The sequence below is a fragment of the Ranitomeya variabilis genome, chromosome 4, assembly GCF_051348905.1.
Source record: "Ranitomeya variabilis isolate aRanVar5 chromosome 4, aRanVar5.hap1, whole genome shotgun sequence".
Taxonomy (NCBI): Eukaryota; Metazoa; Chordata; class Amphibia; order Anura; family Dendrobatidae; genus Ranitomeya; species Ranitomeya variabilis.
Window position 1 is genome coordinate 517,282,125 of NC_135235.1, and position 72,089 is coordinate 517,354,213.

The following is a 72,089-nucleotide window of genomic DNA, read 5'->3' on the forward strand; positions in this document are numbered from 1 at the left end:
TACCACTGCCCTATGAGCTGGATTTTTGTACTTCGCAGACTTACTGATATCTCTGAGACCCTCGCCATTGGGGTCATAACAGTTTGCCAGGCCAGTATTAAATGTTAAATGCATTGCAGAAGCGGGATTATAAGAAAGAAAGTTCTGAGTTTTTTTTTTTCTCTCTCTCATTTTTTTTTTCTTTTCCCCTTTACCTCTGAGTGGCTTGTGATTGCTGCAGACATGAATGTCCAGACCTTGATTACAAGTGTGGACCAGCTTGCTGCTCGTGTGCAGGCCATACAAGATTATGTTACCAGAAATCCTATGTCAGAACCTAAGATACCGATTCCTGAACTGTTTTCCGGAGACCGATTTAAGTTTAGAAATTTCAGGAATAATTGTAAATTGTTTTTGTCCCTGAGACCCTGTTCCTCTGGAGACTCCGCTCAGCAAGTGAAAATTGTGATTTCTTTTTTACGGGGCGACCCTCAGGATTGGGCTTTCTCGCTGGCGCCAGGAGATCCGGCATTGGCTGATATTGATGCGTTTTTTCTGGCGCTCGGTTTGCTTTATGAGGAACCCAATCTTGAGATTCAGGCAGAAAAAGCCTTGCTAGCTATGTCTCAGGGCCAGGACGAGGCTGAAGTGTATTGCCAAAAATTTCGGAAATGGTCCGTGCTGACCCAGTGGAACGAGTGTGCATTGGCTGCAAATTTTAGAAATGGTCTTTCTGAAGCCATTAAGAATGTGATGGTGGGTTTTCCCATTCCCACAGGTCTGAATGATTCTATGGCCCTGGCTATTCAAATCGACCGGCGGTTGCGGGAGCGCAAAACCGCAAATTCCCTCATGGTGTTGTCTGAACAGGCACCTGAATTAATGCAATGTGATAGAATCCTGACTAGAAATGAGCGGAAAATTCAAAGACGCCAGAATGGCTTGTGTTACTACTGTGGTGATTCTACACATGTTATCTCAGCATGCTCTAAACGTCTTACTAAGGTTGTTAGTCCGGTCGTCATTGGTAATTTGCAACCTAAATTTATTCTATCTGTAACTTTGATTTGCTCACTGTCATCGTATCCTGTCATGGAGTTTGTGGACTCAGGTGCTGCCCTGAGCCTTATGGATCTGTCATTTGCCAAGCGCTGCGGATTTGTTCTTGAGCCATTGGAAAATCCTATCCCTCTTAGGGGTATTGATTCTACGCCATTGGCAAAAAATAAACCGCAGTTTTGGACACAGGTTACCATGTGCATGACTCCCGAACATCGGGAGGTAATACGTTTTCTTGTTCTGCATAAAATGCATGATTTGGTTGTTTTGGGTTTGCCTTGGTTACAGACCCATAATCCAGTCTTGGACTGGAAGGCTATGTCAGTGTCAAGTTGGGGCTGCCACGGAATTCATGGAGATTCCCTGCCCTTGTCTATTGCTTCTTCTACGCCTTCGGAAGTTCCGGCGTATTTGTCTGATTATCAGGATGTCTTCAGCGAGTCTAAGTCCAGTGCACTGCCTCCTCATAGGGAATGTGACTGTGCAATAGATTTGATCCCTGGCAGTAAGTTTCCTAAGGGGAGACTGTTTAATCTGTCGGTACCTGAACATACCGCGATGCGTTCATATATCAAGGAGTCTCTTGAGAAGGGGCATATCCGTCCTTCTTCTTCCCCTCTTGGTGCGGGATTCTTTTTTGTGGCCAAAAAGGACGGATCTTTGAGGCCTTGTATTGACTATCGGCTTTTAAATAAGATCACTGTCAAATTTCAGTATCCTTTGCCGTTGTTGTCAGATTTGTTTGCCCGGATTAAAGGTGCCAAGTGGTTCACCAAGATAGACCTTCGTGGTGCGTACAACCTTGTGCGCATTAGGCAGGGCGATGAATGGAAAACCGCATTCAATACACCCGAAGGTCATTTTGAGTACTTGGTGATGCCATTTGGGCTCTCTAATGCACCTTCAGTTTTTCAGTCCTTCATGCATGACATTTTCCGGAAGTATCTGGATAAATTTTTGATTGTTTATCTGGATGATATTCTGGTTTTTTGTGATGATTGGGTCTCGCATGTGGAGCAGGTCAGGATGGTTTTTGAGATTTTGCGTGAAAATTCTTTGTTTGTAAAAGGCTCAAAGTGTCTCTTTGGTGTACAGAAGGTTCCCTTTTTGGGGTTCATTTTTTCCCCTTCTGCTGTGGAGATGGATCCAGTCAAGGTCCGAGCTATTCATGATTGGACTCAACCCTCGTCAGTTAAGAGTCTTCAGAAGTTCTTGGGTTTTGCTAACTTCTACCGTCGTTTTATCGCAAATTTCTCTAGCGTTGTTAAACCGCTGACGGATATGACCAAGAAAGGCTCTGATGTAGCTAACTGGGCTCCTGCTGCCGTGGAGGCTTTCCAGGAATTGAAACGCCGGTTTACTTCGGCGCCTGTTTTGTGCCAGCCTGACGTCTCACTTCCCTTTCAGGTTGAGGTGGATGCTTCGGAGATTGGGGCAGGGGCCGTTTTGTCGCAGAGAGGCCCTGGTTGCTCTACTATGAGACCTTGTGCCTTTTTCTCTAGGAAGTTTTCGCCGGCAGAGCGAAATTATGATGTGGGCAATCGGGAGTTATTGGCCATGAAGTGGGCATTTGAGGAGTGGCGTCATTGGCTTGAGGGTGCTAAGCATCGGGTGGTGGTCTTGACTGATCACAAAAATTTGATGTATCTCGAGTCTGCTAAACGCCTGAATCCTAGACAGGCCCGCTGGTCATTGTTTTTCTCCCGTTTTGACTTTGTGGTCTCGTATTTACCAGGTTCTAAGAATGTGAAGGCCGATGCTCTGTCTAGGAGCTTTGTGCCTGATGCTCCTGGAGTCGCTGAACCTGAGGGTATTCTTAAGGAAGGAGTTATCTTGTCAGCGATTTCTCCAGATCTGCGACGTGTGTTGCAGAGATTTCAGGCTGGTAGGCCTGACTCTTGTCCACCTGACAGATTGTTTGTGCCTGCTAAATGGACCAGCAGAGTCATTTCCGAGGTTCATTCCTCAGTGTTGGCAGGGCACCCGGGAATTTTTGGCACCAGAGATCTGGTGGCCAGGTCCTTTTGGTGGCCTTCCTTGTCAAGGGATGTGCGGTCATTTGTGCAGTCCTGCGGTACTTGTGCTCGAGCTAAGCCTTGCTGTTCTCGTGCCAGCGGGTTGCTCTTGCCCTTGCCTGTTCCGAAGAGACCTTGGACACACATCTCTATGGATTTCATTTCGGATCTCCCGGTGTCTAAAGGCATGTCTGTCATCTGGGTGATATGTGATCGTTTCTCCAAGATGGTTCATCTGGTTCCTTTGCCTAAGCTGCCTTCCTCTGCTGATCTGGTTCCTGTGTTCTTCCAGAACGTGGTTCGTTTGCACGGCATTCCTGAGAATATTGTGTTGGACAGAGGATCCCAGTTTGTTTCCAGGTTCTGGCGATCCTTTTGTGGTAGGATGGGCATTGATTTGTCGTTTTCGTCCGCTTTTCATCCACAGACTAACGGACAAACGGAACGAACTAATCAGACTCTGGAGGCGTATTTGAGGTGTTTTGTCTCTTCTGATCAGGATGATTGGGTGACCTTCTTGCCGTTGGCTGAATTTGCCCTTAATAATCGGGCTAGTTCTGCCACCTTGGTTTCGCCATTTTTCTGCAACTCCGGTTTCCATCCTCATTTTTCCTTGGGACATGTGGAGCCTTCTGACTGTCCTGGAGTGGATTCTGTGGTGGATAGGTTGCAGCGGATCTGGAATCATGTGGTGGACAACTTGAAGTTGTCACAGGAGAAGGCTCAGCGTTTTGCCAATCGCCGCCGCGGTGTGGGTCCCCGACTTCGTGTTGGGGATTTGGTATGGCTGTCTTCTCGATTTGTTCCTATGAAGGTCTCCTCTCCCAAATTTAAGCCTCGATTCATTGGTCCTTACAAGATATTGGAGATCCTTAATCCTGTATCCTTTCGCCTGGATCTTCCGGTGTCGTTTGCCATTCACAATGTATTTCATAGGTCCTTGTTGCGGCGGTACGTTGTGCCTGTGGTTCCTTCTGCTGAGCCTCCTGCTCCGGTGTTGGTTGAGGGCGAGTTGGAGTACGTGGTGGAGAAGATCTTAGATTCTCGTCTCTCCAGGCGGAGGCTTCAGTACCTGGTCAAGTGGAAGGGCTATGGTCAGGAGGATAATTCCTGGGTGGTCGCCTCTGATGTGCATGCGGCCGATTTAGTTTGCGCCTTTCACGCCGCTCATCCTGATCGCCCTGGTGGTCTTGGTGAGGGTTCGGTGACCCCTCACTAAGGGGGGGGTACTGTTGTGAATTTACCTTTTGGCTCCCTCTGGTGGCTACTAGTGTTTTTACTCTGGGTATGTCTTTCATCCCTTGTATGCTCACCTGGGTCGTTAGGTCAGGGGTGTTGCTATATTAGCTCCCTGGACCTTCAGTTCAATGCCTGGCAACGTTGATATCAGAGCTAATCTGTAGTGCTCTTGTCTACTGATCCTGGTTCCTGCTTGATTAAGCTAAGTCTGCTTTCTTGCTTTTTGCTATTGTTTTTGTTTTGCAATTTTGTCCAGCTTGTACATAATCTGTATCCTATCCTTGCTGGAAGCTCTAGGGAGGCTGGAGTTCTCCCCCCGGGCCGTTAGACGGTTCGGGGGTTCTTGAATCTCCAGTGTGGATTTTTGTTAGGATTTTAGTTGACCATATAAGTTATCTTACTACATTCTGCTATTAGTGAGTGGGCCTCTCTTTGCTAAACCTAGTTCATCTCTGTGTTTGTCATTTCCTCTTACCTCACCGTTATTATTTGTGGGGGGCTTGTATCCAACTTTTGGGGTCTATTCTCTGGAGGCAAGAGAGGTCTTTGTTTTCCTCTTCTAGGGGTAGTTAGTCCTCCGGCTGGCGCGAGACATCTAGCGACCAACGTAGGCATGTTTCCCGGCTACTTCTAGTGTTGGCGTTAGGAGTAGATATATGGTCAACCCAGTTACCACTGCCCTATGAGCTGGATTTTTGTACTTCGCAGACTTACTGATATCTCTGAGACCCTCGCCATTGGGGTCATAACAGGGAACTGGACTTGGGCTCATCAAATACATCCTGGAAATCCGACAAAAACTCAGGAACTTCAGAAGAGGGGGAAGAGGAAATTGACATCAAAGGAACGTCACTATGTACCCCTTGACAACCCCAACTAGTCACAGACATAGATTTCCAATCCAGCACAGGATTATGTCCCTGCAACCACGGAAAACCCAGCATAACAACATCATGCAAATTATGCAACACCAGAAAACGGGATTCTTCCTGATGTGCTGGAGCCATGCACATGGTCAGCTGAGTCCAATACTGAGGCTTATCCTTGGCCAACGGCGTAGCATCAATGCCCCTCAAAGGAATAGGGCTCTGCAAAGGCTGCAAGGAAAAACCACAGCGCCTGGCGAATTCCAAGTCCATCAAGTTCAGGGCAGTGCCTGAATCCACAAATGCCATGACAGAAAAGGACGATAATGAGCAAATCAAGGTCACAGATAAGAGAAATTTAGGCTGTACAGTACTGATGGTAACAGACCTAGCGACCCTCTTAGTACGCTTAGGGCAATCAGAAATAACATGAGCAGAATCGCCGCAGTAAAAACACAACCTATTCTGACGTCTGAATCCCTGCCGTTCTGCTCTAGTCAAAATCCTATCACATTGCATAGGCTCAGGACTCTGCTCAGAGGACACTGCCATATGGTGCACAACTTTGCGCTCGCGCAGGCGCCGATCAATCTGAATGGCTAGAGACATAGATTCGCTCAAACCAGCAGGCGTGGGGAACCCCACCATAACATCTTTAAGGGCTTCAGAAAGACCCTTTCTGAAAATTGCTGCCAGAGCCTCCTCATTCCATTTAGTGAGCACAGACCATTTTCTAAATTTCTGGCAGTATACTTCTGCCGCTTCTTGACCCTGACACAGGGCCAACAAGGTCTTTTCTGCATGATCCACAGAATTAGGTTCGTCATACAATAATCCGAGCGCTTGAAAAAATGCGTCTACATTAAGCAATGCCGGATCCCCTGATTCAAGGGAGAATGCCCAGTCCTGAGAGTCACCACGCAGCAGAGAGATGACAATTTTAACCTGCTGAATGGAATCACCAGAGGAAAGGGGTTTCAAGGCAAAAAACAATTTGCAGTTATTTTTAAAGTTCAAAAACTTGGATCTGTCCCCAAAAAACAAATCAGGGGTAGGAATTCCAGGCTCTAAAGCCGGACTCTGGACAACATAATCTTGGATACTCTGTACTCTTGCAGCAAGTTGATCCACATGAGAAAACAAACCCTGAACATCCATGCCAGCGCCAAAATCCTGAACCACCCAGAGATTAAGAGGAAAAAAAAGACAAAACAGACTGCAGAAAAAAAATGGCTCAGAACTTCCTTTTCCTTCTTTTGAGATGCATTTAATTCATTTTTGGCCAGTTGTACAGTTATGAACTGGTGGTTTAGGAGCAACATGGGACGTGCTCTGGAGGAGGTGGTACCTGTACTGACCGCAGTTCCTGAGCTTAACACAACACTAGAAGTAGCCGTGGGATGTTCCTGTCACTCCCTAGACACCTCGTCACAGCCGGAGGACTAACTACCCCTAAAGATAGAAACAGGAAAGCTATCTTGCCTCAGAGAAAATCCCCAAAGGATAGGACAGCCCCCCACAAATATTGACTGTGAGTGGAGAGGGAAATGACATACGCAGAATGAAACCAGGATGTAGCAAAGGAGGCCAGTCTAACTAGATAAATAGAACAGGAAAGAATACTGTGCGGTCAGTATTAAAAACTAGAAAAATCCACCACAGAGTTTACAAAAATCTCCACACCTGTCTAAAGGTGTGGAGGGTAAATCTGCTTCCCAGAGCTTCCAGCTTAACTGAATAAATCCATACTGACAAGCTGGACTAGAAAAAACATAGAAAGTGCAGAAAGATTAAGTCCACAACAAGTGGACTGCAAAAGAACAAAGCAAGGACTTATCTTTGCTGAACTGGTCAGAATATCAGGGAAATCCAAGCAGAGATGTGAATTCAACCAGGAACCATTGACAACTGGCACAGGCTGAAGGATAGAACCAGGCTAAATAGTCGAGCCAGAAAGACAATCAGTGGAAGCAGCTGCTGACTACTAAATCCAAGGAGCAGCAGTACCACTTAAAACCACCGGAGGGAGCCCAAGAGCAGAACTTGCAAAAATGCCACTTACAACCACCGGAGGGAGCCCAAGAGCGGAATTCACAACAGTACCCCCCCCTTGAGGAGGGGGTCACCGAACCCTCACCAGAGCCCCCAGGCCGATCAGGACGAGCCAAGTGAAAAGCACGAACCAAATCAGCGGCATGGACATCGTAGGCAACAACCCAAGAATTATCCTCCTGGCCATAACCCTTCCACTTGACAAGATACTGTAGCCTCCACCTCGAAAAACGAGAATCCAAAATTTTCTCCACCACATATTCCAACTCCCCATCAACCAACACCGGGGCAGGAGGATCAACAGAGGGAACAACGGGCACCACATATCTCCGCAACAAAGATCTATGGAAAACATTATGGATGGCAAAAGAGGCTGGAAGGGCCAAACGAAAAGATACCGGATTGATAATCTCAGAAATCTTATAAGGACCAATAAACCGAGGCTTGAACTTAGGGGAAGAAACCTTCATAGGAACATGACGAGAAGATAACCAGACTAAATACCCCACCCGAAGTCGGGGACCAACACACCGACGGCGGTTAGCAAAACGTTGAGCCTTTTCCTGAGACGTCAAATTGTCTACCACATGAGTCCAAATCTGCTGTAACCTGTCCATTACAGAATCCACACCAGGACAATCAGACGGTTCAACTTGCCCCGAAGAAAAACGAGGATGAAAACCAAAATTACAAAAGAAAGGCGAAACCAAAGTAGCCAAACTAGCCCGATTATTAAGGGCAAACTCGGCCAACGGCAAGAAAGCCACCCAATCATCCTGGTCAGCAGACACAAAGTATCTCAAATAGGTTTCCAAGGTCTGATTAGTTCGCTCAGTTTGGCCATTTGTCTGAGGATGAAATGCCGAAGAAAAAGACAAATCAATGCCCATCCTAGCACAAAAGGCCCGCCAAAACCTAGAAACAAACTGGGAACCTCTGTCAGACACAATATTCTCCGGAATGCCATGCAAATGAACCACATGCTGAAAAAACAATGAAACCAAGTCAGAGGAGGAAGGCAATTTAGGCAAAGGTACCAAATGGACCATTTTAGAGAACCGGTCGCAAACCACCCAGATAACAGACATCTTCTGGGAAACAGGAAGATCCGAAATAAAATCCATGGAAATATGCGTCCAGGGCCTCTCAGGGACCGGCAAAGGCAAAAGCAACCCACTAGCGCGGGAACAGCAAGGCTTGGCCCGGGCACAAGTCCCACAGGACTGCACAAAAGAACGCACATCCCGCGACAAGGAAGGCCACCAAAAGGAGCTAGCAACCAAATCTCTGGTACCAAAAATCCCAGGATGACCAGCCAACACCGAACAATGAACCTCAGAAATTACCTTACTTGTCCATCTATCAGGAACAAACAGCTTCCCCACAGGACAGTGGTCAGGTTTATCAGCCTGAAATTCCTGAAGCACCCGCCGTAAATCAGGGGAGATGGCAGAAAGAATCACCCCTTCCTTAAGAATGCCAACCGGCTCAAGGACTCCAGGAGAATCAGGCAAAAAACTCCTAGAGAGGGCATCAGCCTTAACATACTTAGATCCCGGAAGATACGAGACCACAAAATCAAAACGGGAGAAAAACAGGGACCATCGAGCCTGTCTAGGGTTCAGCTGCTCGGCCGACTTGAGGTAAATCAGATTCTTATGATCGGTCAAGACCACAACGCGGTGCTTGGCTCCCTCAAGCCAATGTCGCCACTCCTCAAATGCCCACTTCATGGCCAACAACTCCCGATTGCCGACATCATAATTGCGCTCCGCAGGCGAAAACTTTCTGGGAAAAAAGGCACACGGTTTCATCAAAGAACCATCAGAACTCTGAGACAAAACGGCCCCTGCCCCAATCTCAGAAGCATCAACCTCCACCTGAAAAGGAAGAGAAACATCCGGCTGACGCAACACAGGGGCAGAAGTAAATCGACGTTTAAGCTCCTGAAAGGCCTCAACAGCTGCAGAGGACCAATTCGTCACATCAGTGCCTTTCTTCGTCAAATCGGTCAGGGGCTTAACCACACTGGAAAAGTTGGCAATGAAACGGCGATAAAAATTAGCAAAGCCCCAAAATTTCTGAAGTCTCTTCACAGATGTGGGTTGAATCCAGTCATGAATGGCTTGGACCTTAACAGGATCCATTTCTATAGACGAGGGAGAAAAAATAAAACCCAAAAAAGAGACCTTCTGAACTCCAAATAGGCACTTAGACCTCTTCACAAATAAAGCATTATCACGAAGGATCTGAAATACCATCCTGACCTGTTTCACATGAGACTCCCAATCATCGGAAAAAATCAAAATATCATCCAAATACACAATCATGAATTTATCAAGATAATTGCGGAAAATATCATGCATGAAGGACTGAAATACAGAAGGAGCATTAGAGAGCCCGAAAGGCATCACAAGGTATTCAAAATGGACTTCGGGCGTATTACATGCAGTTTTCCATTCGTCACCCTGTTTAATACGAACAAGATTATATGCCCCTCGAAGGTCAATCTTAGTAAACCAACTAGCCCCCTTGATCCGAGCAAACAAATCAGAAAGCAAAGGTAAAGGGTATTGGAATTTGACTGTGATCTTATTAAGAAGGAGATAATCAATACAGGGTCTCAAGGAGCCATCCTTCTTGGCAACAAAAATGAATCCCGCTCCCAATGGTGACGAAGACGGCCGAATATGCCCCTTCTCTAAAGACTCCTTAACATAACTCCGCATAGCGGCATGCTCTGGCACAGACAGATTGAAAAGTCGGCCCTTAGGGAACTTACAGCCAGGAATCAAGTCAATAGCACAATCACAGTCCCTATGTGGAGGAAGGGAACTGGACTTGGGCTCATCAAATACATCCTGGAAATCCGACAAAAACTCAGGAACTTCAGAAGAGGGGGAAGAGGAAATTGACATCAAAGGAACGTCACTATGTACCCCTTGACAACCCCAACTAGTCACAGACATAGATTTCCAATCCAGCACAGGATTATGTCCCTGCAACCATGGAAAACCCAGCATAACAACATCATGCAAATTATGCAACTCCAGAAAAAGGGATTCTTCCTGATGTGCTGGAGCCATGCACATGGTCAGCTGAGTCCAATACTGAGGTTTATCCTTGGCCAACGGCGTAGCATCAATGCCCCTCAAAGGAATAGGGCTCTGCAAAGGCTGCAAGGAAAAACCACAGCGCCTGGCGAATTCCAAGTCCATCAAGTTCAGGGCAGTGCCTGAATCCACAAATGCCATGACAGAAAAGGACGATAATGAGCAAATCAAGGTCACAGATAAGAGAAATTTAGGCTGTACAGTACTGATGTTAACAGACCTAGAGACCCTCTTAGTACGCTTAGGGCAATCAGAAATAACATGAGCAGAATCGCCGCAGTAAAAACACAACCTATTCTGACGTCTGAATCCCTGCCGTTCTGCTCTAGTCAAAATCCTATCACATTGCATAGGCTCAGGACTCTGCTCAGAGGACACTGCCATATGGTGCACAACTTTGCGCTCGCGCAGGCGCCGATCACTCTGAATGGCTAGAGACATAGATTCGCTCAAACCAGCAGGCGTGGGGAACCCCACCATAACATCTTTAAGGGCTTCAGAAAGGCCCTTTCTGAAAATTGCTGCCAGAGCCTCCTCATTCCATTTAGTGAGCACAGACCATTTTCTAAATTTCTGGCAGTATACTTCTGCCGCTTCCTGACCCTGACACAGGGCCAACAAGGTCTTTTCTGCATGATCCACAGAATTAGGTTCGTCATACAATAATCCGAGCGCTTGAAAAAATGCGTCTACATTAAGCAATGCCGGATCCCCTGATTCAAGGGAGAATGCCCAGTCCTGAGGGTCACCACGCAGCAGAGAGATGACAATTTTAACCTGCTGAATGGAATCACCAGAGGAAAGGGGTTTCAAGGCAAAAAACAATTTGCAGTTATTTTTAAAGTTCAAAAACTTGGATCTGTCCCCAAAAAACAAATCAGGGGTAGGAATTCCAGGCTCTAAAGCCGGACTCTGGACAACATAATCTTGGATACTCTGTACTCTTGCAGCAAGTTGATCCACATGAGAAAACAAACCCTGAACATCCATGCCAGCGCCAAAATCCTGAACCACCCAGAGATTAAGAGGAAAAAAAAGACAAAACAGACTGCAGAAAAAAAATGGCTCAGAACTTCCTTTTCCTTCTTTTGAGATGCATTTAATTCATTTTTGGCCAGTTGTACAGTTATGAACTGGTGGTTTAGGAGCAACATGGGACGTGCTCTGGAGGAGGTGGTACCTGTACTGACCGCAGTTCCTGAGCTTAACACAACACTAGAAGTAGCCGTGGGATGTTCCTGTCACTCCCTAGACACCTCGTCACAGCCGGAGGACTAACTACCCCTAAAGATAGAAACAGGAAAGCTACCTTGCCTCAGAGAAAATCCCCAAAGGATAGGACAGCCCCCCACAAATATTGACTGTGAGTGGAGAGGGAAATGACATACGCAGAATGAAACCAGGATGTAGCAAAGGAGGCCAGTCTAACTAGATAAATAGAACAGGAAAGAATACTGTGCGGTCAGTATTAAAAACTAGAAAAATCCACCACAGAGATTACAAAAATCTCCACACCTGACTAAAGGTGTGGAGGGTAAATCTGCTTCCCAGAGCATCCAGCTTAACTGAATAAATCCATACTGACAAGCTGGACTAGAAAAAACATAGAAAGTGCAGAAAGATTAAGTCCACAACAAGTGGACTGCAAAAGAACAAAGCAAGGACTTATTTTGCTGAACTGGTCAGAATATCAGGGAAATCCAAGCAGAGATGTGAATCCAACCAGGAACCATCTGCTCTTATCAGTTTAATATCTGATACGTCCCCTATCTGATCCGGTTTCCAAAAACAGATTGAATTGTAATCAGCGCAAGTTGTCTTTTAATCCTTTATGTGAATACTTTTCAGTGTCAGCGAAGCCCATTTCAGATGCCAAATGTAGCATTTTGCTTGATTTCACTTGACCATTTGCAACATTTTGTGTGCCTTGCCTGGCCTTGCTTTCACCTATGTATGTCAAGCATTGTATTGCATTCCATATGCAATCAATCAATCAGGCAATCAATTTGTCTTTACTGGTTGCTGCAACAGGTTTGTTGAGATGTAGGCCTGTATTAGGCCTTACTTACAGTGTTGCAAATATACTGTGCCATCTACAAAATTAGGCCTCTGCTGTCAGCACTTGGTATTTAAATTGAAGTATCCAATGAGTAGTTGGGCCATACATACCGCATTTGTGACCGCATGAATTCTTTTGGAAAACATTGTGTCCCTCTTGTGGATCACCGACTTTTAAATGTGTTGTATTATATGTATTTGAAAAAAAAGGAAAACTGGTGTCTGTGCTGATCTCGAATCTGCTTGTCTTGTCCATCTACACCTGTGTGACTATTCTAATGCTTTTGACCAACCAGGTGCGCTGCCTGCAGTAGATAGAATCTTAGCACGGAACATTCATGTGCAGTCACAATGGGGATGGAGGGTGTGGTCAAAGTAGGCGGAGTTATGCAGATTCAAAACGCGTTGTGCACAGCTTGAACACACACACAGCAGAACGTGCATTGAGAATGCATCCCAGAGTTTCTGGAAATGTCTTCCCTGCGGCACTCTTTTTGCTCTGTCTCCACAATAGGTGTCAGTTTTAGGCCTAGGTGCGTCAGAAGTGGCAAACCATTTCTGGTTATCGCTTCTTGGCCATTTGCATCCGTCGTCGTCGCCGCCGCTCAAGATGCAGTGTAGTATCTGTTCTTATCAGTTTAATATCTGATACGTCCCCTATCTGATCCGGTTTCCAAAAACAGATTGAATTGAAATCAGCGCAAGTTGTCTTTTAATCCTTTATGTGAATACTTTTCAGTGTCAGCGAAGCCCATTTCAGATGCCAAATGTAGCATTTTGCTTGATTTCACTTGACCATTTGCAACATTTTGTGTGCCTTGCCTGGCCTTGCTTTCACCTATGTATGTCAAGCATTGTATGGCATTCCATATGCAATCAATCAATCAGGCAATCAATTTGTCTTTACTGGTTGCTGCAACAGGTGTGTTGAGATGTAGGCCTGTATTAGGCCTTACTTACAGTGTTGCAAATATACTGTGCCATTTACAAAATTAGGCCTCTGCTGTCAGCACTTGGTATTTAAATTGAAGTATCCAATGAGTAGTTGGGCCATACATACCGCATTTGTGACCGCATGAATTCTTTTGGAAAACATTGTGTCCCTCTTGTGGATCACCGACTTTTAAATGTGGTGTATTATATGTATTTGAAAAAAAAGGAAAACTGGTGTCTGTGCTGATCTCGAATCTGCTTGTCTTGTCCATCTACACCTGTGTGACTATTCTAATGCTTTTGACCAACCAGGTGCGCTGCCTGCAGTAGATAGAATCTTAGCACGGAACATTCATGTGCAGTCACAATGGGGATGGAGGGTGTGGTCAAAGTAGGCGGAGTTATGCAGATTCAAAACGCGTTGTGCACAGCTTGAACACACACACAGCAGAACGTGCATTGAGAATGCATCCCAGAGTTTCTGGAAATGTCTTCCCTGCGGCACTCTTTTTGCTCTGTCTCCACAATAGGTGTCAGTTTTAGGCCTAGGTGCGTCAGAAGTGGCAAACCATTTCTGGTTATCGCTTCTTGGCCATTTGCATCCGTCGTCGTCGCCGCCGCTCAAGATGCAGTGTAGTATCTGTTCTTATCAGTTTAATATCTGATACGTCCCCTATCTGATCCGGTTTCCAAAAACAGATTGAATTGAAATCAGCGCAAGTTGTCTTTTAATCCTTTATGTGAATACTTTTCAGTGTCAGCGAAGCCCATTTCAGATGCCAAATGTAGCATTTTGCTTGATTTCACTTGACCATTTGCAACATTTTGTGTGCCTTGCCTGGCCTTGCTTTCACCTATGTATGTCAAGCATTGTATTGCATTCCATATGCAATCAATCAATCAGGCAATCAATTTGTCTTTACTGGTTGCTGCAACAGGTGTGTTGAGATGTAGGCCTGTATTAGGCCTTACTTACAGTGTTGCAAATATACTGTGCCATCTACAAAATTAGGCCTCTGCTGTCAGCACTTGGTATTTAAATTGAAGTATCCAATGAGTAGTTGGGCCATACATACCGCATTTGTGACCGCATGAATTCTTTTGGAAAACATTGTGTCCCTCTTGTGGATCACCGACTTTTAAATGTGGTGTATTATATGTATTTGAAAAAAAAGGAAAACTGGTGTCTGTGCTGATCTCGAATCTGCTTGTCTTGTCCATCTACACCTGTGTGACTATTCTAATGCTTTTGACCAACCAGGTGCGCTGCCTGCAGTAGATAGAATCTTAGCACGGAACATTCATGTGCAGTCACAATGGGGATGGAGGGTGTGGTCAAAGTAGGCGGAGTTATGCAGATTCAAAACGCGTTGTGCACAGCTTGAACACACACACAGCAGAACGTGCATTGAGAATGCATCCCAGAGTTTCTGGAAATGTCTTCCCTGCGGCACTCTTTTTGCTCTGTCTCCACAATGGGTGTCAGTTTTAGGCCTAGGTGTGTCAGAAGTGGCAAACCATTTCTGGTTAACGCTTCTCGGCCTCATGGCTAAGATCAAGTGCAGTGGCTTAATTGTTGCTGTGCTTGGTCTGGTCTAAGGTGTCTGGGGTACCCGGTTCGTCGGCCTTGGGGGATTGTCCTTACTTAACGGTGGGGACTTCTCCCCCTTGCTGCTATAGGCGTCCGGCTTAGTCCCCAGACAACGAGGAGTGATCGCGTCTTGTTTTCAGGGCGACCTGAATCAATAAGGGCGTTCCTTTTTGCTGAGCGTTTAAACGCTTAGTGGGCAGTGTAGGTTCTCGAGGTACCCCCTTCTTGGTCTTGGGACGAGTCTTGCCTCTGGTGGTATTCTGTCCCTTGTTACTATTAGGAAGGGGCTTAGTCCCTGAGAGCCGAAAATGCCATTCTCTTTTGGATTTGCAGTGGGGGAGACTCCTCTGCGACAATCCATTAGGATTGAGGTGGATGAATGCCAGCGTCATGAAAAGAACTTACACTATATTGTGAATGAGGTTCTTTTCGGGTTCTTCCTCCTAGAGAGAAATAAAATCCTGTGTCTGTACGACCAGGAGTTCAGTGGCCGATATACTATCTCGTTTACGGCCAAATCATGCTGTGAAAACATCCATGCAGCATTGATGGGTGCGGACAAGGACAGTGACGTACTGAATGGACTAAGGTTTGATTTTCTGTATGGCGAAGAAGAAGTACCATTGGTGCTCTTCATCTACAGTCCATTTGTCTCCGAGGGCGATATCGAAACCTTTTTGAGGCGTTACTGCAGGTCAGTGCGCTTCTCACATGAGATCCTCAACTCCCAACGCTTCTGGAATGGGAAGAGGAAATATCTGGTGAAATTCCATATGGAACGTGGTAACATTGGGGGCTTATGCCATCCGCCTGCCACTTTCACGATTGGTAGTGTCAGGGGGTTCCTACGCTACCCAGGAATGCCCTTGCGATGCCGAAACTGCCAAGAATATGGGCATACACGAGAAAGTTGCGCAAACGCTCATGTAGTCCTCTGTAACAAATGCGGTAAGAGTGGGCACACCTCCGCCATGTGTGACTCTGACATCGTATGTAATCTATGTGGGAAGGCCGGTCACGCCTTCAAAAATTGTCCGAGCAAAAGGACAAGAGCTGATGGTCCATCTAAGTCAGGCCAACTGACTATCACCGAAGGGAGTGTGGAGACACCTGCCCCTGGACCTGGGTTGGCGCACGCTGACGGGTCCGGACCAGGCCCTTCTGTAGTCCCGCCGGAAAACCTGCCGGTGGATTCTCAGAGGGATGGTCGTAGGGGCTCCATAAATCCTCCTGTGGATTCCCAAAATGTGGAATTGATCGATGTAGTGGCTCTAGATGTTGCAGTCCCCCAGAGTCAAAAGGAGAAAAGGACCTCGGTCAGCATGAATGCACCCCCGGCATTGTGCGGAGCCGAGGAGACCTCTAGTACCTCGATGGAAAAGGAAAATCCCAGTTTCACCCTACCGTTAACGGGAAACTCGGGTAAAGGCAAGCGGGGTACGAATCCTTATCGATCAGCCAGTGCGGAAAATCGGAGGGTAACCACTAGGGCGCGAAATAAAAAAGATCCTAAAACCACATCGGGTCGTAAGCCATGTACCAGAAGTCGCAGTAATTCCTTGACCAGATCGAGAGCGGAGAATGACCAGAGGGATGACATCATAGACCAGACCTCCAAGATGACAGCAAACCAGACCTCCATGATGACAGCAGATGTAGGCGAACCAGAGAATATGGACTCCTCACAGCATCTGAAAAGACAGAGAGATGAGGTAAAGCAGCCTAAGGTTCAGAGGAAATTTGGATGTCGAAGTACTGGAGAGGAGCCAAGAGAGGATGCCACCTTTCTTCCTGCCTCGGATCCAAGTAATATTCAACAATTCCTGACCCCTGGAGAGGTGGAGGAGGAGACTTTGCAAACAGGTTTTTTTCCTTCAATAAGTTCTGATTCCTCTTAAATGTCTGCTCCCATAAAGACTGCCTCACTAAATGTGAGGTCCCTAAAGAGCCCTATACGCAGGGCTGCTTTATTTTCTTATTTAGAGACACTTGACTTTGATTTTTTATTCTTACAAGAATGTCGCATACAGTGCAACTTAAATTACAAGGACTTAAAAGAAGATTGGACACTGGGCACTTCCGTGTGGTCTGGTGCCAATGATTGCCGAGCTGCTGGAATTGGACTTCTCTGCCGTGGTCATTCTACCATCATCCAGTCCGTGACTGAGATTATGCCGGGTAGAGCTATCTTAGTCCATCTCAGTTTCAAAGGACTTCCTATGCGAATATTGAATGTATATGCTCCTCCTGGAAAGCAGGAGAGAGCTGAATTATTGGAAATGTTGCCTTTATTTTGTGTTGGGTCAACCCCCCTGTTGGTTGGAGGAGACTTCAATTGCACACGGGAGGGGGAATGTCGACAGGGTGGGGACGTGAATCGTAAGGACCGTACCACCTATTTATTAAAAAGTCTGATTGATGATTTTAAGTTGCAAGATTGTTGGAAGGTGCTCATGCCGGCGGACCCGGGGGTTACATGGTCCAATGGTAGAGTTTCTTCTAGGATTGATTTTATGTTTGCGTCAACTAGTTTTAAGCCCCAAAAATGCTCTCTTTTATCTAATTTATTTTCAGATCATAAGGTTTTATCTGTGGAGCTGGAGCTGGAGGGGGAACAAAAAACCTCCAGAGGCCCATGGAGATTAAATACAACTCTCCTAGAGGACCCTGAGATCCAGGAAAGGTTTGTGCACGTGTACCGACACTGGCAATCCAAAAGAGACCCCAGAGCCTCTATGCTAGGTTGGTGGGAGAGTATAAAACCTAAAATTAAATTTTTCTTTATTATGGAAGGGAAAAATAAAGCTAAACATAAAAAGCAGTGGTTCTATGATTTAAATATGAAATTACAAGTACTTTTTAAACTAAAAGAAGTCGGGGTTGATGTAGATGATGATATTGCAAATTTAAAGTCTGAAATAAAAAGTGCCCTGGATGAGAAAGGAAAACAAATAATTTTTAACTCCCATGTACAGCATCTGGAGGAAGGAGAAAAATGTTCCCGTTTCTTCTTCAAAAAGGTAATGGGGAGGAGGGACGCAATTTTAAATCTGGAGGGTGAAACTAATACTGTGGGAATGCTAGATAAAGCTTTTCATTTTTATCAACACCTTTTTAATACCAAAGTGATAGACCCTTCATTTTTAGATTATGCTATTTATTAATTCCCTTGATTTTAAGTTGGATACTTTGGACCAAAGTATTTTATCCAGTAATCTTACCAGTGAGGAACTTTTAAGGGGTTTTAAAAGCTTCTCCAATGGGAAAGCTCCCGGAGAGGATGGTTTACCCATTGAGTTTTATCTGACCTTTTGGGGGATTTTAAAAGAGGATATGTTTTTATTGTTCAAAGAAGCTTTTAATACTAAGGAATTACCCCCTTCTTGGAGGAGAGGTCTGGTGTCTCTAATATACAAAAAAGGAGACAGGAGCCAACTTAAAAATTGGCGGCCTATTACACTTTTAAATATTGATTATAAAATTTTAGCCAAACTCATGGCGCTTCGTTTAAATCCATTTATTTCCAAATTAATTCACCCTAACCAAGTGTGTGGAGTCCCCGGTAGAACGATAGCTGAGCCTCTCAATATAATTAGAGATGCTATATGGGATTTTAAAGAGAGAGGTCAAGGTCTTGCCATTTTATCTTTGGATTTCGAAAAAGCCTTTGACAGGGTGTCACACGATTTCCTTTTTATGGTTCTTAAAAAAATGGCGTTTCCAGAGAAAATTTTAACCCGCATCATGCTTTTATATAATTCTTGTTTTAGTCAAATCTCTATAAATGGGTTTTTAACAAAGAGATTTCCTCTGCTGTCTGGGGTAAAACAGGGGTGTCCTCTGTCTCCACTACTCTTTATCTGTGCGATGGAACCACTGCTAACTTTATTAAGGAAAGATAAAGTAATTAAAGGGGTACCTATTCCTGGAGGGAGGGGCATGCAAGTTAAAGTCCTAAGTTACATGGATGATGTCACCATATTATGCCCAGATTCCACATCCCTCAGAAGGGTATTGAGAAATACTCAATTCTTCTGCGAAGCCTCTGGTTTTAAACTAAATGTGGACAAAAGTGATTGTTTTAATGTGGGTAGATGGGACTCTTCTATAACCCCTGGGATAGTGATTCAAACGAATCAGATTAAAATTTTAGGTATTGTTTTTAACCAAGCTAATGAAGGTACCACTAATTGGGACTCCACTATAGACAAATTAGAGAAAAAGATCTCTCTCTGGAAATTAAGGAACCTCAGTATGGAAGGGAAAATTCTAATTATCAAGGCTGTTTTAATTCCCATTATGTTGTATGTTGCAATGGTTTTTCCCCCTTCCAATTTACAGATTAGAAAAGTAACCAGAATTGTTTTTATGTTTTTATGGGGTTCCAAAATGGAAAAATTAAAACGAGTTTTGATGTATAAAGACAAAATTAATGGGGGTAAAGATGTACCCAATTTTTTTACTTTCTTTTATATAAAATATTTCTGTTTCTGTTTTAAAGTTTTTAAATCTGATGGCATTTTTAGTTATTTTTTAAAATATGCAGCAGGAATGATTTTTAAAAGATGGTTCCGCTTACCTTTGGATTCTCCTGTGCTCCTATGTCCTCCTAAACAATATGTGATACTTGAGAAAACGGTCAGGCTGTTAGGGCTCCAGGAATTGGAACCTGACATATTGGGAGATCAGAGGAAGGTATCAATGGCTTGTAGGCATTCGGAGGATACAATTCCTGTCTCCAATTTTTCACAGGCAAGGTCCAAGACGGTGTGGCGAAATGTGTACGGGAAATACCTAGCAAATGTACACAAGGACCTTGCCTGGGCAATTGTCCACCAGTGCCTCCCTACTCGTGAGTTCCAACATAGGCGAGGGCTGGTGGCAAGGGCCAAATGTCCAAGAGGGACATGCTGCGAGAACGAGTCTGTACTACATCTCATGTGGAACTGTCCATTTGCACAGGAGGTATGGAGAAAGGTAGGGCCACTACTAAAGTGGGCATGTGGCCTGAGAGATTTTAACCATATTTATGTCTTGTACGGTCTTTTTAAGTGCCCAAATCTTGAACAATTCAGAGTGGCCTGGATAATTATTAATTGTTTTAAAAATGCCATGTGGAAAGTCAGAAATATTTTACTTTTTAAACGTGATTTTATTGATTCAGCTAATTGTATAAAAATCGCTCTAAGTGAAATGTATATTTATTACCTTAGAGACAAAAAACTGTATGGTGCAAAAGAAGCTGCTTCAATGTGGTGTATACAATTATGGAACACAATTGTGTGATTGGTTTTTATATTTGTGTTTTTTTATATTTGTGTTTTTTAAAATGTCTTGGTATTTCTGTATTTTAGATGTATTATCCATTGTAATGTTTCAAATGTTCCTTTTTTACTCTTGTAATGTGTTATTTTTGTGAACAATAAAATTATGTTGAAACCTTATCTGTTCTTATCAGTTTAATATCTGATACGTCCCCTATCTGATCCGGTTTCTAAAAACAGATTGAATTGAAATCAGCGCAAGTTGTCTTTTAAACCTTTATGTGAATACTTTTCAGTGTCAGCGAAGCCCATTTCAGATGCCAAATGTAGCATTTTGCTTGATTTCACTTGACCATTTGCAACATTTTGTGTGCCTTGCCTGGCATTGCTTTCACCTATGTATGTCAAGCATTGTATTGCATTCCATATACAATCAATCAATCAGGCAATCAATTTGTCTTTACTGGTTGCTGCAACAGGTGTGTTGAGATGTAGGCCTGTATTAGGCCTTACTTACAGTGTTGCAAATATACTGTGCCATCTACAAAATTAGGCCTCTGCTGTCAGCACTTGGTATTTAAATTGAAGTATCCAATGAGTAGTTCGGCCATACATACCGCATTTGTGACCGCATGAATTCTTTTGGAAAACATTGTGTCCCTCTTGTGGACCACCGACTTTTAAATGTGGTGTATTATATGTATTTGAAAAAAAAGGAAAACTGGTGTCTGTGCTGGTCTCGAATCTGCTTGTCTTGTCCATCTACACCTGTGTGAGTATTCTAATGCTTTTGACCAACCAGGTGCGCTGCCTGCAGTAGATAGAATCTTAGCACGGAACATTCATGTGCAGTCACAATGGGGATGGAGGGTGTGGTCAAAGTAGGCGGAGTTATGCAGATTCAAAACGCGTTGTGCACAGCTTGAACACACACACAGCAGAACGTGCATTGAGAACGCATCCCAGAGTTTCTGGAAATGTCTTCCCTGCGGCACTCTTTTTGCTCTGTCTCCACAATGGGTGTCAGTTTTAGGCCTAGGTGCGTCAGAAGTGGCAAACCATTTCTGGTTATCGCTTCTTGGCCATTTGCATCCGTCGTCGCCGCCGCTGCTCAAGATGTAGTGTAGTATCTGTTCTTATCAGTTTAATATTTGATACGTCCCCTATCTGATCCGGTTTCCAAAAACAGATTGAATTGAAATCAGCGCAAGTTTTCTTTTAAACCTTTATGTGAATACTTTTCAGTGTCAGCGAAGCCCATTTCATATGCCTAATGTAGCATTTTGCTTGATTTCACTTGACCATTTGCAACATTTTGTCGGATTATGCTTCACCAACCAGGGTAAACCCAGAACAATTGGAGTGGGGAGACCTTCCAGGATATAATAAGGAATTACCTCATAATGAAAAGACCCCACCCTCAGTCATATAATATGTACAATCTACGTCAGTGCTCTGTGCAAGTGGTGCTGAGTCGATAGAGTAAATTGGAATAGGCTTAGCTAAGGTAGAGCAAGCAAGCCCGAGAGTTCTAGACAACTCAGTTAATAGAGTCTCTTTTTTGGGAGGAATCAAAGGATAGGTCCCAATAAAATGTCCCTTCCTCCCACAAAAAAAAACACACGCCCATTTTTTTGCTGCGAATGTTGGGGCAGACATATGACAGGGGCACACCTCCTCACTGCATGGGTTCCTCTACTCCACAAGTAAAGGTTCACCCCCGAACCTTCCCCCCGACACATTGGTATTGTCCTGGAAAGAGGGCTCAGGAGAAGGTGGGCGTGCCCATCGATCCTGCAGGCATCTATGCACACATATAGCCACTGACATGGCAGCCTCCAATGACTCAGGAGTTTCATACACTGCCAAAGCATCTTTTAACCTTTCAGTAAGACCTTGTAAAATTGACTTCTAAGAGTCAGGTCATTCCATTTGGTATAGGTTGCCCACCTGCGGTCCTCAGGGAAAGGCACTAACTGACTGCTAGATCTTCCAACAAAACTGAGGCAAATATGAGCTAACACCCGCACCATGCTGCAGCATTTGAATGTATTTAAACCTTCAGCATAGGTGTGTGATTAGCAGCAGAAGGTGGAGGTAACTATTAGGTCCTAGAGGGAGAAGGATATCGCTCCATAAAGAGATGCAAAAATCAAGAAGGCATTTGAGCTAAACGCAAAGACCTTCTACAGCTGGATCCAGGATGACTGCCTGTCACAATTGACACACCCATGACAGGAACTCTTCAAACAGAGGCTGGACAGACATCTGTTATGGTTTAGTGAATCCGGCATTGACCAGGTGGTTGGACACGATGACCCTTGAGGTCCCTTCCAACTCTAACATTCTATGATTTTATGATTCTACTGCTACTTTATTTACTTATCAGGGTTAATGCAATAAAGATTATTATCACTGTCTCCATTCTCCTACAATAACAGAATAATAAAAGATAAAAAATAATAATCTTGAACCAAGAGGCAGAGATCCAAGTGGAGGAGGCAGTGGATGTGGACATGGCGGTGTAGGTGAAAGAAGAGGAGAAATAGCTAGCCAACACTGTTTTTGTGTTTTGCTTTTTATTTTTGGGATATTACTTAAAAAAACATAGAATAAAAAAAATAACAATCTTGAAACAGGATGTGGAGGCACAAGTGGAAGAGGAGGTGAAGGTGGACGTGGCAGTGTAGGTGGAAGAGGCCGAGGAGGATGTAGCCAACACTGTTTTTTTTTTCTTTATGTAAATTTCTTTAAATAACATAGAATAGAAAAAAAATAACTATCTTGGACAAGGAGGCGGAAGCCAACATTGTTTTTTTTTTTAATTTGGGGAGGCCCCAAAACATTAGGAATGGCAAATATAACGAACAAACTGTGGTGGAGTATAACAATGGCTTGGTGCGGCTGTTATACTTCTGTAGTCAGCCATAGGTATGAAGTTCTGTGGGATCCACACCTGATTTGTTTTAATGAATGCGAGCTTGCCCACATTGGCAGTTCTAAATACATGTTCCAACAGTACACACTAGGGTTGAGCAAAACGGATCGGACAAATTCAAAACTCGCCAACTTTCGGCAAAGTCGGGTTTCATGAAACCCGACCCGATCCTAGTGTGGGATCGGCCATGAGGTCGCCGATCTGCGCGCAAAAGTCACGTTTCATATGACGCTTTCAGCGCCATTTTTCAGCCAATGAAGGAGGATGCAGAGTGTGGGCAGTGTGATGACATAGGTCTTGGTCCCCACCATCTTAGACAAGGGCATAACAGTGATTGGCTTGCTTTCTGCAGCGTCACAGGGGCTATAAAGGGGCATGCACGCCGACTGCAATCTTACTTCTGCCGATCTTAGCATAGGAAGAGGTTGCTGCAGCTTCATCAGAAGAAGGGATATAGTTAGGGAGGGAAGATTAACCCCCAAACTGCTTGTGCTGTAGCAATTTCCACTGTCCAACACCACCTTTTTTGCAGGGACAGTGGAGGCTATATTTTTGTGCATCAGCTCTGTAGCTTATTAGGCTGCCTTATAAGGCTCCCTGATAGCTGCATTGCTGTTTGCACGCTGCTGTGCAAACCAACTGCTTTTTTAAAAGCAAAAATCCTGTTGCTCCTTTCTGCACAGTTATCTTGTTTATTTGTCCACACTTTTGTGTGCAGCAGTCTTTTTTCTTGCTGCCATACTTGTCCTGAGATCATTGTAGGGAGATTGAAATTGTACTACAGTATTTTTTCATATATCTTCCAGCCACTTTCTGCCACTTACATTGTGTTGTTTTATACACTGGGCCTGAGTTTTGGTTCAGTCTCCCCCCAAAAAAAGTGAGATTCAAATTCTCACAAAGTGGATATACTTCAGTCCTGTTAGTTTGTCGTATGTCGGCCAGCCACTTTCTGCCACTTAGATTGTGTTGTTATATACACTGGGCCTGAGTTTTTGTTCAGTCTCCCCCCCAAAAAAGTGAGATTCAAATTCTCACAAAGTGGATAAACTTCAGTCCTGTTAGTTTGTCGTATGTCAGCCAGCCACTTTCTGCCACTTAGATTGCGTTGTTATATACACTGGGCCTGAGTTTTGGTTCAGTCTCCCCCCAAAAAAGGGAGATTTAAATTCTCAACAAGTTTATATACACCTTCTACCTTGTTTTACATTACCATATAAAGGTTGTTATTTTGATTAGATTTTCCAAAAAATGAGGAAGTCTGGTGGAAGAACCCGTGGGCGGTGGTTGCCAGCTGGTACTGATGGTGGTGGTGGTGGTAGTGGCAAAAGCACAATAGCACCTAAGGCTGGAGGTGTTGAGCCAGCGTCATCGTCTGGCTACCCAAAATGTTGATGATCTAACCTTCATTAAAATGAACCAATGATGGATTTCAAATTATTTTGCCCCACCTTCCCCTGGTGACACGTAGCTTGCCTGAAAAATGTCTTGCTTTTGGCCTCCTCTTACTGACTTCTCCAAATCCTCCATTTGTAGCTGCTGAATGTCCACCATAGGCCATTTTTATACCTCTCTATATGGGCTGACTCCCCCCACAGGGCCGTGGACACCACCTGACGCAAGCACCCGTGCGAGTGCCGTTTGCCTGGACAAATGGGTGGGCCCACTCTTGGGTCCCTCATAGTACAATGAAGTGTCTCTGACAGTGGTGGTGCACAACCAACGTCAGACACACCGTCGTAATATGAGGGGCCCTGTGCCAGTACCGCCGCCCACGAGAGAGTGTTCCCCCCAGCTTAAACAGTGCTCTACCACTTACAATACTTACCTCTCCCTGCTCCACCACTGTATAGTCTGTGCTGTTAAATCCTTCAATGGCACTGCCAATACAAATTTGTTGAAATGATAGATGATAGTTAAAATATACAGGGGCCCTGGCCTCCATTTAGACCAGTTAATACTTTGCGCCTACTACCAGTGTCTGCTACTCAGCAGAGGAGCCCACCCCTGTACCTAGCTATGCCACCTGTTTATTTATGAACAATTTTTTGGCAGACATTTAGCCCACTTTATTATTTGGGCCTACTAACTTAGTATGCCCCTCATTACAATTTTCCGACACTGAACAAAGCAATGCCACCTGTTTATTCCTGTTACCACATTTGAACTGCATTTAGCCTACTTTATTATTTGGGCCTACTAACTGTGTCTGCCACTCATTACAGTTTTCCTCCACTGAACAAAGCAATGCTGCCTGATTAGTCCTGTTACCAATTTTGAACTGCATTTAGCCTACTTTATTATTTGGGCCTATATCTGTGTTTCCTCCTCATCCTGCCCATTGCCCAGCCACTGCTAGATGAGTCTGCTGGTACATTGACCCAGACCACTACATTCTCCTTGCACTCTACACAACCAGAATCTGACAGCCAGAATCTGACCCTGCTGAAAGTCAGGTTCACCTTCCCGCATACTATACCACCTTACACGGTGACAAAGAGGAAGGTGCAGATGAAAGTGCAGGTTCCTTCATCAGGTGAGGGGGGCATACTCGTTGGCGACGTCACTGGCACAGGGCCCCTCATAGTACGCAAAAGTGTCTCTGCCAGTGGGAGGCGCCACCCACCGTCAAACACACCGCCGTACTAGGAGGGGCCCTGTGCCAGTGCCAACGAGTGGGCCCCATCTGCTTGCTCAGGATCACAGCACTTGCAAAGTTGAAATACTTACCTCTCACTGCTCCACCTCCGTGATGTATTCTGCGTTTCCTGGGCCCACGAAAATCTTGAGCCAGCCCTACCCCCCCACAACATTAGCCAAATGACCCCCAGTTTTCAATGCCTAACTATTATTGTGAAGTAAATTAAGATTGACAATCTTAAGTAATAAGAATTGATGTTTTTGGCATTAAAATGGGCACTGTAGGTTTTTTCCTGTCCTCCACTCACTGCCGACTTTGATTCCCCATTGACTTGCATTGGGTTTCGTTTTTCAGTCGGCCCCCGACTTTTCGCAATAATCGGCTGATTTCACCCGACCCAACTTTTGACAAAGTCGGGTTTCGCGAAACCCGACTCAATCCGAAAAAAGTAAAAGTCGCTCAACTCTAGTACACACACCACAGGGCAGACCAGTACCTCAAAGGCGTAAGGCTATGTGCCCACATTCAGGAAAGAGAGTAGAATTTTCCTGAGCAAATCCGGACTTTCACTGGAAATACACACTCTTATTTTTCTCGGTTTTTTTTGCGAGTTTTTGCATTTTTTTTGCGGATTTTTTGCGTTTTTTTCCGGAGCTTCCCAATGCAAAAATATAGTGGAAAATCCATGGAAAATCCGCAAAATTAATGAACATGCTGCGTCTTTTTCCGCGATGCATTTTATTGCGGAAAAAAAAGCAACATGTGCACAAAAATTGCGGAATGCATTAAAAATGATAGGATGCTTAATGTAAGCGTTTTTAAGTGTTTTTTCAGCAGAAAACCAATTAAAAAACACGAAAAAAAGGCGAAACATCTGGAATGTGTGCACATAGCCTAAAGGGCAAGCTCAGGCCATGTATCCAATTTGGAGACCCAGAAGTTAAATGGGCAGGCCCATCGCTCAGTACATGGAGATGTGTGACATGTTCTCTTTCACCATGTTGTTGAAACGCTGCCTCCCACTAATACAGACTGTATCAGATTGTGTGCCAGATGTTGTAGCTTGTGGAGGAAGGCTTTCCACATTTCGGCCATACTAACTCTCCCTTCTGAGCTGGTGCCGGTGCCCCAGCTGCACTGTTGACTTCCTCCTCCTTCTCTGTCTTTTTGTTCTACTGAGGCCCCGCAGTGAGGTGGGAATGTCATCAGTATTGCATCTGCCAGCATGGGCTTTTATTCAAGCATTTTCTTATCCTGCTCCAGTGATGTAAGTAAGGATGGTACATTGTGCTTGTAGCAGGGATCCAGCATGGTGGCCACCCATTAATCAGCCAGGCTTCCAAGAAACAACAACAAGCTGTCTTCGGTGGGAGATGTATCATCTGGGTCTTCTGTATCACCTCAGCTACCCTCCAGTGATTACATGAGCTGCTTCGAGTGCCAACCTGCTATGAACACGTTTCCCCTTCTCATTCTCCAATACCTTCCCCTGGCTGGACAGTTGTGTATTAAGCCGCTGTTGGTACAGGAACCCATTGTGTGAGCCATGTGTGGACAACTGGCCTGATAATTGTCTGAACGGTCCCTGGTCCTCCTCCTCTTAGTCATGTGAAACTACACCATCCATTACCGAATGAAGCCTTTTTTTGAAAAAGGCATAGAAATGGGATGGTAACGCTGATGATGGCATCTGTGGTACCCCAGGAATCCGGTTGCCACAGTGGTATTGCCTGCCTTCCGGGGAGGGTGATGCCATGTCTGGAAGCGAGAATGAATCCCCTTAGCAGGTAACAGTAGCTTACAACACTTTCCTGACTCCAGGCCAGAAGGGGGACTGCTAGACCTGGTTTCAGGGTAGCTTCCCTATAAGTTCTGGTCTGGAGGAGGAGTTAGAGGTCAGTCCGTATGAGACAGTGCAGGGAGAGGAAGCATGTGAGGAGAGGGAAACTGGGAGTGGAGTTGCAATTGAGCTCACTCCCAGGATTGACCGCAAGAAGTTGAACACTGGAGTCCGAGGATATGTGGGAACTGTATGCCCCACAGCAGAAACCGGAGAGCAGGAGATTGAAGATCTTCTAGCCACAACTGACACCTGAAGACACAGCAGCAGATTAGAGCCCGGAGTCACCACGAGAAAGGGACACCTGTAAAAATGCTCGAGCTGCCTGCCATGATTGAGAGATGGACTTGATGAAAGCTAATGCATCAAGAAGCCAGAATTCAGCGCAGAAAGGAAGGCTTCCAACCCCACCTGGCTAGGGGGATTCCGAACCGCTTCCAGGCTGCACATATTCCAAAGAACACCTGTAACCTGTGCCCTGGACTGCAATTTCACCAGTAAAAGGTAAAGAGACTGCAAATCCTGTGTCCTCCAATTATTTCCTGCACTCCACCATCTATCATCTCTTACCAGTTGCATAGGGAGCCTTGGGGACTAAGGTTTACCTGTGGGGAGCTATACCAACTCTGCTGCAATACCATGAGCCCCAGTGGATCCCTTTAAGCAGCATCACGAACACTTATCCCATAAACTCTATTACCCATTTTCAGATTTTATTGGACACCCAGGACCACGGACTGGGTCATTGCTGCTGTGACACATCCCCTGTAAGTACCGCTGGACCCGGCCTGAGTACCCCACGGTTCTAGCGGGCGCTCCACATCCTCAACGCTGGCCATGTTGATGGAGTACTCAAAGCAGTGCAACATGGCACACACATTCCGCATGGAGGCCCACTCAGGTCGTGAAGTGGAGTTGTTCCGCAGAGCAACTCACCCGTGTGTGCTGCAGCTGAAACTCCTCTATTGCCTGCTGCTGCTCGCAAAGTCTCTCCAGCATATGCAAGGTGGAGTTCCACCTTGTGGGTACTTTGTATATGGGACGGTGAGTAGGAAGGTAAAAGTCACACTGCAGTCCAGACAGGTGAGTAGCAACATGGAGAGAACGCTGAAAGCATGGACAGACGGCCCGCACTTTCAGAAGCAGCTCTGGGGTAATTTTTAAGGAAGCTCTGCACCACCAAAATTAGTATATGCACCAGGCATGGGATGTGCAATAAACCGGCTAGGCCCACCATGACCAGGCCGGGCTTCAAGTTCAGTGGCACCAACCACTCGGTATTTTGTTTGATCCCCGTTCACAGTTCATGTGCGGTGTCAGATGAGTTTCAGAAAAGCTTGCTGTTATTTACCCCTGACTGTGCTGAAGTTAGTGGTGCAGGGTACTTTCATTTCTCTCCAGTATTTGGGGGATGGATAGGTGATCGCTTCAATGGGACAGTGTGGAGATGCTCATTGACACTACTGGTGGTGGTGCTGTTACATCCTCTCTTTGCATTGAGCTAGCAGGCCCTGTTGATTGGGAATAAGAGGAATCTTTCCTATTTTTTCAGGTGTGTACTCCACCGCAGCTCATACTTTGACTTCAGATGCCTCGCCAAGCAGATGATGCTCAGTTTCAAAACATTTAAAGTGAGTACGGAAAGTATTCATACCCCTTTACATTTTTCACTCTTTGTTTCATTGCAGCCATTTGGTAAATTCAAAAAAGTTTATTTTTTTCTCAATAATGCACACTCTGCACCCCATCTTGACTGAAAAAAACCCCAGAAATGTAGTAATTTTTGCAAATTTATTAAAAAAAGAAAAACTGAAATATCAAATGGTCATAAGTATTCAGACCCTTTGCTCAGTATAGAGTAGAAGCACCCTTTTGAGCTAGTACAGCCATGAGTCTTCTTTTGAATGATGCAACAAGTTAGACAGCCATTTTCAGGTCTCTCCAGAGATGCCCAATTGAGTTTAGGTCAGGGATCTGGCTGGGCCTGTCAAGAATGGTCACAGAGTTGTTCTGAAGCCACTCCTTTGTTATTTTAGCTGTATGCTTAGGGTCATTGTCTTGTTGGAAGGTGAACCTTCGGCCAAGTCTGAGGTCCAGAGCACTCTGGAAAAGGTTTTCATCCAGGATATCTCTGTACTTAGCCGCATTCATGTTTCCTTCAATGACAACCAGTCATCCTGTGCCTGCAGCTGCAAAACACCCCCAGAGCATTATGCTGCTATCACCATGTTTCACTGTTGGGATTGCATTGGGCATGAGCAGTGCCTGGTTTTCTCCACACATACCACTTACAATTATCACCAAAAAGGTCTATCTTTGTCATTTCAGACAAGAGAATTTTATTTCTCCTAGTCTGGGAGTCCTTCATGTGTTTATTTAGTAAACTCTATGCGGGCTTTCTTATGTCTTGCACTGAGGAGAGGTTTCCGTCAGGTCACTCTGCCATAAAGGTCCAACCGGCGGAGGGCTGCAGTGATAGTTGACTTTGTGGAACTGTCTCCCATCTCCCTACTGCATCTCTGGAACTCAGCCACAGTGATCTTGGGGTTCTTCTTTGCCTCTCTCACCAAGGCTCTTCTCCCACGATTGCTCAGTTTGGCTGGACGGCCAGGTCTAGGAAGACTTCTGGTGGTCCCAAACTTCTTCCATTTAAGGATTATGGAGGCCACTGTGCTCTTAGGAACCTTGAGTACTGCAGAAATTTCGTTGTAACCTTGGCCAAATCTGTGCCTTGCCACAATTCTGTCTCTGAGCTTCTTGGCCAGTTCCGTTGACCTCATGATTGTCAATTGGTCTGACATGCACTGTGAGCTGTGAGATCTTATATAGACAGGTGTGTGCCTTTCCAAATCAAGTCCTATCAATTTAATTAAACACAGCTGGACTCCAACGAAGGAGGAGAACCATCTCAGGGAGGATCACAAGGAAATGGACAGCATGTTACTTAAATATGAGTGTCTGAGCAAAGGGTCTGAATACTTATGACCATGTGATATTTCAGTTTTTCTTTTTTATTAAATTTGCAAAAATTTCTACATTTCTGTTTTTTTTTTTCAGTCAAGATGAGGCGCAGAGTGTACATTAATATGAAAAGAATTAACTTTTTTGAATTTACAAAATAGCTACAATGAAACAAAGAGTGAAACATTTAAAGGGGTATGAATACTTTCCGTACCTACTGTATGCCTCACTTTAGGCTCTGATTGCACAGCGTGCAAACCACCTGTCTATTGTCGTAGCTGCCACCACTCACCAAACTAGTGCTGAATCCTTAAAATACACAATACTGTCTGACAATTAAAATTACAAACACTTTCAGAAAGGCTCTATTTTTTAGTGCATAGAAGGTCCAAACTTATTATATTATATTATTATTACCAATATTATAGGTTTTCGGTTTTAAAAGAAAAAGAAAAAAATATGTAAAAGAAACAAAAAAAGAGCTACATAAAGACTTTATGCAAAACAGTTCTAAAATAAAAATGAAAATGAACAGAAAATACCTAAAGGTTTCAGTCTATAGTTGCTCTTCTGTTTCCCTGATGGTAGGAGAATGATGGAACATGCTTAGACCTGGCTGACCCCCAACAGATGAACACCTTTCAATTGTTGAAATTGTATTTTTACATCACGAGTATTTGGCTCAGGTTTCTAGGACAGCCTTTCATTTTAATAGGGAATTTTAAGATCGGTCATTGGACAGTAAGCTAATAATGGGGCTAGCACAATTTAATATCAAACAGTTTATTTTCTTTAATTCCCCCTATAATACGGAATGGGGGATGTCAAGTTTAGATAACATGTCTGCCCATCATTTGAAGCTTGCTCCAACCAGTCCTAAGAGTTAAGAATGACCCACTCTCTCTTCCAAGAGATTATCTCCCTCAGCATTAGTTTCTGTGATATCCACCATGGCATAGCCTGCAATAAAAGTTAAAAGTTTTTTTTGTCCTTTATATAGATTTAAGTATGTGGATGTCAAACTTGTATCCTAATATCAAATTTGCCCTGTTCCTTACACATAGACAAGAAAAGTTAATGTTTTGTTTCATTGTTCCACAAAGCAGAATTTTTAAACATCTATGACTTATGTATATGGTTTTGAATGTCATGGCACAGCTGTCACGTGACACGGGACCAAAGGCTCCTTCCCTGTCGATAACACTAGGGGGTGCCCTAGCTCGACCTGCTCCCTGGGATTCTTCAAATGGCAAAGATGCTGGGCCCTCCGTCTGTTCTCTTCCTCCACCCAGGGAAGAGGGGGCGCTACCGTGCACCCTATTACACCAACCCGACAAACAAGACAACACAAACTAGGGTAAACAGACACCTCCAAGCATACAAAATATTCACTCACATATAACAGAGGAATGGCTCCACACTGTTGCGGTAACCCCGTGACATTGAACATACTGGAGCTGACGTTTCTTTTTGGCTCAGTAGAAATGTATGCCTTGGAGTTTGGCAATGGAAACCTTCAGCATTTTGTATGCAGCTTTCTGTGAAAACTACATTTTAGTGTCTGCTGCCGTTAAATTGTGCTTCAAGTCAATTCCGTCCACTCAATTCTTTTTGACCACCTCCTTTCTTAGAAGTCTGATGGCAGCTAGTGACTGCTTCCTCTTTCTGCCACATCTAGTTAGCGTGATCAGTGTTCCCTTAACTCCGAACTTATGCTATTAGATGCATCTAAAAAACTTGTAATGCTTTTGTATAATTTTCTACCTTTTTCCTTGCTTGAGCAGAGGAATAATAATCTATAATAATCTCTCCTTTTACAGTGAGTCTATCTTCTGCAAATTCAAATACTTAGAGAAGCACTCCCATCAAAGTTTTTATTCTCTTAATATATTGCAATCATCATATTATATAGCACTGTTTACTTACAATTGCTCATTTTGCCTTTCTACCCAGTAAATTCTTTGTTTTCTTCTATTCTATATAGAAACAGGAAGTCTCTTTTCCATGCAGATGTCACTCCCTTCTTCAACTCCTGACCCAGCTGCTCCCTTCTCCCCCTTGCCAGGAACTTTTGTAGTGACTCATGAGTCATGTAGGGAAAATTGACCTCTTGTTTCTACATAGAGTTAGAAGGATTCAGCTAGTCATTTTTTAATTACGTGATGTCATAGACCTAATGGAAGACAGGAAAATTACCTGGGTAGAAAGGCAAAATGAGCAATTGTAAAGGCACAGTGCTATGTAATATAATAATTGCAATATGTTAAGAGGATAAAAACTTTGATAGGAGTGCTTCTTTATCCCCGTAGTGACAGCCAATTTGGTACTTAATGACCAAGCCAATTTTTACAATTCTGACCACTGTCGTTTTATGAAGTTATATATCTAAAACGCTTCAACATATTGCACCGATTCTGAGATTGTTTTTTCATGACATATTGTACTTCATGTTAAAAAAAATTCGATATAACTTGTGTTTACTTATGAAAAAAATGGAAATTTGGCAAAAAATTTGAACATTTTGCAATCTTCAAACTTTTAATTTTTGTACCCTTCAATCAGAGAGTGGTGTCACTCAAAATAGTTAATAAATAACATTTCCAACATGTCACATTACATCAGCACAATTTTGGAAACATCATTTTTTTGTTAGGACGTTATAAGGGCTAAAATTTGGCCAGCAATTTCTCATATTTCCAACAAAATAATTTATAAAACCATTTTTTTAAGGATTTCCTCACATTTGAAGTGAATTTGGGGGTCAACATGACAGAAAATGCCCAAAAGTGACACCATTCTCAAAACTGCACCCCTCAAGGTGCGCAAAACTAAATTCGAGAAGTTTATTAACCCTTCAGGTGCTTCATGAGAACTAAAGCAATGTGGAAGGAAAAAATAAACACTTTTTTCACCTAAAATTTACTTTGGAACCAAATTTTTTTTATCTTCACAAGGTTATCAGGAGAAAATGGTCCATAACATTTGTTGTGCAATTTCTCCTGAGTACACCAATACCCCATATGTGGGAGAAAGCCACTGTTTGGGCGCATGGCAGGGCTCAGAAGGGAGCACATTTGACTTTTTGAACACAAAATTGGCTGGAATCACATTTGGAGACCCCCTGATTTACCTAAACCGTGGAACCCCACCAATTCTAACTCCAACCCTAACCCAAACACACCCCTAACACTAATCTCAACCCTAACGATAACCCTATCCTCAACACACCCCTAACCCTAATCCCAACCCTGACCACAAACCTAACCCTAACACACCCCTAACCCTAATCCTAACTCTAACCATAATCCCAACCGTAACCACAACCCTAACCGTAGCCCAACCCCAACTTTAGCCCAATCCTAACTTTAGCCCAACCCTAACCCTAGCCCCCACCCTATACCTAGCCTAACCCTAACCAAAACTTTAGCCCAACCCTAAATTACGCCCAACCCTAACTTTATTCAAACCCTAACCCTAATGGAAAAATGGAAATAAATACTTTTTTTATTTTATTATTTTTACCTAAGGGGGGGATAAAGGGGAGTTTGATTTACTATTTTTTTATTTTTATCACTGTGATAGGGTCTATCACAGTGATCAAAATGAACCAATAGGAAAAATTTCCTATTTTTGCCGGGTGGCGGCTGGCAGATCTCAGCAGGCGCACTACGCATGCGCCCGCCATTTTCATACCAGAAAAATATGCCGCTAGCCGGAGGGATGCAGGAGGATCCAGGGACACCGGAGGTTCTGGGGGGGGGAATCGGGGGACCCTATTTCTCTCTCCTCTGATGTTCGATCATATCAGAGGAGAGAGAAATTAAAAGGGAAATCAGACATTTTTTTTATTGCGGTCACCGTTATTCCGTTAATAACGCCGATTGAAACACTGGGGTCGGTAAAAATCAATCCGAATTATTTTCTCTGGAGTCTCGGCTACCCCTGGTAGCTGAGACCCCAGAGAAATTCCGACGCTGGGCGGCGCTATACACCTATTTCTCAGTGCCATTTAAAAGAGGCGCTGTAATAATTATAGGGGATAACTCAGGAGACTCTTTGCGTGGAACAAGACAACTACAGGACACAGTTTTATAAGTGGTAAAGTCTATATTATCACACAGTGATTCAAACAGGTGCAGAGAGAAACTCAAATCCACAACACTTGGTGCAAATATCAAATGCAGCTCAGCAGTCTATAGGAAACTTCAGAGGAAAATGCAATCACGCAGAAAGTCTATGAAGCACAATTATTCTTGAGGATACTTGACACGAATAAGTCCTTGCTTAGTCCAAAACACAGATAGATATGCTTATAAGGCAGTTCAAATAATATCTTAGCTCAACCAGGGAGGTCTGGGTAATAGTCTCAGGTTCTTGCAGAGCAGCAACTGCTAACATGTCCAGCAAGTGCAGATGGAAGCAAACACGAGCAGCAGATGAAGGAGGATTACTGGAACTGGTGTATGCAGCAGGAACTCAGAGAAGAGTAGCAGGATAACCCCACAGGTTCACAGGAACAGGTATATAGCCAGGGAGTCACCAGAGGTCAGGAGCTGGATGCAAGGCAGAATACTCTAGCACAGACTGAAGGCTGGGGTGGAGTTTTATAGCAGGAAGACACAGTGCACATGAGACCAAAGACGCCATCTTGGAAAAGGGCCGTAATGCACAAAAAGGTAATAAAAAATGTTCAGAGTCCTGACAGGCGCTGACGCATAAGTACCCTTAACTGCAGCTGTTAAATGGTGTATCAGCGGTCATTAAGGGGTTAAACATTTGTAGAAGGGACATTGCCCCTCTAAAAATTATACCAGTAGTATACAATTTAGATTTTTAGTTGCAAATAAATTGACTTTCATTTTGCATGCAAATGCTGTTACCACTAGTTTCATTAGATCATAAGTTTCTATTGGTTTAATTTGTTATTGGTTTCTACTGTCTGTGTGTGTGTGTAATTTGTTATTGGTTTCTACTGTCTGTGTGTGTGTGCACGCGTGTGTGTGTGTGTGTATATATAATCTTAACAACCTATTGTCCTCATATCTTCTGTCAATGTTATTACACTGCTTTAACTTTACTTTGTCATTGTGACGATTAATTAGACTGTTTGCAGATATCTTATGGCATGAGGCACCTGTCACAAACTCACTGGAGCACAAAGAGAATATGATCTGTATTGCAAATTCCAGAATTACTGCAAAATGTATCTTTACAATCACGCATAAAGCATTCTTACTTTTCAAATAGTAAAACTAGTTTCACAACAATAAAAGAGCATAAATGAATTACTAGGGGAAAAAAAGAAAATTGTGATATAAGAGGAATCCCCAGGCAACGTCTACTCTGATTTTCACCTCAAACAAACTTGGTGTAGGAGAATGCAAAATAATTTACAATCCATATTCTGGCCAAGGGTTTATTTTTTTACTACTCCTAAGTGGTAATGGCCAAGCACTAAAATGCTCAGGTGCTCATTGCTCAGGTCGAGCATATTGGAGAGCTCGTGTGCTCGACTCGAGCAACGAGCTCAATGTAAGTCTATGGGAAAATCGAGCATTTTTGCCGCAGCCCCCCGGGGGTCTTTAGAGGATCTATAAACTGTGGAAATTGATGGGAACAGTGCTCAAATGACGTGGAAACATCATGAGGAAGACCCCTGGAAGAATTTCTGACTCCCAGGTCACTGCTGTGAACAATGTTGTCAGAGTCTTGCGCTACTTTTACAGACTCACAAAAAAACATACAAAAACAAAACCAAAATGTATTTTCCTGGGAAATATGTTAAGGAACATGCTTTCCAGGGTAATGATTTGTATATAAGGCAAAATAAATAACCCAAAACAAAAATGCTCCTCCACCACTTGGGCTATGTTCACACATAGCGTTTTTGATGCGTTTTTCAACTTTAGCATTGCATTCAACCAAGACAAATGCATTCACTGGGAAATGTCATTTTAAAACCTTATCTGGCCATGTGGTGTGTGACATATCATCTGACACATCCTGTTTCATTTATGATGGATGGACTCTGAAAGTCACAAAGCCTATTTTTATAGGGCCATCAGGCGGCCTTTACTATTCTTAAAGGGCCACCAGTGGGTCCTCACTATTCTTAGAGAGCCATCATGCCTCTATGCTTTATTGTTCCCATTATTAAACAGTGGGTCTCCTATCATGTTATTGCATATCCAGTGAGTGGCAGGGCTGCCCAAAATCTAGATGCACCCCAATACCCCTTTGAAGCCATGTACAGGATGGCCACCTGAAAGCAATGTTCCCATTATTTTTAATTTTGTACTCCCATACTGTTTGCCTGTGCATTAAATGCAAGGCATGCCCAACCCCAAAGTTACATGCACCCCAATAACCCTTTGAACAGACTTACTGGATGGCCACCTGAAAGCATTGTTCCCATTATTAGGAAGTTGGTACTCCAATACTGTTTGCTTATTCATTGCATGCAAGGCCTGCCCTGCATCAAATTTAGATGCAACACAATACCCCTTTGAAGCCCCATACAGGATGGTTGCCTGAAAGCAATGTTCCCATTATTAGGAAGTTGGTACTCCCATACTGTTTGCCTATGCAGTGAATGCAACACCTGCCCCAAATTTCTATGCTCCCCACTAACCCTTTGCCGAGACGTACAGATGGGCCACCTGAAAGCATTGTTCCCATTATTAGTAATTTAGTACTCCCATACTGTTTGCCTATGCACTGAATGCAAGGCCTGCCTGGCCCCAAAGTTACGCGCACCCCAATAATCCCTTGAACAGACGTACTGGATGGCCTCCTGAACGCATTGTTCCCATTATTAGGAAGTTGTTACTCCCATACTGTTTGTTTATGCATTGCATGCAAGGCCTGCCCTGCATCAAATTTAGATGCAACACAATACCCCTTTGAAGTCATGTAAAGGATGGCCGCCTGAAAGCAATGTTCCCATTATTAGGAAATTGGTACTCCCATAATGTTTGCCTATGCAGTGAATGCAACACCTGCCCCAAATTTGAATGCCCCCCACTAACCCTTTGATGAGGCGTACTGGAGGGCCACCTGAAAGCATTGTTCCCATTATTAGGAAGGCCTGCACCCCAATACCCCTTTGAAGCCACATACAGGAAGGCCACATAAAACCAACGTTCCCATTATTATAAAGTTGGTACTCCCATACTATTTGCCTATGTCGTGAATTGCAGTGTTGCGTCTGAAGAACCTGCATTGGAGAATTGCAGTCTTGAGGATGAAGACCCCGCAGTGGAGAATGTCAGAGTTGAGGATGAAGACCCGGCATTGAAGCATTGCAGTGCTGAGGATGAACACCTGGCAGTGTAGCATTTCATTGTTGAGCCTTAAGACCTTACATTGGAGAATGTCAGTGTTGAGGCTGAAGACCCGGCATTGGAGCATTGCACTGTTGAGGCTGAACACCCAGCAGTGGAGCATTTCAGTGTTGAGCCTGAAGAAGTTGCATTTGAGAATGTCAGTGTTGAGGCTGAAGACCCGGCAGTGGAGAATGTCAGTGTTGAGGCTGAACACCCACCAGTGGAGCATTGTAGTGTTGAGCCTGAATAACCTGCTGTGATGCAACAGAGCAGATGTCACCAGTGGTTCTGCATAGGGGGAGCTGCAGGACTAACAAAGATTGCAGACCCTCAAGGAGATCACGCACGTCGTACCTGAAGTGAGAGTGGGGACTGGAAAGCAGGCTGAGTGCGCGGCCCCCCATGAGGATGGAAGCCGATCTGTACCGTGACGCAGAGAAGAAGAGGTTGGGACGAAGTCAGAGATGAGCCACAGGTTGGGAGCAAGACAGGAGCGTGTGATCTGAAAGGTGAAACGTAAGCGTAGTCAGAGGTAAACTGAGGGTCAGAAAGCCAGATGGGAGCATGGGACCAGAAGGGCAAAACAAGAACGTAGTCAGGGACAAGCCAAGGGGTCAGGGAGCCAGAAAAGACAGAACGGTACCGAAGCGGAAAACAAAGACACAAGTCTGGAAACAGACCGGGTCATACACAGCAAAGCTCAATCATACAGAGGCACAGCGATTACAACAGCATAACCTGGGTCAGCTCCTCTAGCCGAGTAAACGGATCCGGACCCAGGCAATGCCAGAATTAAATAGCTGCCCCAGAACCAGAGAGAGGCAAATAGAATTAACCCTGACATGACCAGGACGGCGAAGGAACCACCCCTTTCTGAATCATGACACCTGCATTGTAAAATGTAAGTGTTGAGGCTGAAGACCCGGCATTGGAGCATTGCAGTGTTGAGGCTGAACACCCGGCAGTGGAGCATTTCAGTGTTGAGCCTGAATAACCTGCATTGTAGATTGTAAGTGTTGAGGCAGAAGACCCAGCATTGGAACATTGCAGTGTTGAGTCTGAACACCCAGCTGTGGAGCCTTTCAGTGCTGAGCCTGAAGAACCTACATTGGAGAATTGAAGTGTTGAGGAATAAAATCTGGCAGTGGAGAATGTCAGTGTTGAGGCTAAAAAACCTGCAGTTGAGAATTTCAGTGTTGAGGCTGAAGGAACTACAGTGGAGAATTGCAGTTTTGAAGATGAAGACCCGGCAGTGTAGCATTGCAGCATTGAGGCTGAACACCTGCCAGTGGAGCATTGAAGTTTTGAGCCTGAAGAACTTGCATTGGAGAATGTCAGTGTTCAGGTTGAAGACCAGGTAGTGGAAATTTGAATTGTTGAAGCTGACTTACCCCTACAGTTCCCATTATTAGGAAGTGGTTCTCCAATACTGTTTGCCTATGCAGTGAATGCAAGGCCTGCCCCAAATTTGGACACACCCCAATACCCCTTGGAAGAGATGTGGAGGAGAGCCTGCTAAAAATCTGTTCCCATTACAAAGGAGCGGGTCTCCTATACTTGTAATGCCCATGCAGTAAGTGTATGGGCTGACAAACATTTCCCCCTGGGGGGTGTACATCAACATACTGCCTAAAATGTTGTTTACGGGCATCATAAACACCCTTTAAAACTATAATGTTGGTGTTGCATCATGGACTACGGTCACCCTGGTGATATAGTGGTGGTGGATGAAGAGATGTGGAGGAGGGCCTCCTAAAAATCTGTTCCCATTACAAAGGAGGGGGTCTCCTGTAATTGTAATGCCCATGCAGTCAGTGTATGGGATGACAAAAATTTCCCCCTGAGGGGCATACATCAACATACTGTCTACGGGCATCATAAACACCCTTTAAAACAATAATGTTGCTGTTGCATCACAGACCACGGTCACCCTGGTGATATAGTGGTGGTGGTGGTGGATGATGAGGATAAGGAGAAGGAGGAGGACAACAGCAAATAGGCCAATTCAGGAAGCATATACCCATGTGTGAGTGTGAAGAGGTACATGGGAATAGAACTCCCAAAAAAGACACAGGATTTGAGTTTATGTTACGCTGCTATCATTCGGTGGTGTTGAGAAGTCTGGCCCAATCCAGCCCTTGTTCATTTTTATAAGAGTCAACCTGTCAGCATTTTCGGTTGACAGGCAGATGTGCTTATCAGTTGTAATTCCACCAGGGGCACTAAATACCCACTCTGACAAAACGCTAACAGCAGGGCAGGCTAGGACCTCCAAAGCATAGAGAGCCAGTTCATGCCATGTGTCCAGCTTGCATACTCAATAATTATAAGGCACAGAGGAATGACGGAGGACGTTGGTACGGTCAGCAAGGTACTTCCTTAAAGATCTTCCAAAACTTTGCACTCCTTGTGAGAGTACCCGTGCCTCAGGGCCAGTGCGATGGGAGGGTCTGAGAAAAGTCTTTCAGTACTTTGCTAGTGTTCCCCTGCCTCTGGTGGATTGGAGTTGTGTCTCTCTCACCTGTACTCCTTCTTTTTCCAATGCACTGTGACCTCTGCCACCAGCGTTTTCAGATGAGAATATTTGAATATTTTTAATAATTCCACAACAAAGGCCCTCTGCTACTGCAACATTTAGTAGACCTGTCTACCTCTGGAAAAATAGATAGAAAGCTCTCCTTGTAGCATGGGTCTACAAGTGTCACCAACCAGTAATGACTGTCACCCAAAATTTTGAGAACGCGAGGGTCACTGGAGAGACAGCGTAACATAAACTCAGCCATGCGTGCCAGACTGCTAACAAGCAAGAATTTTGCTTCCTCACCAAGAGGATGACTGACCATGCTCTCCTCCTCCTCCCTGTCCTCAGGCCATCCACGCTGAACAGACGATATGACAGTTGGGCATGTAGTACCGTCTATAGGCCATGAAAGTAGCTCCTGTTCTTCCTCCTCCTCCTCTTCTTCATTGTCACCCATTCCACGTTGGGATAAGATGAAGCTGGACTGTGGGTAATCACCCTGTATGTTTCCTTGCTCCATCTCATCGTGCTGCGCCTGCAATTCATCCTCTTTGATTGTGAGCAGAGAGAATTTCAGAGCACAGAGAAGTGGGATGGTGATGCTAATTATGGCGTCATCGCCGCTCACCATCTTGGTGGAGTCCTCAAAGTTTAAGTCTGACATCCATGTCCACTCCTGAGGTTTTGTGTGTGGAGCCTGAACTGAGTACCATCAGCCTTGTTGATGCTGGTAGTCAACAACTGCCCACTTCTGCTCACAAATCCTTTCCAACATCTACAGTGTAGAGTTCCAACATGTGGGGACATCACACTCCAGTCGGTGAGCCGGAAGCTGCAAACGCTGCTGAAGCACGGCAAGGATGGCGGAAGCTGTAGCTGACTTTCTAAAATGGGCACACAAGCGGCGTACATTTACAAGCATATCCAGCAGCTCAGGTAGCTTTTGAGAAATCATTGAACAATGAGGTTAAGCACATGGGCCCCAAGGTTGCGGCCATTGTCGCACATGACCATGCCTGGCTATAGGTTCAGCGCTGTCAGCTTCAAATCTGCCTGCTCTTTCAGAGCTGTCTACAACTCTACAGCATTGTGCGGTCTGTCACCTAAGCATATTAGCTTCAGTACAGCCTGCTGCCGCTTGGCTGAGGCAGTGCTTCCAGCTTTTGTGACTGATGTGGTCATTTCGGAGATGGAGGCTGAAGAAGAGGAGGAGGAGGTGCAGGATCTGTAGACTGGGGGGAAACCCTAATTGACCTAGGGCCCGCAATCCTCGGAGTCGGGAAGACGTGTTCCATCCCTAGGTCCGACTGGGTCCCGCCTTCCATCAGTGTGTCATCAGTGAGATATACAGTCTCTGCCCACAAGCACTTGTCCACGTGTCCGGGGTTAAGTGGACTTTCCCAGTAACTGCATTGTTGAGGGCATGGTTAATGTTGTGGGACACGTGCTTGTGTAATGCGTGGCACACCGGGAGAAACAGTGGCGGCTGGGGACCTAGTATCGAGGGACAGCCGCCGCAATTACCACACGAGCTGAAAAGGAAACATTTCGAGAGCAAGCAGACGAGAAATGTGTGAATTTAGTAGTGTGGCCTTTAAGGTGTTGGCTGCCTATTTGCGTTTGCATTCCAAGGCCTGGGGTATGGACAACTGAACGCTGCGCTGGGACAAGGACGTGGACGTGCTTGATGATGGTGCTAGTTGAGTGTATGCAAAGACAGGTGCAAAGCAAAAGGCATCTTCGTATGCACCATGAACAAGGGATTACTGTTATGACCCCAATGGCAGAGGGTCTCAAAAGTACATACCAAGTCTGCAAACATAAAAAACCAGCTCATAGGGCAGTGGTAACTGGGCTAACCGTATATCTAATCCTAGCACCACAAATAGCAGCAGCCGGGGAACGTGCCTACGTTGGTTCTAGACGTCTCGCGCCAGCCGGAGAACTAACTAACCCTAGAAGGGAAAAGATAGACCTTTCTTGCCTCCAGAGAAAAGACCCCAAAAGTTGGATACAAGCCCCCCACAAATAATAACGGTGAGGTAAGGAGAAAAGACAAACGTAAGAATGAACTAGATATTTAGCAAAGAGAGGCCCACTGACTAATAGCAGAATATAGAAAGATGACTTATACGGTCAGCAAAAACCCTATCAAAATTTTCACGCTGGATATTCAAGAACCCCCGAACCGTCTAACGGCCCGGGGGGAGAATACCAGCCCCCTAGAGCTACCAGCAAAATCAGGAATCACATTTAGTACAAGCTGGACAGAAAATAAGAGCAATACAATAACCAAAAAACAAGGAAGCAGGACTTAGCTTAATTTTGCAAGAAACAGGACCAGCAGACAGGAGCAAACAGAAAGGATCTGATTACAACGATGCCAGGCACTGGACTGAGAATCCAGGAAGCTTATATAGCAACACCCCTGGACTAACGACCCAGGTGGGTGCCAAACTGAGGAAAGACAATCCCAGAGTCATATCACCAGTGACCACAAGAGGGAGCCAAAAAAGTCTAATTCACAACAGTACCCCCCCTTTAAGGAGGGGTCACCGAACCCTCACCAAGACCACCAGGGCGATCAGGATGAGCAGCGTGAAAGGCACGAACTAAGTCGGCCGCATGCACATCAGAGGCAACCACCCAGGAATTATCCTCCTGACCATAGCCCTTCCACTTGACCAGATACTGAAGCCTCCGCCTGGAGAGACGAGAATCCAAGATCTTCTCCACCACGTACTCCAACTCGCCCTCAACCAACACCGGAGCAGGAGGCTCAACAGAAGGAACCACAGGTACAACGTACCGCCGCAACAAAAACCTATGGAACACGTTGTGAATGGCAAACGACACCGGAAGATCCAAGCGAAAGGACACAGGATTAAGGATTTCCAATATCTTGTAAGGACCGATGAAGCGAGGCTTAAATTTAGGAGAGGAGACCTTCATAGGAACAAATCGAGAAGACAGCCTACCAAATCCCCAACACGAAGTCGGGGACCCACACCGCGGCGACGGTTGGCAAAACGCTGAGCCTTCTCCTGTGACAACTTCAAGTTGTCCACCACATGATTCCAGATCTGCTGCAACCTATCCACCACGGAATCTACCCCAGGACAGTCAGAAGGCTCCACATGTTCCGAGGAAAAACGGGGATGGAAACCATAGTTGCAAAAAAAAGGCGAAACCAAAGTAGCGGAACTAGCCCGATTATTAAGGGCAAACTCAGCCAACGGCAAGAAGGTCACCCAATCATCCTGATCTGCAGAAACAAAACACCTCAAATAAGCCTCCAGAGTCTGATTAGTTCGCTCCGTTTGTCCATTAGTCTGAGGATGAAAGGCAGACGAAAACGACAAATCAATACCCATCTTAGCACAAAAGGATCGCCAGAACCTGGAAACAAACTGGGATCCTCTGTCAGACACAATATTCTCAGGAATGCCGTGTAAACGAACCACATTCTGAAAGAACAAAGGAACCAGATCGGAAGAGGAAGGCAGCTTAGGCAAAGATACCAAATGGACCATCTTGGAAAAGCGATCACATACCACCCAGATGACAGACATGCCCTGAGACACCGGAAGATCTGAAATGAAATCCATGGAAATGTGTGTCCAAGGCCTCTTCGGGACAGGCAAGGGCAAGAGCAACCCGCTGGCGCGAGAACAGCAATGCTTAGCTCGAGCACAAGTCCCACAGGACTGCACAAATGACCACACATCCCGTGACAAGGAAGGCCACCAAAAGGACCTAGCCACCAGATCTCTGGTGCCAAAAATTCCCAGATGCCCTGCCAACACCGAGGAATGAACCTCGGAAATGACTCTGCTGGTCCACTTATCAGGAACAAACAGTCTGTCAGGTGGACAAGAGTCAGGTCTACCAGCCTGAAATCTCTGCAACACACGTCGCAAATCCGGAGAAATGGCTGACAAGATTACTCCCTCTTTAAGAATACCAACTGGTTCTGCAACTCCAGGAGAGTCAGGCACAAAGCTCCTTGAAAGAGCATCAGCCTTCACATTCTTTGAACCTGGTAAATACGAGACCACAAAGTCAAAACGGGAGAAAAACAATGACCAGCGGGCCTGTCTAGGATTCAGGCGTTTAGCAGACTCGAGATACATCAGATTTTTGTGATCAGTCAAGACCACCACACGATGCTTAGCACCCTCGAGCCAATAACGCCACTCCTCAAATGCCCACTTCATGGCCAACAACTCCCAATTGCCAAAATCATAATTCCGCTCAGCAGGCGAAAACTTCCTAGAGAAAAAGGCACATGGTCTCATTACAGAGCAACCAGGGCCTCTCTGCGACAAAACGGCCCCTGCCCCAATCTCAGAAGCATCCACTTCAACCTGAAAGGGCAGTGAGACATCAGGCTGGCACAAAACAGGCGCCGAAGTAAACCGGCGCTTCAACTGTTGGAAAGCTTCCACGGCTGTAGGAGCCCAGTTAGCAACATCAGAACCTTTCTTGGTCATATCCGTCAAAGGTTTAACAACGCTAGAAAAATTAGCGATAAAACGATGGTAGAAGTTAGCAAAACCCAAGAACTTCTGAAGACTTTTAACTGACGTGGGCTGAGTCCAATCATGAATAGCTCGGACCTTGACTGGGTCCATCTCCACCGCAGAAGGGGAAAAAATAAACCCCAAAAAGGGAACCTTCTGTACTCCAAAGAGACACTTTGAGCCCTTAACAAACAAAGCATGCTCACGCAAAACCTGAAACACCATCCTGACCTGCTCTACATGCGAGTCCCAATCATCAGAAAAAACCAGAATATCATCCAGATAAACAATCATAAATTTATCCAGATACTTCCGGAAAATATCATGCATAAAGGACAGATCCATAAGACTCAGGGCAGCACCTGAATCCACAAACGCCATAACAGGGTAGGAAGACAATGAGCAAATTAAAGTCACAGACAAAATAAATTTAGGTTGCAAATTACCAATGGCGACAGGGCTAACAACCCTTGTTAGGCGTTTAGAGCATGCTGATATAGCATGTGTAGAATCACCACAGTAAAAACACAACCCATTCTGACGTCTATGATTTTTCCGTTCATTTCTAGTCTGAATTCTATCACATTGTATTAAATCAGGTGTTTGTTCAGACAACACCACCAGAGGATTAGCAGTTTTGCGCTCCCGCAAACGCCGGTCAATTTGAATAGCCAGCGCCATGGAATCATTCAGACTTGTAGGAATGGAGAAACCCACCATCACATTCTTAATGGCTTCAGAGAGGCCATTTCTGAAATTTGCGGCCAGAGCACACTCATTCCACTGAGTAAGCACGGACCATTTCCGAAATTTTTGGCAATACACTTCAGCTTCATCCTGGCCCTGAGAAATAGCCAGCAAGGCTTTTTCTGCCTGAATTTCAAGATTGGGTTCCTCGTAAAGCAATCCGAGCGCCAGAAAAAACGCATCAATATTTGCCAATGCCGGATCTCCTGGCGCTAGCGAGAAGGCCCAATCCTGAGGGTCGCCCCGTAAGAAAGAGATAACAATTTTAACTTGCTGAGCTGAGTCTCCAGATGAACGGGGTCTCAGACATAGAAACAATTTACAATTATTCCTGAAATTCCTAAACTTGAATCGGTCTCCAGAGAACAGTTCAGGAATAGGTATTTTAGGTTCAGACATAGGACTACTGGTAACAAAATCTTGTATGCCCTGCACACGAGCAGCAAGCTGATCCACACTTGTAATCAAGGTCTGGACATTCATGTCTGCAGCAAGCACAAGCCACTCAGAGGTAAAGGGGAGGAACAAAGAGAGGAAAAAAAAAAAAAAAACTCAGAATTTCCTTTCTTATTATCCCACTTCTGCAATGCAATAAACATTCAACTTAGGCCTGGCATACTGTTATGACCCCAATGGCAGAGGGTCTTGTTGTGAATTTGGATTCTGGGCTCCCCCGGTGGCCGCTTGTGGAATTGGACTTGTCATCCTCTTTCCTGTTTCACCTGATTCCATCAGTAGTGGGTGTCGCTATTTAAGCTCATTTCTCTGGTGGTTTCTTGCCGGTCAACAATGTTATCTGATGCCTCTCAGTGCTTGTTCCTGCTTCTAGACAACCACTAGATAAGTTGGACTTTTGTCCATGTTTTGTTTTTTGCCTATTTGTTCCAGTTCGCAGCTGAAGTTTTGTTACTGTGTCTGGAAAGCTCTCGTTGATCAGGGATTGCTACTCTGGCGTTATGAGTTAATGCCAGAGTTTAAGGTAATCTCTGGATGGTGTTTTGTTAGTGTTTTTCTGCTGACCATGAAAGTATACTATCTGTCTTCTGCTATCTAGTAAGCGGACCTCAAATTTGCTAAGACTATTTTCCTGCTGCGTTTGTTGTTTCATCTGAACTCACCGTCATTATATGTGGGGGGCTACTGTCTTCTTTGGAATATTTCTCTAGAGGTGAGCCAGGTCTTATATTTCCCTCTGCTAGCTATTTAGGTCTTAGGCCAGAGCTGGGCATCTAGCGATAAATAGGAAATGCTACCTGGCTATTTCTAGTTGCGCGGCAGGCTTAGTTCATGGTCAGTATAGTTCCATCTTCCGAGAGCTTGTCCTTCTATAGGCTTGCTATGATCTCTGCCTGCAGAGATCATGACAGTTTGACCGGCCAGCAAAGTGTTAAAGACCCAGGTTGAGAAAGGAGAGTTATAAGAAGTCTGCTGGAATTTTTTTTTTTTTTTTTTTTTTTTCCTCCAGTCTGCCTTGCTGCAGTCTTTTCTCTCTCTCTCCTCCTAATCTCTGTATGCTCTGTGTGCACCTGACAATAATGGATCTCCAGAGTGTAACTGCGGGTTTGAATAATCTCATCACGAAAGTACAAAATTTACAAGATTTTGTGGTACATGCTCCGGTATCTGAGCCGAGAATTCCTTTGCCGGAGTTCTTCACAGGGAATAGAGCTAGCTTCCAGAATTTCCGAAATAATTGTAAGCTTTATTTGTCCCTGAAGTCTCGTTCAGCTGGAGACCCTGCTCAGCAGGTTAGGATTGTGATTTCCTTGCTCAGGGGTGACCCTCAAGATTGGGCCTTCTCATTGCCAGCAGGGGATCCTGCGTTACGCGATGTGGATGCGTTTTTTCTGGCCTTGGGCTTGCTTTATGAGGAACCTCATTTGGAACTTCAGGCAGAAAAAACTTTGATGGCACTATCTCAGGGGCAAGACGAAGCTGAAGTTTTCTGCCAAAAATTCCGTAAATGGTCTGTGCTTACTCAGTGGAATGAGTGCGCCTTGGCGGCAACTTTCAGAGAAGGTCTCTCTGATGCCGTTAAGGATGTTATGGTGGGGTTCCCTTTGCCTGCAGGTCTGAATGAGTCCATGACAATGGCTATTCAGATTGATAGGCGTCTGCGGGAGCGCAAACCGGTGCACCATCTGGCGGTGTCTATGGAAAAGACGCCAGAAAGTATGCAGTGTGATAGAATTCTGTCCAGGAGCGAGCGACAGAATTTTAGACGGAAGAATGGATTGTGTTTCTATTGTGGGGATTCTACTCATGTTATATCGGCATGCTCTAGGCGTACAAAGAAGCTTGATAAATCTGTTTCCATTGGCACCATTCAGTCTAAGTTTATTTTGTCTGTAACCCTGATTTGCTCTTTGTCATCCATTGCCACGGACGCCTATGTTGACTCTGGCGCCGCTCTGAGTCTTATGGATTGGTCCTTTGCCAATCGTTGTGGTTTTGATTTAGAGCCTTTGGAGACTCTTATTCCTCTGAAGGGGATTGACTCCACCCCATTGGCTAATAATAAACCACAATACTGGACACAAGTAACCATGCGTATCAATCCGGATCACCAGGAGATTATTCGTTTCCTGGTGCTGTATAATTTACATGACGATTTGGTACTGGGATTGCCATGGTTGCAGTCTCACAACCCAGTCTTGGACTGGAGAGCAATGTCTGTGTTGAGCTGGGGATGTAAGGGTATTCATGGGGACGTACCTTTGGTTTCTATTTCGTCGTCCATTCCCTCTGAAGTCCCTGAGTTCCTCTCTGATTATCAAGACGTCTTTGACGAACCCAAGCTTGGGTCGTTACCTCCGCACCGTGAGTGCGATTGTGCCATAGATTTGATACCGGGTTGTAAATATCCAAAGGGTCGTTTGTTTAATTTGTCTGTGCCGGAACATGCTGCTATGCGGGAATATATAAAGGAGTCTTTGGAAAAGGGACATATTCGTCCATCTTCTTCTCCCTTGGGAGCTGGGTTTTTCTTTGTCTCAAAAAAAGACGGCTCTTTGAGACCATGTATTGATTATCGGCTTCTGAATAAGATCACTGTTAAGTATCAATACCCATTGCCATTGCTTACTGATTTGTTTGCTCGTATAGAGGGTGCTAAGTGGTTCTCTAAAATTGATCTTCGTGGGGCGTATAATTTGGTGCGGATCAGGCAGGGGGATGAGTGGAAGACCGCATTTAATACGCCCGAGGGCCACTTTGAGTATTTGGTCATGCCTTTTGGTCTTTCTAATGCCCCTTCAGTTTTCCAGTCTTTTATGCATGATATTTTCCGCGATTTTCTGGATAAATTTATGATAATATATCTGGATGATATTCTGATTTTTTCTGATGACTGGGACTCTCATGTCCAGCAGGTCAGGAGAGTTTTTCAGGTTCTGCGGTCTAATTCTTTATGTGTGAAGGGGTCTAAGTGCGTTTTTGGGGTCCAGAAAATTTCCTTTTTGGGGTATATTTTTTCTCCCTCTTCCATTGAGATGGATCCCGTCAAGGTGCAAGCTATTTGTGACTGGACTCAGCCCTCCTCTCTTAAGGGTCTTCAGAGATTTTTGGGCTTTGCCAACTTTTACCGCCGATTTATTGCTGGTTTTTCGGATGTCGTTAAACCACTGACTGATTTGACCAGACAAGGCGCTGATGTTGCTAATTGGTCCCCTCATGCTGTAGAGGCCTTTCAGGAGCTTAAGCGCCGTTTTGCCTCTGCCCCTGTGTTGCGTCAGCCTGATGTGAATCTGCCTTTTCAGGTTGAGGTTGACGCTTCGGAGATCGGAGCTGGGGCAGTGTTGTCGCAGAAAGGTTCCGACTGCTCCGTCATTAGGCCTTGTGCCTTCTTTTCTCGCAAATTTTCGCCCGCAGAGCGGAATTATGATGTTGGGAATCGGGAGCTTTTGGCCATGAAGTGGGCGTTTGAGGAGTGGCGCCATTGGCTCGAGGGGGCTAGGCATCAGGTGGTGGTATTGACTGACCACAAAAATTTGATTTATCTTGAGACTGCCAGACGCCTGAATCCTAGACAGGCGCGCTGGTCTTTATTTTTTTCTCGCTTTAATTTTGTGGTGTCATACCTACCGGGTTCTAAGAATGTTAAGGCAGATGCCCTTTCTAGGAGTTTTGACCCGGACTCTCCTGGTAATTCTGAACCCACAGGTATCCTTAGGGAGGGAGTAATTTTGTCGGCCGTTTCTCCTGATCTGCGGCGGTTCTTGCAAGAGTTTCAGGCGGATAGACCGGATCGTTGTCCGCCTGATAGACTGTTTGTTCCGGATGATTGGACCAGCAGAGTCATCTCTGAGGTACATTCTTCTGCATTGGCAGGTCATCCCGGAATTTTTGGTACCAGGGATTTGGTGGCAAGATCCTTCTGGTGGCCTTCTCTGTCACGAGATGTGCGAGTCTTTGTGCAGTCATGTGACGTTTGTGCTCGGGCCAAGTCTTGTAGTTCTCGGGCTAGCGGACTGCTGTTGCCCTTGCCTATTCCTAAGAGGCCTTGGACACACATCTCGATGGATTTTATTTCAGATCTGCCTGTTTCCCAGAAGATGTCTGTCATCTGGGTGGTCTGTGACCGTTTCTCTAAAATGGTCCATTTGGTTCCTCTGCCCAAGTTGCCTTCTTCTTCTGAGTTGGTTCCTCTGTTTTTTCAGAATGTTGTCCGATTGCACGGTATTCCTGAGAATATTGTTTCTGACAGAGGTACCCAATTTGTGTCTAGATTTTGGCGGGCATTCTGTGCTAGGATGGGCATAGATTTGTCTTTTTCATCTGCTTTTCACCCTCAGACTAATGGCCAGACCGAGCGGACTAATCAGACCCTTGAGACATATCTGAGGTGTTTTGTCTCTGCTGACCAGGATGATTGGGTTGCTTTTTTGCCATTGGCAGAGTTCGCCCTCAATAATCGGGCCAGTTCTTCCACCTTGGTGTCCCCGTTTTTCTGTAATTCGGGGTTTCACCCTCGATTTTCCTCCGGTCAGGTGGAATCCTCGGATTGTCCTGGAGTGGATGCGGTGGTGGAGAGATTGCATCACATCTGGGGGCAGGTTATGGACAATTTGAAGTTGTCCCAGGAGAAGACTCAGCGTTTTGCCAACCGTCATCGTCGTGTTGGTTCTCGGCTTTGTGTTGGAGATTTAGTGTGGTTGTCTTCTCGTTTTGTCCCTATGAGGGTCTCTTCTCCTAAGTTTAAACCTCGGTTCATCGGCCCTTATAGAATATTGGAGATTCTTAATCCTGTTTCTTTCCGTTTGGACCTCCCTGCGTCCTTTTCCATTCATAACGTTTTTCATCGGTCGTTATTGCGCAGGTATGAGGTACCTGTTGTACCTTCAGTTGAGCCTCCTGCTCCGGTGTTGGTTGAGGGTGAGTTGGAGTACGTTGTGGAGAAAATTTTGGACTCTCGTGTTTCCAGACGGAAACTCCAGTATCTGGTCAACTGGAAGGGTTACGGCCAGGAGGATAATTCTTGGGTCAATGCATCTGATGTTCATGCTTCTGATCTTGTTCGTGCCTTCCATAGGGCTCATCCTGGTCGCCCTGGTGGATCTGGTGAGGGTTCGGTGCCCCCTCCTTGAGGGGGGGGTACTGTTGTGAATTTGGATTCTGGGCTCCCCCGGTGGCCGCTTGTGGAATTGGACTTGTCATCCTCTTTCCTGTTTCACCTGATTCCATCAGTAGTGGGTGTCGCTATTTAAGCTCATTTCTCTGGTGGTTTCTTGCCGGTCAACAATGTTATCTGATGCCTCTCAGTGCTTGTTCCTGCTTCTAGACAACCACTAGATAAGTTGGACTTTTGTCCATGTTTTGTTTTTTGCCTATTTGTTCCAGTTCGCAGCTGAAGTTTTGTTACTGTGTCTGGAAAGCTCTCGTTGATCAGGGATTGCTACTCTGGCGTTATGAGTTAATGCCAGAGTTTAAGGTAATCTCTGGATGGTGTTTTGTTAGTGTTTTTCTGCTGACCATGAAAGTATACTATCTGTCTTCTGCTATCTAGTAAGCGGACCTCAAATTTGCTAAGACTATTTTCCTGCTGCGTTTGTTGTTTCATCTGAACTCACCGTCATTATATGTGGGGGGCTACTGTCTTCTTTGGAATATTTCTCTAGAGGTGAGCCAGGTCTTATATTTCCCTCTGCTAGCTATTTAGGTCTTAGGCCAGAGCTGGGCATCTAGCGATAAATAGGAAATGCTACCTGGCTATTTCTAGTTGCGCGGCAGGCTTAGTTCATGGTCAGTATAGTTCCATCTTCCGAGAGCTTGTCCTTCTATAGGCTTGCTATGATCTCTGCCTGCAGAGATCATGACAGGGTCTCAAAAGTACATAGCAAGTCTGCAAACATAAAAAACCAGCTCATAGGGCAGTGGTAACTGGGCTAACCGTATATCTAATCCTAGCACCACAAATAGCAGCAGCCGGGGAACGTGCCTACGTTGGTTCTAGACGTCTCGCGCCAGCCGGAGAACTAACTAACCCTAGAAGGAAAAAGATAGACCTTTCTTGCCTCCAGAGAAAAGACCCCAAAAGTTGGATACAAGCCCCCCACAAATAATAACGGTGAGGTAAGGAGAAAAGACAAACGTAAGAATGAACTAGATATTTAGCAAAGAGAGGCCCACTGACTAATAGCAGAATATAGAAAGATGACTTATACGGTCAGCAAAAACCCTATCAAAATTTCCACGCTGGATATTCAAGAACCCCCGAACCGTCTAACGGCCCGGCGGGAGAATACCAGCCCCCTAGAGCTACCAGCAAAATCAGGAATCACATTTAGTACAAGCTGGACAGAAAATAAGAGCAATACAATAACCAAAAAACAAGGAAGCAGGACTTAGCTTAATTTTGCAAGAAACAGGACCAGCAGACAGGAGCAAACAGAAAGGATCTGATTACAACGATGCCAGGCACTGGACTGAGAATCCAGGAAGCTTATATAGCAACACCCCTGGACTAACGACCCAGGTGGGTGCCAAACTGAGGAAAGACAATCCCAGAGTCATATCACCAGTGACCACAAGAGGGAGCCAAAAAAGTCTAATTCACAACAGATTGGCTTTCCTGCACAACAGCGGAAGAAGCAGTGGTGTCACCCGCAGACACTGCTCCTGGACCCTGGGGCTCGGCCCACAAAGTCGGGTGCTTTGCTGCTATGTGCCCGATCATGCTGGTGGTGGTCAGGCTGGTAGTTTTGCTACCCACGCTGATGCTGGCATGGCAGGTGGTGCAAATGGCCATTTTGGGGTTATCGGCAGAGTCATTAAAAAACAAACAGATTCGGGAAGACCTAACAGTTTGACTGGCAATTTCCGTCATGTTGGTGTTATGGGGAACAGTTGCCCGCCTTTTGTCTGTGGCCACCACACTGCTTCTTCCTGCCTGTTGGGGTGCTACGCCATCCTCCCCCTGTGTGCTGCTGTTCTCGCTCTGCATGTTCTCCTGCCAGCTTGGGTTAGTTACTATATCATCCACCACCTAGTCTTCCTCTTCTGTACCCTGGTCCTCCTCCTGACTTTCTGGCAATTGTGTCTCATCAACATACACCTCTTGTGATATGTTCCCGCCTTTGACTTCATGTGACCATGGCTGCTCAAATATTGGGCATTGCTACATGCCATTTCCTCTTGCCCTGCTTCAAGTGGATCGGCCGATAGTCCCAAATCTATAAATGGAAAAGTGAACAGCTCTTCGGAGTGTCCAAGTGTAGGATTAGTTGTCTCCAGGCACTCGGCATGGTGGGAGGAAGGAGGATCAGGGTGAGAAATATCCAGTCCAGACTCACGGCTACTCAGACTTGACCGTGTGGAAGACAGGGTGGTAGTCATGGGGGCAAACTGACTGGAAGCATTATCCGCTATCCAACCAACAACCTTTTGAAACTGCTCTGAGTTCAATAGTGGTGTGCTGCTATGGTCCCCTAGTAATCGGGACAGGAAGGTCGGGTGAGAAGATGTGGGTGTTTGTTGTGGCACAATTTCAGCTTGCCCATGACTTCGGCCTCTGCATGCACCATCAGCACATCCACTTCCCCGTCCCTTGCCACGTGCCTTTCCCATTTTAAATGGAGGACTATATTTTGCATGGTCACTACAAATGGCTAAGTTTAATGTAGCTGGCCTGTATGTATCTATTTTTTTTCAACAAAATTTTACAGTAGCCTAGAAATGACAGAATTTTTAGCTCACTCAGATGTGATCGCTGTGATGGCCAAACCTCTGTTTAACCCCTTTCTGCCATCGGACATACTATCCCATCCATGTGACCCACGACTTAATTCCCATGGATGGGATAGTACGTCATATCAGACGTACTTACGGGGGGAGCGCGGTTGATCGTGGCCGGGTTTCAGCTGATTATCACAGCTGACACCCAGCACTATGTGCCAGGAGCGGTCACGGACCGCTATCGGCACTTTAACCCTGTAACACTGTGATCAAGCAAGATTGCAGCGTTCTGGTAGCATGGGGAAGCATCACGCAGGGAGGGGGCTCCCTGCGTGCTTCTCTGAGACCCTCAGAACAACGCGATGTGTGATCGCGTTGTTCTGGGGGTCTCCTCCCCGCAGGCCCCCAGATCCAAGATGGCCGCGAGGTCCTCTGGGGTCCTGCACGGAGGTGGCTTATCAGTGCCTGCTGAGAGCAGGACCTGAGAAACCTCATTCACTGCCTGTCAGATTGCTGATCTGACATAGTGCTCTGCAAAGTGTTAGATCAGCGATCTGACTTTATACAGTGATGTCCCACCCTGGGACAATATAAAAAAGTTTAAAAAAAAAATTAACATGTGTAAAACTATTTTTAAAAAAATCCTAAATTAAAAAAAATAAATAAATATTGTTCCAATAAATACATTTCTTTATGTAAATAAAAAAACAAAACAATAAAAGTACACTTCTTTAGTATTGCGGCGTCCGTAATTACCCGACCTATAAAACTGTCCCACTAGTTAACACCTTGTTCGTGTTAGGGTAAGAGTTAGAAATCGGGGGTTTCCACTGTTTAGGCACATCAGGGGCTCTCCAAACGCGACATGGTGTCCGATCTCAATTCCAGCCAATTCTGCATTGAAAAAGTAAAACGGTACTCCTTCCCTTCCAAGCTCTGCCGTTCGCCCAAACAGTGGTTTACCCCCACATATGGGGCATCAGTGTACTCAGGACAAATTGGACAACAAAAGTTGTTGTCCAATTTCTCCTGTTTCCCTTGGGAAAATAAAGAACTGGGGATAAAAAAATCATTTTTGTGGAAAAAAAAATATTTTTTATTTTCACGGCTCAGCGTTATAAACTTTAGTGAAACACTTGGGGTTCAAAGTTCTCACAACACATCTAGATAAGTTCCTTGGGGGATCTTGTTTCCAATATGGGGTCACTTGTGTGGGGTTTCTACTGTTTAGGTACATCAAGGGCTCTGCAAGCGCAACATGATGCCCGAAGACCATTCCATCAAAGTCTGCATTCCAAAAAGGCGCTCCTTCCCTTCCGAGCTCTGCCATGTGCCCAAATGGTGGTTCCTTCCCACATATGGGGTATCAGCATACTCAGGACAAATTGCACAACAACTTTTGGGGTCCAATTTCTCCTGTTACCCTTGGGAAAATATAAAATTGGGGTGAAAAATCATTTTTGTGAGAAAAAATAAGATTTCATATTTTACGACTCTACATTATAAACTTCTGTGAAGCACTTGGGGGTTCAAAGTGCTTACCACACATCTAGATAAGTTCCTTAGGGGGTCTACTTTCCAAAATGCTTTCAATTGTGGGGGCTTCCACTGTTTAGGAACATCAGGGGCTCTCCAAACGCGACATGGCGTCCAATCTCAATTCCAGCCAATTTTGCATTGAAAAAGTCAAACAGCGCTCCTTCCCTTCCGAGGTCTGCCATGCGCCCAAACAGTGGTTTACCCCCACATATGGAGTATCAGCACACTCAGGACAAATTGTACAACAACTTTTGGGGTCCAATTTCTCCTGGTACCCTTGGTAAAATAAAACAAATAGGATCTGAAGTAAATTTTTTGTGAAAAAAAGTTAAATATTCATTTAAAAAAAAAAAACATTCCAAAAATTCCTGTGAAGCACCTGAAGGGTTAATAAACTTCTTGAATGTAGTTTGAGTACATGTTTGGATATTTTCTATCATATTGGCCCCTCAAAGTCACTTCAAATATGATGTGGTCTCTAAGAAAAATGGTTTTGTAAAATTTGTTGAAAAAATGAGAAATCGATGGTCAACTTTCAACCCTTATAACTTCCTAACAAAAAAAAAATTGGGTTCCAAAATTGTACTTATGTAAAGTAGACATGTGGTAAATGTTATTTCTTAACTATCTATTTTGTGTGATATAACTCCGATTTAAGGGCATAAAAAATTAAAGTTGGAAAATTGCTAAATTTTCTAAATTTTTGCCAAATTTCTGTTTTTTTCACAAAGAATGCAAGTCATATCAAGGGAATTTTACTGCTATCATAAAGTACAATATGTCAAGAGGAAACAGTCTCAGAATTAGTGGGATCCGTTGAAGCGTTCCATAGTTATTACATCAAAGTGACAGTGGTCAGAAGTGTAAAAATTTGCAGGGTCAGGAAGGTGAAAACAGGCTGGGTCTTGAAGAGGTTAAATTATTCACTCTTTGTTTCATTGCAGACATTTGGTAAATTCAAAAAAGTTCATTTTTTCCCATTAGTGTACACTCTGCACCCGATCTTGACTGGAAGAAAAACAGAAATGTAGACATTTTTGCAAATATAATAAAAAAAGAAAAACTGAAACATCACAGGGTCATAAATATTCAGACCCTCTGCTCAGACACTCATATTTAAGTCACAGGCTGTCCATTTCCTTGTGATCCTCCTTGAGATGGATCTACTCCTTCATTGGAGGTCAGCTGTGTTTAATTAAACTGATAGGACTTGATTTGGAAAGGCACACCTGTCTATATAAGACCTCACAGCTCACAGTGCATGTAAGACCAAATGAGAATCATGAGGTCAAATGAACTAACCAAGGAGCTCAGAGATAGAATTGTGGCAAGGCACAGATCTGGCCAAGGTTACAGCAGTACTCAAGGTTCATAAGAGCACAGTGGCCTCCATAATCCTTAAATGGAAGAAGTTTGGGACCATCAGAAGTCTTCCTAGAGCTGGCTGTCCAGCCAAACTGAGCAATCGTGGGAGAAGAGCCTTGGTGAGAAAGGTAAAGAAGAACCCCAAGATAACTGTGGCTGAGCTCCAGAGATGCAGTAGGGAGATGGGAGAAAGTTTCACAAAGTCAACTATCACTGCAGCCTTCCACCAGTCGAGCCTTTATGGCAGTGTGGCCTGACGGAAGCCTCTCCTCAGGGCAAGACATATGAAAGCCTGCATAGAGATTGCTAAAAAAAACACATGAAGAACTTCCAGACTATATAAAATAAGATTCTCTGGTCTGATGAGATGAATACGGACCTTTTTGATTATAAATTTAAGCGGTATGTGTGGAGAAAGCTAGGCACTGCTCATCACCTGCCCAATACAATCCCAACAGTGAAACGTGGTGGTGGCATCATCATGCTATGGGGGTGTTTTTTAGCTGCAGGTACAGGATGACTGGTTGCCATTGAAGGAAACATGAATGCGGCCAAGTACAGAGATATCCTGGATGAAAACCTCTTCCAGAGTGCTCTGGACCTCAGATTTAGCCGAAGGTTCACCTTCCAACAAGACAATGACCCTAAGCACACAGCTAAAATAACAAAGGAGTGGCTTCAGAACAACTCTGTGACCATTCTTGACTGGCCCAGCCAGAGCGCTGGCCTAAACCCAATTGAGCATCTCTGGAGAGACCTGAAAATGGCTGTCCACCAACATTCACCATCCAACCTGATGGAAATGGAGAGGATCTGCAAGGAAGAATGGCAGAGGATCCCCAAATCCAGGTGTGGAAAAACTTGTTGCATCATTCCCTAGAAGATTCATGGCTGTACTAGCTCAAAAGGGTGCTTCTGCTCAATACTGAGCAAAGGATCTGAATACTTATAACCATGTGTTATTTCAGTTTTTCTTTTTTAATAAATTTGCAAAAATTACTACATTTCTGGGGGTTTTTTCAGTCAAGATGCGGTGCAGATTGTACGTTTAATGAGAAAAAAAAATCAACTTTTTTGAATTTATCAAATGGCTGCAATGAAACAGAGTGAAAAATTTAAAGGGGTCTGAATGCTTTCTGTACCCACTGTATATATCTATTCTATCTATTCTATTCTAACCTGTCACACTGTGATATTACTGTACGCGGCAGATGAATTGCTGGCTTTTCAAATGCGATCAGTGTGTATAGATGCACTGCGCATGGTCCGAGTGCTGTGTGATTTTTTTCTCGCACCCATTGACTTCTACTGCGGGATTCGATCTGATTTCTGATTACAATCTCAGCATGCTGCGAGATTTTTCCAGTCCGATTGTGATCCGATCTGAGCTTGAAAAAAAACCCCCCAGATGAACACGCAATGATAGAATAACATTGGTCCGAATGCAATCTGATTTTTTATCGGATTGCATTAGTCCGATTTCGTCGCAAGTGGGAATGAGTCCTAACAGCTAAAATCCTGATTTAAAGATACATTTCATACCTACAAACCCGATTGAAACATTATTTTCTAATTATAGCTTTCCTCTAAGTAAAAGGAGTAAAAAATTCACATCTGAAGCGGATCATTAGTTTTCTCTAAAGAATGCTCTTCTCCCCTCTACCTTCCACCCAAAGCCAAGGCACCATACTTTAACAGTATAATTTTTATCTGTATCTGGTTTTCTCTAATAAAGTGCAAGACTATTACCACATCTTATTTTTGTATTTGCTTTTAATGATGAATCATATTTAACTTGAATCTGGTTTTGTTTCATTCTAAAAGAAATATTTAAACAGATCATGTCAGGCAAACATTGTGAAAGCCAATGACTATAGCAGCTTAAAGGGAAGCTGTCATTAGAGAATGACCTATTGTTTATATCGGGCTTTTGTGTTACGTGTAAACCTCGAATGATCTGTCATATCTGGATAGACAAAAACTTTGTATGCTTAGAATACAGCTGACTTATGCTGTTATATTTGCTTAACCTTAATAGGATTAAAGAAAATCACATTTATTTAGGTTAAAAAAACAGAAATTGACCCACAAATAAACTTTTACTATACATCCACTCTAATATGATATGGTTAGAAATCCAATTGTAATAACAGTAAAGAAGGTAATTTTTATCACTATTTTGTACTATATACGTAGTTAAGGGAAAATAACCTAAAGCAGATTAGCATCAACAGCAACCAAGTTCTTGGGGTATTACAACTATATTCTTTATTGTTTGGATTCATGACACAAAAATAATAAAATCCTATGAAAATGAAAAAGTTTGTTTAGCTGTTTGTTTAGAAAAGCAATTCATGGAAATGAGTGAAGTTACACATGTGTCCACAAGAGGGAACTATTGTATAATTAACAAGATAAGTGAAACTATTATTTGCGCTTCATGTACTGTAGATTAATTTTTTTTCCGGGTGGGGGGTTGGGGCTGGGGTCACTTCTTAAAAAGTGAATATTAAGTGCACAACAAATAAATACCCTCCTTTGAAATGAAACATAGATACACCCCATTATCACAACTGATGCTACATCTTTGTTTGGCATCACATAAGCTAAGGTCTGTTTCATATCTTTATTTTACTTATGTTTTTCAGTTTTATTTTGTTTGTTTTTTTATATATACTGACTTATACAATGACCACTGCCTCCTTTTTTTTCAAGCCGAATATTTAATCTTGTACACTCATAAAGAAGGAGAAAGTGCACTTCCCTGTGAAGGAAATGTAAATATATTTAACAGAAATGTATTTCATCCTCATTGTCTTTAAACTGAAACTGTTTCAAACAAGCATATCAAAAGCAATTTATGAGCCAGTAAGAAAAGTGAACATAGAAGTCTCAAAGTGACACATGACTACACTTAATTTATGAAAAATCTTCTCAGCTTCATTCTGCATATGTATGCACTCAAATGTCATAAACTTAAATGGAATCTGTCACCACATTTGTAATATCTAAAATATTAATATGGACATACAGGTTATAGACTGCTGAAAAGCGTGATACCATATCAGTTGCCTTGTTGTGTGTAGTGAAATATGTATTGGTATGGATGTATGATGAGTAGTGTTGAGCATTCCGATACCGCAAGTATCGGGTATCGGCCGATACTTGCGGTATCGGAATTCCGATACCGGGATTCCGATACTTGCCGCGTATCGGATACCGGAATCGGAAGTTCTAAGATTCAAAAAGCAGAAATTCAGCCAATGAGATTGATTCCAAGTGTGGGCACATCCTGTTTAGCATGGAGGGCATGAAACTACTGGCAAGGCTGTGATTGGCTGGTGTAATGATGTCATGATGCAGTTTAAAAGTCGCTGGCGCCATTTTGCGATCACTCTGCTGTGAATTCAGTTAGTGACAGGACGCTGTTTGCTGACTGAGGGACAGTTTAGAGATAGCGATTTGCTTCTTTGTGCTTTCCAAAGGCTAATTTAGCAACCGCTGTGTTCACCTACTATTCACCTTGCTTTTGCCTTGTAGCGCTGTTTTCACAGCGATCTGCAGGGTCTGTGTGTGTGTGTGTGTGAGTGCAGCCCAGTCTCCAGTCTGAGTGCAGCCACATAGGCCATCCATAGTTGGTTGTATTCAGTTCAGGGAGGGTGGTTCATTGCCTCATACTGTTCCTTTTTTTTTTTTTTTTCCCAAGTAGTGTAGTCTGCTGCTAATTTATTCAAAAAAATCCTATTAGTGTCTTTCCACCCGTCTCCAGCTAATTTGTGGAAAAACACTACATAGGATAAAGTAGAGGAGGGTTTTTGGGCCTTGCAGCGCCGTTTACGGCTGTCTGCACGGTCTCCGTGTGACTGCAGCTCGCCCTGTAATCTGTGAGCAGCTGTAGCCTGGTTGTCTCCAGCTCAGGGTTTTTCACTGCGTCATACCGCCAAATCAATTTTCTTTTTTTTCAAAGTAGTGTAGTCTGCTGCTAATTAATTTTAAAAAATCCTATTAGTGTCTTTCCACCCGTCTCCAGCTAATTTGTGGAAAAACACTACATAGGATAAAGTAGAGGAGGGTTTTTGGGCCTTGCAGCGCCGTTTACGGCTGTCTGCACGGTCTCCGTGTGACTGCAGCTCGCCCTGTAATCTGTGAGCAGCTGTAGCCTGGTTGTCTCCAGCTCAGGGTTTTTCACTGCGTCATACCGCCAAATCAATTTTCTTTTTTTTCAAAGTAGTGTAGTCTGCTGCTAATTAATTTAAAAAAATCCTATTAGTGTCTTTCCACCCGTCTCCAGCTAATTTGTGGAAAAACACTACATAGGATAAAGTAGAGGAGGGTTTTTGGGCCTTGCAGCGCCGTTTACGGCTGTCTGCACGGTCTCCGTGTGACTGCAGCTCGCCCTGTAATCTGTGAGCAGCTATAGCCTGGTTGTCTCCAGCTCAGGGTTTTTCACTGCGTCATACTGCCAAATCAATTTTCTTTTTTTTCAAAGTAGTGTAGTCTGCTGCTAATTAATTTAAAAAAATCCTATTAGTGTCTTTCCACCCGTCTCCAGCTAATTTGTGGAAAAACACTACATAGGATAAAGTAGAGGAGGGTTTTTGGGCCTTGCAGCGCCGTTTACGGCTGTCTGCACGGTCTCCGTGTGACTGCAGCTCGCCCTGTAATCTGTGAGCAGCTATAGCCTGGTTGTCTCCAGCTCAGGGTTTTTCACTGCGTCATACCGCCAAATCAATTTTCTTTTTTTTCCAAATAGTGTAGTCTGCTGCTAATTTATTCAAAAAAATCCTATTAGTGTCTTTCCACCCGTCTCCAGCTAATTTGTGGAAAAACACTACATAGGATAAAGTAGAGGAGGGTTTTTGGGCCTTGTAGCGCCGTTTACGTCTGTCTGCACGGTCTCCGTGTGACTGCAGCTCTATCTGTTGTCAGTTCAGCCCCCAAAAAATAAATAAATAATAAAGTTCACCAAACACACCAGTTACACCACTTTACATTTCTGTAGGCCACATTAGCTCATATTAAAGTCTAGTCCACACTTTAGATAATTAGTGCTTCTTATACCTGTTAGGAGGAGTTGCTCAGGAATAAGCACACAAATCCGTTAGTACTTTTCTGCTTATCTTTATCAGTCAACCAAGATGAAGAAGGCAGTGAGTAAGGCACGGGGGCGTGGGAGCCGTCGCGGAGCAGGGAGGGGACGTGGGGATTCTGTGCCTGCTGCGGGCACCGGTGACTCATCAGCACCCACTTTCACCAGGCAACAGTCGTTCATGCGAAGCTTTGTGTCCGAGCGCCGTACACCGCTGCTGCGTGAAGAACAAATTGAAGCTGTTGTCGGATGGATGGCAGCTAATGCATCAACTTCCATTAGTGCCACATCCTCTCAGACACAGAGCACTGGAGAGCAGCCATCTGTCTCTTCACCACCTGCCAAATTGCCCAGGCAGACAGAGAGCCCAGGACAGGAGCCGTCTCTACTTCTGTTCTCTGAATCTCTTGGCTTGGAAACAGGGGGCCAGCCAAGCAGCATTGGAGAAATGGAAGAAGAGGCAGGGTGCAGTGATGCCCAACAGCTTTTTCTGTCTTCCTCTGAAGAGGCGGGTGGGCCAGTAGCTCCGGTCACCACATCGCAGGCCGCATCAGCTGATGATGACACTCAGGTGCCACTTACTGGTGCGTGCTCTGCTGCTGAGACTACCCAGGAGGAGCAGTTGGGGGCAGAGGGTAGTGTAGATGATGAGGTCCTCGACCCATCTTGGCGTGAGGGACAGGAAGGTGGTGGGAGCAGCTCTGAGGAAGAGATTCCCCGTACGGCCCAAAGAGGGAGAGGGAGGGGGAAGACTGCGGATCCTGCAGCCTCCGCTTTGGCACCCGTTAGGAGCATGTCTCTTCCAAAAGCCAAAAAGGGCGCTCCCAAGACTTGCAGTGCCTGGTCCTTTTTTGACACAGTTGCAGATGACATTTGCTATGTCAGATGCAACGTGTGTCATCAAAAAGTCAAAAGAGGGAAAAATGTCAGCAACCTCAATACCTCCAACATGTGGAAACATGTGCGCAACAGGCACCCGGCGGAGTTAGAAAAACACACTGAAGAGGTAGGCCAACCAACAGCGGCAGCTACCACCTCTTCAGCTCGTGTTGCCTCTTCCTCTACCTCACACGCAGCTGGTTCGGCGTCCTCCCAGGATCGCCGTGGAAGAACCTCTGCCCCTGTTGTCCAGAGACCCGCTGTAATTCCACCCGCAGCGCCACTTTCCCAGTCATCCACACACTCCCAGCCCAGTCTACAGCCATCGGTAGTACAGGCATGGGAGAAAAGGCGGCCTTTCTCGTCAAACCACCCACGAGCACAGGCTCTGACTGCAGGCATTGCCAAACTTCTTTCACTGGAAATGCTGTCATTCAGGCTGGTGGAGACTGACAGCTTCCGTGACTTGATGTCATTGGCAGTCCCACAGTACAATGTGCCCAGCCGCTTTTACTTCAGCAGGCAAGCCGTCCCTGCCCTGCAGAAGCATGTGGAGGGACACATAAAACACGCGCTACTGAACGCCGTCAGTAGCAAGGTCCACCTCACCACCGATGCGTGGACCAGTCAACATGGACAGGGGCGATACCTTTCCCTCACTGCCCATTGGGTTAATGTCGTTGAGCCGGGTACAGACCGTGCGAGTGGCGCAGGACGTGTCCTGCCCACTCCAAGGATTGCAGGAATCCATTCTGTACGCATTGACTCCTCCTCTTACACCAGTTCCTCAGAATCATCGCTGCAGGAGCCGTCACAGTCCACCTCCACATGGACCCGTGATGAACGTGTACCTGTTACGACCGACATGAGCACAGCCGTGGCCAAACGTCAACAGGCCGTCTTGAAATTAATTTTCTTGGGGAATCGTAGCCACACAGCGCAGGAGCTCTGGAATGCCATCAAGCAGGAGAGCGATGTGTGGTTTGTGCCAGCGAATCTCCAGCCAGGCATGGTAGTGTGTGATAATGGCCGAAATCTGGTGGCAGCTCTGGGCCTCGGCAACCTCACTCACATCCCATGTCTGGCACATGTGCTCAATTTGGTCGTGCAGAGCTTTTTGAGGGACTATCCGGATCTTGATGCACTGCTGCACAAGGTCCGCCTAGAGTGTGCTCACTTGCGGCGTTCCAGCACGGCAAAAGCGCGCATTGCGGCTCTGCAGCGCCGACACCGCCTGCCGGAACATCGCATCATATGTGACCTACCTACCAGGTGGAATTCCACGTTACATATGTTGGAGCGGTTGTGTGAGCAGCAGCAAGCTGTAATGGAGTACCAGCTGCTTCAGGCGCAAAAAAGTCGCAGTCAGCGCCGTACAGACTTCACAACCACAGAGTGGGCCACTATGAATGACGTCTGCCAGGTTTTGCGTCCCTTTGATTATTCCACGCGGATGGCGAGTGCAGATGATGCACTAGTCAGCATGACTGTCCCCCTTATCTGCCTGCTTGAAAAATCACTGCAAGCGCTAAGGGATGATGTTGTGGAAGAGGTGGAGGATGAGGATTCACCATTTCCATCATCTTCTGGACAGTCAGCGCCACGTGGTTCCTCACAAACGCGTAGGCAGGGGACCGTTTGTGAGGAGGATGAGGAGGAGTCAATGGAGGAGGAAGACATCCGTCCAGAGGAGGGAGTTACACAATTGTCCAGTACTCAGTGTGTACAGCGAGGGTGGGGTGATGACGAGCGGGCAGAGATCACGCCTCCAGCAGGGGACAGCGTTTCTTGGGCAGTTGGCAGTCTGCAGCACATGGTGGATTACATGCTGCAGTGCCTGAGAAACGACCGCCGCATCGCCCACATTCTCAACATGTCTGATTATTGGGTGTTCACCCTCCTCGATCCTCGCTACCGGGACAACGTAGAAAGCCTCATCACACCGTTGAACCGGGAGCGAAAAATGCGGGAGTACCAAGACACACTGGTCAATTCCATCATCTTCTCCATTCCAACTGAGAGAAGTGCTGCTAGTGCATTCCAAAGCAGCTCAGTGCGTCCAGGCCGTGGTGGAGGCTCTGCACAAAGAGGGAGCAGAAGCAGTGCCTCTGCCCAAGGCAAGACCAGTATGGCCGAACTGTGGCACAGTTTTCTGTGCCCGCCACAAAAGTCTACACCATCACAGACGGCTCCAGTCAGCAGGAGGCAACGGTTCCGTCAGATGGTGACAGACTACATGTCTTGCCCTCTTGCTGTACTCCCAGACGGCTCTTCCCCTTTCAAGTTTTGGGTCTCAAAGCTGGATACATGGCCAGAGCTAAGCCAGTATGCATTGGAGGTGCTGTCTTGCCCTGCGGCCAGTGTATTATCGGAACGTGTCTTTAGTGCTGCAGGTGGTGTACTAACTGACCGTCGCATGCGACTATCCTCCGATAACGTTGACCGGCTTACTTTCCTGAAAATGAACAAGGCCTGGATCTCGCCGGAATTTGCCACTCCTCCTCCTGATTGAATAATTAGGTCACTGTATACGTTATCCAGGTCTCCTGTTGTGTTCATCTTTCTACCACCTGAACTTAAATTCCTGGGCTCCAACACCGCCAGTTGAGGCTCAGACGTGCCGTCTGCACAGTCAAAACATACGACCCAGTGTTATTGGGTTTCAGTAACGTCAGCTGATCCCCAGCTGTGTAGCCGGCAATGTGTCATGCGACCGCCACGCTGACACAACAACTGAAATGTAAGGGAATCTGTCCCCCCCCCCCCAAGGCGTTTGTTACTGAAAGAGCCACCTTGTGCAGCAGTAATGCTGCCCAAGGAAAAGGTAGCTATTTTTGTTTAGCTCCTTGCACACGCAGAACTTAACACTTATAAAATGTGTCCACTGATACCGTAAAACCGTCCCGGAGGTGGGACTTTCCTTCGTAATGTGACGCAGCCCAGCCGTCATTCCTACCCCCCCGGCGCCGCGCACCGGCTCCTCAGCGTTGTTTTATTCCGTCCAGGAGCCTGCGCTGTTATGTTATCCCGTGGCCAGGCACACTTAGCGCTGCCCGTCTTCTGGCATCATTTGGTGTCTGGATGGCTGCGCCTGTGCGGCCGCGCTGGCAGAGAGCCCGCCTCGCAGTGTCTTCTGATTTAATCCCACTGGGGGCCTGGGATCCATGGACATGCGCAGTGCATATCTGAACCTCCACCTCTCACTCATTTCCCTATGGCTTCTTCAGACTGTTCGGTGTCAGCTGGTCCCTAACAGCATGCCACGGCCGTGACACCGCACAGTCTGAAGAAGCCATAGGGAGATGAGTGAGAGGTGGAGGTTCAGATATGCACTGCGCATGTCCATGGATCCCAGGCCCCCAGTGGGATTAAATCAGAAGACACTGCGAGGCGGGCTCTCTGCCAGCGCGGCCGCACAGGCGCAGCCATCCAGACACCAAATGATGCCAGAAGACGGGCAGCGCTAAGTGTGCCTGGCCACGGGATAACATAACAGCGCAGGCTCCTGGACGGAATAAAACAACGCTGAGGAGCCGGTGCGCGGCGCCGGGGGGGGTAGGAATGACGGCTGGGCTGCGTCACATTACGAAGGAAAGTCCCACCTCCGGGACGGTTTTACGGTTGCAGGGGACACATTTTATAAGTGTTTAGTTCTGTGTTTGCAAGGAGCATGATGAAAAGAGCCACCTTTTCCTTTTGCATCTTTTGTGCTGCACAAGCTGGCTCTTTCAGCTACAAACGCCTTGGGGGGGGGTTAAAGGTTCCCTTTCGACTTTCTCAGGCTTCGGCCTACATTGTGTTCCTCTGCTTTTCCACCTGTCCCTGGGCTCCAACACCGCTAGTTGTTGCCTGGTAGTGCTGTACGCACAGTCCCAACAGTCGCTCCTCTGTTATTGGGGTTCAGTAACGTCAGCTGTTCCCCTGCTGTGTGTGTGGCAATCCCTCCTACCTCCTCCAACCTCCTCCTCCTCCACCTGTCCCTGGGCTCCAACACCGCCAGTTGCCGTCCAGAGGTGCTGTACGCACAGTCAACAGTCGCTCCTCTGTTATTGGGGTTCAGTAACGTCAGCTGTTCCCCTGCTGTGTGTGTGGCAATCCCTCCTACCTCCTCCAACCTCCTCCTCCTCCACCTGTCCCTGGGCTCCAACACCGCCAGTTGCCGTCCAGAAGTGCTGTACGCACAGTCAACAGTCCCTCCTCTGTTATTGGGGTTCAGTAACGTCAGCTGTTCCCCTGCTGTGTGTGTGGCAATCCCTCCTACCTCCTCCTACCTCCTCCTCCTCCACCTGTCCCTGGGCTCCAACACCGCCAGTTGCCGTCCAGAAGTGCTGTACGCACAGTCAACAGTCCCTCCTCTGTTATTGGGGTTCAGTAACGTCAGCTGTTCCCCTGCTGTGTGTGTGGCAATCCCTCCTACCTCCTCCTACCTCCTCCAACCTCCTCCTCCTCCACCTGTCCCTGGGCTCCAACACCGCCAGTTGCCGTCCAGAAGTGCTGTACGCACAGTCAACAGTCACTCCTCTGTTATTGGGGTTCAGTAACGTCAGCTGTTCCCCTGCTGTGTGTGTGGCAATCCCTCCTACCTCCTCCAACCTCCTCCTCCTCCACCTGTCCCTGGGCTCCAACACCGCCAGTTGCCGTCCAGAAGTGCTGTACGCACAGTCAACAGTCGCTCCTCTGTTATTGGGGTTCAGTAACGTCAGCTGTTCCCCTGCTGTGTGTGTGGCAATCCCTCCTACCTCCTCCAACCTCCTCCTCCTCCACCTGTCCCTGGGCTCCAACACCGCCAGTTGCCGTCCAGAAGTGCTGTACGCACAGTCAACAGTCCCTCCTCTGTTATTGGGGTTCAGTAACGTCAGCTGTTCCCCTGCTGTGTGTGTGGCAATCCCTCCTACCTCCTCCTACCTCCTCCTCCTCCACCTGCCCCTGGGCTCCAACACCGCCAGTTGCCGTCCAGAAGTGCTGTACGCACAGTCAACAGTCCCTCCTCTGTTATTGGGGTTCAGTAACGTCAGCTGTTCCCCTGCTGTGTGTGTGGCAATCCCTCCTACCTCCTCCTACCTCCTCCAACCTCCTCCTCCTCCACCTGTCCCTGGGCTCCAACACCGCCAGTTGCCGTCCAGAAGTGCTGTACGCACAGTCAACAGTCGCTCCTCTGTTATTGGGGTTCAGTAACGTCAGCTGTTCCCCTGCTGTGTGTGTGGCAATCCCTCCTACCTCCTCCAACCTCCTCCTCCTCCACCTGTCCCTGGGCTCCAACACCGCCAGTTGCCGTCCAGAAGTGCTGTACGCACAGTCAACAGTCCCTCCTCTGTTATTGGGGTTCAGTAACATCAGCTGTTCCCCTGCTGTGTGTGTGGCAATCCCTCCTACCTCCTCCAACCTCCTCCTCCTCCACCTGTCCCTGGGCTCCAACACCGCCAGTTGCCGTCCAGAAGTGCTGTACGCACAGTCAACAGTCCCTCCTCTGTTATTGGGGTTCAGTAACGTCAGCTGTTCCCCTGCTGTGTGTGTGGCAATCCCTCCTACCTCCTCCTACCTCCTCCTCCTCCACCTGTCCCTGGGCTCCAACACCGCCAGTTGCCGTCCAGAAGTGCTGTACGCACAGTCAACAGTCCCTCCTCTGTTATTGGGGTTCAGTAACGTCAGCTGTTCCCCTGCTGTGTGTGTGGCAATCCCTCCTACCTCCTCCTACCTCCTCCTCCTCCACCTGTCCCTGGGCTCCAACACCGCCAGTTGCCGTCCAGAAGTGCTGTACGCACAGTCAACAGTCCCTCCTCTGTTATTGGGGTTCAGTAACGTCAGCTGTTCCCCTGCTGTGTGTGTGGCAATCCCTCCTACCTCCTCCTACCTCCTCCAACCTCCTCCTCCTCCACCTGTCCCTGGGCTCCAACACCGCCAGTTGCCGTCCAGAAGTGCTGTACGCACAGTCAACAGTCGCTCCTCTGTTATTGGGGTTCAGTAACGTCAGCTGTTCCCCTGCTGTGTGTGTGGCAATCCCTCCTACCTCCTCCAACCTCCTCCTCCTCCACCTGTCCCTGGGCTCCAACACCGCCAGTTGCCGTCCAGAAGTGCTGTACGCACAGTCAACAGTCCCTCCTCTGTTATTGGGGTTCAGTAACGTCAGCTGTTCCCCTGCTGTGTATACGGCAACGTGTACTGCGACCGCCACGCAGGCACAACAAGTTAAATGTAAGGGAACCTGACCCCCCCCCCCCCCAGGCGTTTGTTACTGAAGGAGCCACCTTGTGCAGCAGTAATGATGCAAAGGGAAAAAGTGCCTCTTTTCGTGATGCTCCTTGCACATGCTGAACCAAACACTTTTGAAATGTGTCCCCACACAGCGTTACACCGTCCGGTAGGTGGAACTTTCCTTTGTCGTGTGACGCAGCACAGCCATCATTTTTACCCCCTTGGCGCCGTGCGCCCCCTCCTCAGCGTTGTTTGAATCTGTCCCGGAGCCTGCGCTGTTAGGTTAGCCCTTGGCCATGCACACATGTTGCGCTGCCCGTCTTCTGACCTCATTTGGTGTCAGGCTGGCTGCGCCTGTGCGGGTGCGCTGGCCGAGATCCCGCCTCGCAGTGTCGTCTAATGTAATCCCACCGCGGGCCTGTGATCCGTGCCCGTGCGCAGTGCATATCCTCTCCTCTCACTCCCCTCCCTATGGCTTCTTCAGACTGTGCGATGTCAGCTGGTCCCTAATAGCATGCCACGGCCGTGACACCGCACAGTCTGAAAAAGCCGTAGGGAGGGGAGTGAGAGGAGAGGATATGCACTGCGCACGGGCACGGATCACAGGCCCGCGGTGGGATTACATGAGACGACACTGCGAGGCGGGATCTCGGCCAGCGCACCCGCACAGGCGCAGCCAGCCTGACACCAAATGAGGTCAGAAGACGGGCAGCGCAACATGTGTGCATGGCCAAGGGCTAACCTAACAGCGCAGGCTCCGGGACAGATTCAAACAACGCTGAGGAGGGGGCGCACGGCGCCAAGGGGGTAAAAATGATGGCTGTGCTGCGTCACACGACAAAGGAAAGTTCCACCTACCGGACGGTTTAACGCTGTGTGGGGACACATTTCATAAATGTTAGGTTCCGCATGTACAAGGACCATAATTAAAAGAGCTAAGTTTACCTTTTCCAGCATTAGTGCTGTACACAATGGCTCTTTCAGCTACAAACGCCTGGGGGGGGGGGGGGGTTAAAGGTTTCCTTTCAACTTGCTCGAGTGCAGGCTTCGGCCTACACTCCGCTCCCCCTGCTCCTCCTGCTGACCCTGGGCTCTAACACCGCCAGTTTTTGCCCAGATGTGCTAGCTGCACAGAGAAAAACACCAGCCAATGTGTCAGTGGGGTCCAGCACCGCCAGCTGTTCCCCTGCTGTGTAGCCGGCAACGTGTCCTGCAAAAGCCACGCAGACACAACACACCCAAAGCTGCCGCCTGTGCAGGCTTCGGCCTACACTCCCCTCCCCCTGCTCCTCCTCCTCCTGCTCCTCCTCCTGCTGTCCCTGGGCTCTAACACACCGCCAGTTTTTGCCCAGATGTGCTAGCTGCACAGAGAAAAACACCAGCCAATGTGTCAGTGGGGTCCAGCACCGCCAGCTGTTCCCCTGCTGTGCAGCCGGCAACGTGTCCTGCAAAAGCCACGCAGACACAAGAACTGAAATTGAAGGGAACCTGTGCCCCCTCCCCCAGGCGTTTTTACGTTATCCAGCCACCTTGTACAGCGGTAATGCTGCATGTGTGCAAGGTGGCTCAGAAACGTATTCTCCTCGCACATGTGGAACTGAAAACACGTCTGCAATGTGTCCTCTGTGTGACCATTTAACCGTCCCGGTGGTGTGACTTTCCTTTGTAATGACACGCTGCAACCCCCTTGGTAGCGCTGCCCGTCTTCTGGCATCATTGTTTGGCTGCCTGCGCCTCTGCGGCCGCCCTGACCCACACAACGCCCCTCGGTGTCTTATTTATTGGGACTGCGAGGGTGTGATTGATGGGCAGGATCAGTGCATCAGTTCGCCTGTCCCTCCTCTCCTTCCGCCTTCTTCGGACTGTGCGGCTTCATGGCCGTGGCATGCGATAAGGGATCAGATGACGCCGCACAGTCTGAAGCGGGTGTAAGGACCCGAGTGTGAGAGGCGAACATATGTGCTGCGCCAGGCCCTGAATCCCAGCCCCGCAGTGTTTTAACAATGTTAAGACACTGCGGGGCTGGGATTCATGGTCATCGCGAACCGCACCGGCCGACATTACATGATGCCAGAAGATGGGCAGCGCTAACGGCGCTAGGCCAGGGGATAACACGACAGCGCAGACTCCTGTACAGCAAATAACAACGCTCGGGAGGCTGCACCCAGCACCAAGGTGGGATTCTTGACACCTGTGCTGCGTCTCATTACAAAGGGAACTCTCGCCTCCATTACACAGTTTGACTGTATAAAGGGCTAAATGTTATACGTGTTCCATTCAGCGTGTGCAAGGAGAAAAATTACAAGAGCAACCTTTGACTTGCGCAGCACTGCTGCTGCATAAGCTGTGGCTCTTCTACTTTGTAACCCCTGAGGGGGGGTTAAAGGTGACTTTTGAAATCGGTTCAATTAGGCTTCGGCCTACACTCTGCTCCACCTGCAGAGCCCGGGCTCCAACAACGCTAGTTGCTGTCCGGAAGTGCTGGCTGCACAGAGCCAAACACCTCGCCAATGTGTCAGTGGGGTCCAGCACCGCCAGCTGTTCCCCTGCTGTGTAGCCGGCAACGTGTCCTGCAAAAGCCACGCAGACACAACACACCCAAAGCTGCCGCCTGTGCAGGCTTCGGCCTACACTCCCCTCCCCCTGCTCCTCCTCCTCCTGCTCCTCCTCCTGCTGTCCCTGGGCTCTAACACACCGCCAGTTTTTGCCCAGATGTGCTAGCTGCACAGAGAAAAACACCAGCCAATGTGTCAGTGGGGTCCAGCACCGCCAGCTGTTCCCCTGCTGTGCAGCCGGCAACGTGTCCTGCAAAAGCCACGCAGACACAAGAACTGAAATTGAAGGGAACCTGTCCCCCCTCCCCCAGGCGTTTTTACGTTATCCAGCCACCTTGTACAGCGGTAATGCTGCATGTGTGCAAGGTGGCTCAGAAACGTATTCTCCTCGCACATGTGGAACTGAAAACACGTCTGCAATGTGTCCTCTGTGTGACCATTTAACCGTCCCGGTGGTGTGACTTTCCTTTGTAATGACACGCTGCAACCCCCTTGGTAGCGCTGCCCGTCTTCTGGCATCATTGTTTGGCTGCCTGCGCCTCTGCGGCCGCCCTGACCCACACAACGCCCCTCGGTGTCTTATTTATTGGGACTGCGAGGGTGTGATTGATGGGCAGGATCAGTGCATCAGTT

General features: G+C 46.1%; 3 pseudogenes; all 3 read left to right on the forward strand.

Annotated features, from left to right (window-relative positions):
• The first annotated feature begins 12,945 nt into the window (after window positions 1–12,945).
• Window positions 12,946–13,182, forward strand: LOC143770791 (U2 spliceosomal RNA; annotated as a pseudogene).
• A 712-nt stretch (window positions 13,183–13,894) lies between these two features.
• Window positions 13,895–14,131, forward strand: LOC143770792 (U2 spliceosomal RNA; annotated as a pseudogene).
• Window positions 14,132–21,239: 7,108 nt separating this feature from the next.
• On the forward strand, window positions 21,240–21,476 carry LOC143770810 (U2 spliceosomal RNA; annotated as a pseudogene).
• The last annotated feature ends 50,613 nt before the right edge of the window (window positions 21,477–72,089 follow it).